This window comes from Microtus oregoni, unplaced genomic scaffold (genome assembly GCF_018167655.1).
Source record: "Microtus oregoni isolate MIOR12 unplaced genomic scaffold, Mior012 000018F_ref0000195, whole genome shotgun sequence".
Taxonomy (NCBI): Eukaryota; Metazoa; Chordata; class Mammalia; order Rodentia; family Cricetidae; genus Microtus; species Microtus oregoni.
The window spans coordinates 28,647,927-28,720,015 of record NW_024543077.1 but is presented as its reverse complement, the minus strand read 5'-3'; the positions used below and the strand labels follow the sequence as shown (position 1 = coordinate 28,720,015).

General features: G+C 39.0%; 1 protein-coding gene and 3 pseudogenes across 1 annotated transcript; 1 reads left to right on the top strand and 3 right to left on the bottom strand.

Moving 5' to 3' along the window:
* Positions 1-32,883: 32,883 nt before the first annotated feature.
* Positions 32,884-49,438, bottom strand: LOC121458785 (zinc finger protein 431-like). The gene is made up of 4 exons (XM_041668141.1): positions 49,430-49,438; positions 36,230-36,356; positions 35,966-36,026; positions 32,884-33,310 (listed from the first exon to the last, which is right to left on the bottom strand). The coding sequence occupies exons 1-4, from the start codon at positions 49,436-49,438 to the stop codon at positions 32,884-32,886; spliced, it is 624 nt and encodes a 207-aa protein (XP_041524075.1).
* A 348-nt stretch (positions 49,439-49,786) lies between these two features.
* Positions 49,787-51,729, bottom strand: LOC121458784 (annotated as a pseudogene).
* Positions 51,730-59,518: 7,789 nt separating this feature from the next.
* On the bottom strand, positions 59,519-60,742 carry LOC121459067 (annotated as a pseudogene).
* A 650-nt stretch (positions 60,743-61,392) lies between these two features.
* LOC121458783 lies at positions 61,393-69,551 on the top strand (annotated as a pseudogene).
* Positions 69,552-72,089: the final 2,538 nt, after the last annotated feature.

Genomic DNA, 72,089 nt, shown 5'->3' with positions numbered 1-72,089 from the left:
CGTTTTCCATATATTCTGTGTGTGCTAAAGCCGTGTCTTATAACACTCATCTTCTAAGGAATGAAAAAACACATATCGGAGAAAAATGCTCTAAAATTAAGCAATGTGATAAAACCTTTGTTCATCCCAATTATCTTCAAAGGCATAAAAGAACACATACTGGAGAGAAACCCTATGAATATAATAAGTGTGGTAAAGACTTTACTCAATACAGTGTTCTTCAAACTCATAAAGGAACACATACCGGAGAGAAACCTTATGAATGTAATCAGTGTGCTAAGGCCTTTGTTGACAACAGTGCTCTTCAAAAACATAAAAGAACACATACTGGAGAAAAACCCTATGAATGTAATCACTGTGCTAAGGCCTTTGCTGACAACAGTGCTCTTCAAAAGCATAAAAGAACACATATTGGAGAGAAACCCCATGAATGTAATCAGTGTGGTAAGGCCTTTGCACGTTATGATCATCCTAAATTGCATAAAAGAACACATACTAGAGAGAAACCCTATGAATGTAATCAGTGTGGTAAGGCCTTTGCATATCACTATTATATTCAATTGCATAAAAGAACACATACTGGAGAGAAACCCTATGAATGCCATCAGTGTGGTAAGGCATTTACCCAACTTAGTGGTCTTCAAATACATAAAACAATACACACTGGAGAGAAACCCTATGAATGCAATCAGTGTGGCAAGGATTTTGCACATCATAGTCAACTTCAAAGGCATAAAAGATCACATACTGGATAGAAACCCTGTGAATGCAATCCGTGTGTTAAGACCTTTGAATATGAAACTAGTCTTCACATTCATAAAAGAATGCACACTAGAAAGAAACCTTATGAGTGAAATCAGTGTGGTAAGGCCTTTACAGAACCCCTGTACTCTTGAAAGGCATAAAATAACACCTACTGTAGAGATATTGATGCATGGAATTTTTGGTAGGAGGAGGAAGGTCATTGTTTAATCAAAAAACTGCCTTGGCCCATTTGATAGGCCAGCCCTTATGTGGGTGAAGTAGACAGAATGCCGGGAGGAAGAGGGGAGTGAAGCAGACGTCATTTCCTCTTCCGTCCGGGGAAGATGTGATGCAGCCTGCCACCAGGGCAGACATGCAGAATCTTTCCCGATAAGCGCACCTCGTGGTGCTACACAGATTAGAAATGGGCTAAATTAATATGTGACAATTAGCCTAGAAAAGGCTAGATATAATGGGCCAAGCAGTGTTTTATTTTATACAATTTTTGTGTTGTTATTTTGGGGCATAAGCTAGCCAGGCAGCCGGGAGCTGGGTGGCAGGAAGCGGCCCGCAGCTCATTCAACAGAATGGTGCCCATGTGCACAACTGCTTCCACATAATGCCTGGGAAAGCTTGGGAAAGAATAGAGTAAAGCATGTTTTTTTGGTAGCAGCAATTTCTCATTCTGCTCTGCTTGCTAGAGGCAAGCAAGCACTCTCATCTAAGAAAGGCTTCCTGACTAAGCTTTAGCTGCAAAACCCTGCAGCTCTTAAGAGGTCCTGCCAAGAAACACTTAAATGGTGTTGATAAAAGCCAACTGAATGCTTGTTTGTTTTCAGCAGTAGCAGGAAAAAAGTGCCCACAGCTCCTTTAACTGAATGGTGCCCATGTGGACAACTGCCCGGCAAAAGTGCCATTTTAAAATACCCCCTTCTGGGCTGTCCTGCCAGGGCAGACTCTGAGTCTTTCAGGCAGGCAGTTGACTGAGTGTGGTCTGGGAGCAGAATGCTGCAGCTTGCTTGCTGGCAGGGACCTTGAAACGCCATAGACTTGTGGCAATAAACATGGCTACAGCTGGTACTTCCACCATGAAGCTGAAAGCTAAGACTGGATCTAGCCGCCAAAGCCACGGCTTTAATCCTGCCCATATTGCTTAGTAGTTTAAAAGCTCATGTGGTCAGAAAAAAAGAGGGAGATATATAGTAAAGAGAGATTCAAATTGCTTCTCAACTTCATATTGAGAAGCAAAAAAAAAAAATGCAGGATATCCAAAACAAGTGTATACAAAAAATAATTTCTGGAGTCATCACATTCCCTGACTTCAGTCTACTACAGAGCTACAGTACTGAAAAGAGCCTGGTATTGGCACAAAAACAGACAGGAGGACCAATGGAACTGATTCTAAGAATTGGATATCAATCCACTCACCTACTACACCTTAATTTTGTCAAAGAACCAAAAAATATATGATGGAAAAAGAAAGCATATTCAACTTGGTGCTGGCATAACTGATTACCAATGTGGGGAAGAATGAAAGATCCGCATCTATCATCATGAATAAAACTCAAGTCCAAATGGATCAAAGACCATAACAGAAAGCCAAACACACTAAACCACATAAAAGACATAGAAAGTATACTTGAACACACTGGCAAAAGAGACCACTTTCAAATTATAACACCAGTAGCACAGACATTGAGAGAAATAATTAATAAATGAGACCTTCTGAAACAAAAGTTTCTGTGAACCAAAGACATGATCAGAAATACATAAAAGGCAGCCTATAGTATGTGAAAAGATCTTCACCTACCCCACATTGGACAGAGGACTGATCTTTAAAACATACAAAGAAATAAAAGAAATAGTCATCAAAAGAACAAATAATCCAATATTAAATGGAGTACAGACATAAAGAACTTTCAACATAGGAATCTTAAATTACTGAGAGACACTTAGTGATATTTCCAAACTCCTTAGCCATTAGAGAAATGAAAATCAGAACAACTCTGAAGTTCCCTCATATCTGTAATAATAGCCAAAATCAAAAACATTGGTGACAACTTAAGCTGGAGAGGATGTGGGGTTAAGGGAACACTCCTCCATTGCTGATGGGGGTGCAAACTGAGTCAACCAGTTTGATATGGTGTTTTCTCAGAAAATTAGAAAGCCAACTGCCTGGTTGTGAGGCATGCCTTTAATCCCTGCACTTGGGAGGCAGAGCCAGGTCCCTCTGACTTCAAGGCCAGCCTGGTCTACAAGAGCTAGTTCCAGGACAGACTCCATGTCTACAGAGAAACCGTGTCTTGGAAAACCAAAAATTATAAAGAAAGAAAATTAGGAAACAACCTATCTTAAAACCCAGCAATACCACTTTGGATATGTACCTAATGGATGCTCAGGCATACTACAAGGACAAGTGGTCAACTATGTTCACAGCAACATTATTTGTTCACAGCCAGACCCTGAAAACATCCCTTCCACTGAAGAATGGACAAAGAAATTAACATGGATAAAGACAATTACATCTTCAAATTTATGGGCAAATTTTTGGATCTAGAAAACATAAGAGTGAGTTAACCCAGACCCAGAAAGAAAAATATAAATGTACTCACTCCTAAGTGGCGTTTAAATATAAAACCGAACAACCAGTCTACAATTCACAAAGAACATAGACAACAAAATGGAAACAAAGAGATATATATGACAAAGACAAGATCTTAGTAAATTGGGAACATGTGGATCATGGGAAAGGGGGAGGGGAGAGGAAGGGAGAGTAGTTGAATAAAAGACAGTTAAAAAATCTTTGGTAAACAGCAGTTCATGGGTGAATTATACAAAGTACAAAATGAATAGCTGAAATTTGCTTAATTTTGTAGCTGAATAAAATAATTCCTCTTTCCAAGGCAAACTCATTTATGACATTTAAGTAAAAGCATTCCACACATATTTTCCAAAAGAAAATTGAAGGTGTATACCATATCTCCCCATGTTTCCGAACCTATGATCACACACACATGAGAGAGAGAAGTGTTTGATTTTACTTAATATAGCTGCATTCATTCTAAATTCACCATTAAACACTAAGTTCATGTTTTTATTATGAATTTTGAAGGTTGTACAAGTCAGAGTGACAGACCCTGACCTATGTGAGTACTAATTGAATCTTTAACTTTTGAAAATACCAAGTTAGAGTGTAAGAATATTTTGGGCTTTTATAGGTCAGATGTGCACCTAAAGGGCAATGGATCTTTTTTTTTTTTAATATTTTTATGGTTTATTTAACCTTATTATTATGTGTGAAGGTGTCAGATAACCTGCAACTGGATCTTCATACAGTTGTGAGCTAACATGTGGGTGCTGGGAATTGAACCCAGGTCCTCTAGAAGAGCAGTCAGTGCTCTTAACCACTGAGCCATATCTCCAGCCCCAGCGCAATGGATCTTGTATCCAATAAATCTAGCAGCCAGAATCAAGAACTGAATTGAAGAAAGTGACCACACAGTTTACAGTTCGAATTATAATGTAGGAGACCATGCCCAAGTGGATTGGTATCTTACAGGCTATTGACTGAAGAAGATCTCCCAATACCTAACCCTTGTGCTTAAATAAGAAATTCCAAACATGGCTGGGTGGTGGTGGCACATGCCTTTAATCCCAGCACTCGGGAGGCAGAGGCAGGCGGATCTCTGTGAGTTCAAGACCAGCCTGGTTTACAAGAGCTAGTTCCAGGACAGGCTCCAAAACCACAGAGAAACCCTGTCTCGAAAAACCAAAAAAAAAAAAAAAGGAATTCCAAACTCAATACAAAACTATGTATACAAAAAACAGATGTCAAATATAAAGTTAGAATTACAAGCATAATCAATACTAAGGAAGGAAGATATACTAATGTTTTGAGAAGCATTCTATCCTAAGGAATCCATGTCTTGTAGTAGAAATGACTTGGCTAGATCATAAGAGGATGGTAAGTATGATTATCTCATCTTCAACCCCATCAAAGGCCTGAGAAGAGCATTAATATTACTTGAGTAGGCAGGTAGTGAAGTCCAGAAGCCCGCAAAAGTGTAGATGACAGAGACAACTGACTGCCTGAGCAACCAACTAAAGTCTCATTACAATGTTGAAGATTAAGACTTCCTATCAGAATATAAAAAATCTTTAATCTGCTATGCAGTAAAGCAGGAAAATGATCTCAAAATATAAACCATGTATAAGTATCTTGATCAGAGGTAGAATTATATAATGCAATATGATAAATATCTCATAAAATTGTGTCAATAAAAAATGTTTTAAACAGGTAGAATCATGCATAGATACAATCTGACAAAATAACTTTGCATAGGTGTTACAAACATTCTACACAAAATTAGAAATATTCTATATGATAAGTATAATTTGAATTTGTATCAATAAAAAACTCTATACCAATGTAAATTATCCATAAATAGTTCACAAGTATTCCTTCTATTACAAACTATTATTATTAGTGTGAGTAAGTTATCTACCTATTATCCCATTCAATTTTCCCTCTTTTTTTTGAGATCTCTGGGTATACATAATTTCACCCAACCCTATATGTGTAATAATCAACTCTTAAATGTTGTCCCTGACCATGAAGACAAACTTTGTTGGCAGAGGGAATGGCATCTTCTATAATTGCTTCCAGATGTCATGGGGGCAATGTTCTTTCTATGGGATATTATAAAAGTGAAACGGTATTTGATAGGGTTGTTCTGAAGTTCTTATTTGGAATTGTGGCCAGAACGTTGTAAGAAGGTGCACCATATCTGCAGCTTGTACCCATAAGTTGGTCCCATAGTGCTATTAGCATCATGCTTTCATATCAATCAGGTAGAGACATTGTGGGGCTCCAATGTCTTCTTCTTGGAAGCTGTTCATTGTTGAAAATGTAAACATTATTCATGTAGACATATTTTCAGTGAAATATAAGATATAGACAAAATGGGCATGAAGGAAAGTAAAATGTTCCTTTAAAATCTATCTTCTTTCTGTCCCATAGCAGAAGGCTATTGATATGAGACAGAAGTTTTGAGTTTTTCTTTTAACATTGTGCTTGGATTTAGAGAAGGATTGACACTGTCTAATTCTAAAACCATTTCTGATTCTGAAGTAACACACATCTGATCCCATACGGGTCTGCCAGGTCCTCTAGCACAAGTAATGCAGAAATTGATCAATTATTGATTGGTAGTGTGCTACAAGCCTCTGAATTTCATAAAAAACATCATGTTAATAGCAAAGGTTTGAAGAAAGAAATTTCAATTACATGGCAACAAGCTAAGGAGATTGTAAAGAAATGCCCTACTTGCTCTTTTTATAACCAAACGCCACTGCCTGCAGGGGCTAATCCAAAGGGCACCCAAAGGAATGAAATCTGGCTAATGGATGTGTTCCACTTTGCAGAATTTGGCAAATTAAGATATGTTCATCACACCATTGACACTTATTCAGGCTTTCAGTGGGCAACTGCTTTAAGTTCAGAAAAAGCTGATTCAGTAATCATTCATTTATTAGAAGTCATGGCTATCATGGGTATACCTACACAAAAAAAGACTGATAATGGTCCTGCTTATGTCTCTAGGAAAATGAAACGGTTTTTTGATTATTACAATATCAAGCATGTTACAGGTATACCATACAATCCTACAGGTCAAGCAGTCACAGAAAGATCAAATCGAACTATAAAGGATATGTTGAACAAACAGAAAGGAGTGGAAAACACCCCCAGAAATAGGTTACATAATACTTTGTTAACCTTGAATTTTCTCAATGCTAATGAGAAGGGAACAGCTGCAGAAAGACATTGGATAATGGAAAAGTCTACTGAACTAAATCAACCAGTTTATTTCAAGGATGTGCTGACCTCACAATGGAAGCCAGAAGATGTGCTGCATTGGGGAAGGGGTTTTGCTCTTATCTCCACAGGTGAGGAAAAATTGTGGATACCGTCAAAACTAATAAAGGTTCGGTTTGAAGAAAAGAAGCCACTTGGAAAAGATAAATAGCAATTCATTCACAAGGATGGCGAACATACTGATGGTAAGAAATACAGATAGGTTGGAGGCAGGGTTCTTTTCTTATCTCCGCAGGAAAATATTCATCTTCAAAGAAATTGAGGGACCCTGAATATTTAATTACTGATGGATGGACACATTTTGTAAGTATTAATTTATATATATATATATGTATATGTCTTATTAAACATTTCTTTATAAATATATAGAGCTGGTTTTGAAGTTGGACTCTGGCTCAGTCCCTCTTCAATTCCAAGCCTGTTAGTAAGAGAAAAACCCAGAGTTTTTGGAGTTTCTGTCTCATGTCAAGAGCCATGATATGGGACAGAAAGAAATATGGGTTTAGAAAACATCTTTGCTTTCCTCCATATCTATCATACTTTTCATTGAATATATCTATCATGCCTTTCATTGAATATATATATGTATGTCTATATGATTAATGTTTAAGTTTTTCATAATGAACAATGAGTTTTTCCTGAAGTGACATTTGAAGTTTCCAGGAAGAAGATGGGGCCCCACAACAACAACTCTACCTGGTTGATATGACGTCATGATACTGATAGTGCTACTACAAGACCTGTTTTGGATACCAGCTGCACAAGACGATCCCAACTTAGTTAGCTGAAATGGTGCACATCTTGTACAACATTCTGGCCAGACCTCCACAAAATACTCAGAGACTATTTGCAATTTTAAAAGACATTGATCTTGAAATTTAACCATCATTTTACTTTCACAGGATCCCCCAGAAAGAACGTCGCCCCCATGACAGCTGGAAGTAATTTTAGAGGACGATGTCCCCTCTCCCAGTAAAGTTTACCCCTGGGTTTAGGGACATCATTTAGGGGTTGGGAGGTTGGGGGAGGAATTTTATAAGCTCAGGGATCATTTTGAAAAAAAAAAGAGGGAATGATGTGATAATGGATTTATAATTGTGAGTTACTGCTTTTAGACAAATATATTGGTATCAATTTTTGTATATTGATACAAAGTTAAATTATACTAACTATTGTATGCATGCATGTTTCTATGTCTGTTTAAAACATTTTTATGTATTGACATATATTGTATTGATATATATATTGTATATATTTACCATATTGCAATGTACATTTCTACCTCTGATTAAGATACTTATATAATGTTTGTGTATTGATATATATTTGCCATATTGCAATGTATATTTGTACAGTGTTTATATTTGGAGGTCATTATCCTCATTTGTTACACAGTTGTTTATTGTCTTAGTCTTTAAGTTAGATAGATATTGAGAATTATATAGATAGTCATCTAAGTTTGTCATTTATAATCAGACTAATCAGGTTCTTTAGATATATAGAGATTATACTCAGTATAGATAGATAATCTTCAACCTCTTCAAAGAGCTGTAGAAAATGGCCTTAAATCTAACTCAGAATTTTGTGATAGTGAGACACAATTGCTCCTAGCAACACCGCTCTATTCCCGAGAGAATGTTGCGCACCAAAGACACTCCACCTGGAGCCTTTCTATTTGGCAGAACTGGCCTTTGGGCAAAGAAATGCCCATACCTCAACCACTGACAGAGATACAGAGCATGCATCAATGGATAAAACAGGACTGTCATATCCTGCCAAGACAGGGTAAGATAGTTTTGAAAAGTTCCTTGCCTTTAATAATGGTATGTCAGTTATGCTAGGCCTTAGCCAAAATTGGTTGACTCAACATTGCAAATGAGACTTTGGGTGATTGCCCAGGTAGTCAGTTGTCTCTGTCAATTGTTGCACATTTTGGATATATCTCGTTTGTTGAGTAGTGTTTATTCCCTTCTCAGATCTTTGACTGAGTTGAAGATTATATAATTGTAGTTACTCTTTACATTATTTGGACTCCTTGAGATAGAATGTTTAGCAAAGCTTTTGTTCTCAATATTGTTTGTTATATTTATTATTTGTTGTTATTGTATGTAGTTGTATTTGGTTTAGTTCTGTCTTATTTAGACAAAAAGGGGAGATGTAGGGATAAGTCCCGCCCTTCGGGGGCATGTTCGCCTCGGGCTAATGTGTGCCTATAAATTTGGCCAGCCTGCTCCCAGCGTAGCATCTGCTTTCCTGGTCTCCGCTGGAATGGTGGTTCTGTAAGTCTCTTTCGACATTAAAGCTATATATATATTGTTACAATCTGTCTGCATTCGTTTATGCTGCTACACCCATGGACATTTATCAAATAAACTATCACACACACTCAGAGGCCTTTTTATCTGGAAGTTTTTTACTGTATACCTATAATCCTTTCTTGATGATTAGTGTTTTTGTAATTGAAAGCTGCATTTGACTTCCATTTGTGTGCTTTTAAAACCCCTTATTTTAAACCTTCTTAGGGTTTATGTGGATTTAGTTGCCTAACTGTTGGTGTCATAATGTAAATGGGGACTACACTTTCATCTTCTGGCTGCCTAGACACAAATAATCACACACAAACTATATAATTACATCAGCATTTTAAAAATGCCTCAGGCATATTCCTAGTTAGATTTTACATGTTTAATTCATCCATCTCTATTCATCTATGTATCACCACGTAATGCTTTGGGATATTTCACCTTTAGTGAATACATGGCATCTCTTTGATCTTCCCAAATAGTGCACCTACCAGTCTGGTCTGTCTTCATTTAAAAAAAAAAAAAACAAGTAACAAATGCTGGAAAGTAATGAAATTGCTCTCCAACTACAATCAGATCCTTTTTCATAATTGGGACTCCACAGTCCTATTTTCCTGTGCAGTGCACACTCAAAACTGTTGCTTCTATTCTGGACTGAGGTAGAAAACACTCTCCACATGCAATTCCTTTTCCTTTACCTGCAATGGATATACAGTCTCTTAACTCAAATTTATGATTTTGAAACTGGTGATAGAATCATTTAATTTAAAATTTTAAAGGTGAAATGTAGGACAAGGTCATTGCTCAGGATAGGAGAAGACAGGAACCAAATCCTCTTATGTCAAGATAAGACAGAGTGTCAAAAAATTTTTCTGAAATACTAGAAATACAGCAGTTCTAGAATTAATATGACTTCCTAGGGAGAAATCCCACATGTTTGCGAGATTAATAAATAAAAATCCTTTAATAATGTTTACATACATTTCTGACTAATGGTCAAAGAGGACCCAGGCTAAAATAATTTTTTGCATTTCACTTATTTTCTCATCCTTATGTCTTTTAGGTTCAGGCTCCACACTCTGAACAATTTAAATAGGGGTGGAAGGCTACAAGTCTACCCACCTGGACAAATGGAAGACTTACACAGTAAAGTCTTCCCAGCATTATTTATTACATAAACCAGTGACCTTAAACAGTAAGACCATCTTCAGTGACAGGATCATGAAATGTCAGACTTTTCTTCCATTTTTACAAGCTTTTCATTAGCCTCTTAAATGAGTTGATGGCCCTGATTTTAGTACATTTCTATCCAGTTACAAGATGGAGATTCCAGGGATGTGAAGGAGGGGAAAAGTATAAGGCAGAAAAGATAAAAACAGGTTAGGGAAGTCTTGCACAAGCTATGTCTCATGTCAAGTAAATTCCTTTTTTTAAAATGATTTATTTAACTTTATGTTCATTGGTGTGAAGGTGTCAGATCTCATGGAACTGCATTTTCAGACAGTTGTGAGCTGCCATGTGGGTGCTGGGAATTGACCCGGGTCCTCTGGAAGAGCAGTCAGTGCTCTTAACTGCTGAGCCATCTCTCCAGCCCTCAAGTAAATTTCTTAAGAAGAATAGATTTGGGCTGGAGAGATGGCTCAGCAGTTAACAGTATTGACTGCTCTTTTAGAGGACCTGGGTTAAATTCCCAGTACCCACATGACAGCTTCTAAATATCTGTTAATCCAGTTTCCCAAGATCTGATACCTACATACCAACACATATAAAATAAAATAGAATAACTCATAAAATATCCACTATTTTTACTGGCTGAGAAATAACTTGGGGCTCTTTCATATTGACTTTCAGTCCTCTCAGTCTGTTTTATGGTTCTGTCTTCATTTCTCTTAATCTAACATTTCCTCAGCCTCAGCATCCCTTCCCAGGGAACCCCCAGCTTAATTCTGTTGCACAGACCATATGGGGTATCCAACTATGCTTGAACAAAATTTACTGCAGTTTCTGTATGATGCTGCTTTTGATACAATGAATTACTTTGCATATTCTGTCCATAAATTAGAAGCTTAGCTGAATAGAGCCTTACACTTTAGGGCACCTTGGTAAGATTTAAATGTAAAGCAAGGGCATTCTCTTTAGCTGTGTAAAATCCTTGAAAATCCCTCTTGCTTTCACTACTGGACAGCCATCTAAAACAAACTAGTGCTTTTTTCCAAACAAAAACATGGATTTTTTTTTCTTTCGTTTTATGTGTTTCTTTTGCACTGTAGATTTGAAGGAGTCAGCAGTAATAACCATCCCTCAGAAATAATATTTTGTCTTAGATATCAGTCCATTAATTTTTAATTCTTCCTTAGTCACTTTCTTGGGACATGGAGACATTAAGAAAGATGGGGGGCCAAAATGTCACACAATTGATCTCCAGCAAACTTTTTATGAAGTTTTCTAAGCTCCTGTACTTACATACCAAATAAATATATAGGGCCAAAATAAATCAATAGGGCCACAAGGAATAAAGCCAGGCTTGGGCTGGAGGGACCAGAACAAGATGAGGTTATGAGAGCAATCAGAATTATTATATCTTTATCAGAAACAGAAAATAAGGTAATTTCCAGGATCAATACCATGTACTTGCCAGGATATCATGAAGACTGCAAGCTATACAGGGAATACAGGATTGTGGTCTCAGACCAAGTGTACTGTTGAACTTCCCTACTTCCTCGACCACTAAGGGATAACTCAGAGAAACACAGATTAGCCTGAATGACTCATTGCTCGAGGGAGTGCATCACCATGTCAGCAACTTAAAAAAGCACACTGTGCCCAAGGAGCCATGGATTTTAATGTGAAATAACTAAGACACATGTCTCTCACAGTAGATGGTCCAATCCAACTCCTTTGTTCCCTGCAGAGTTCTTTGCCCACTAAAATCCTATAACCTCGACCTCCACTGCCTGCCACTACCCTCAACACTCCTGTCTTTCAGGTCCTACAATGACAGTCAGTTAAGCTGTGTAGAGTTTTCTATGACTTTTGCCATCTAAAGTCCTGTTAGCTTGAAAATTCTTCCACAGTCAATATTCCCAAGTCCATCGCAGCAACAAAACCACTTTTATGGTACCACTTTTATTCCAACTTGCTACATTGTTCCTGTGATTAAAGTACCTAACCTAAAGCAACTCTGGCAATGGACAGGTTGATTTGTTTTTTACCCCTAAGTCAGAATCCACCACTGTGGGAGCTTAGGATAGGAACTCAAGTTAATCACCCGAGGCAAAACATTTGGAACCATTGTTTCCTGGTTTTCTCTTGTGCTTTGTCACTGTTTTGTGCTCAGCTAGCCCTCTTAATCAGCCCAGATCAACTTGCTTAGAGACACTGCCAACGTAGTGGAAGAGTCTTCTTCCAACACCAATCAATCAACATAATCACTTTCAGACTGAAATCAGACATTCTGATATAAGCACACACTCAATTGATAATTCCTCAGATGACCCTAGGCTTTGTCTTGTTGACAGCTGAGGCTAATTATCACACAAAGACAGTATTGTATGAGAATTTTTTGTTTTGTTTTGTTTTGTTTTTCGAGACAGGGTTTCTCTGTGGCTGTATGAGAATTTTTTGTTGTTGTTTTTCAAGACAGGATTTCTCTGTGGTTTCGAGCCTGTCTTGGAACTAGCTCTTGTAGACCAGGTGGTCTAGAACTCACAGAGATCCTCCTGCCTCTGCCTCTAGAGAGCTGAGATTAAAGATTTGCACCACACCGCCTGGTGTGAATTTTTTTAAAGAACCCAAAATATAATGTATTATTTCTGTCAATCACTTAAGGAACACCTAACCATGAGGATAACAATAAATGGAAAACACAGATTGCCAGAAAACAGAAAGAGAAAAGGATCTAAGATCAAGAAGAGAAAACTAAAACTGTCACTCCACAGAAACTATTCAAAACAAAATCTTAAGGAACTGATAGCAGAGGAAATAATCTGAATACAAATTGATGAAGGTCCGTCATTTTTGAAATTTTAATGATATAATTCGATTATGGTTCAAAAAAATCAACATAGATGACACCAATGCCAAAACAAGACTCAAAGACAGATCTATGAATATATATTATGGTCCCTTAAACAAGAACTACAAGATTCTAGTCAAAATCAAATTCCAGAAAATCACTTGCCATCACTCATCCTATAAACTCCAGTTCTCCCCTTTACCGATAACTGAAAAAGGGTTGGGTAAAATGGGCTCTTCCTCCAAAATTCAAAAGATTCAATGGACAGCCAGGCGGTGGTGGCACACACCTTTAATCCCAGCACTCGGAGGGGGAGGCTAGCGGTTCCAGGCAGGCCTGATTTAGAAGAGCTAGTTCCACGACAGGAACTAAAAAAGCTACAGAGGCTGGGCGGTGGTGGTGCATGCCTTTAATCCCAGCACTCTGGAAGGCAGATGCAGGCGGATCTGTTTGAGTTCGAGGCCAGCCTGGTCTACAAGAGCTAGTTCCAGGACAGGAACCAAAAAGCTACCGAGAAACCCTGTCTCGAAAACACACACACACAAAAAAAAAAAGATAAAAAAAAAATAAAAAAGCTACAAGAAACCCTGTCTCGAAATAAAAAAAAAAAAAAAAGATTCACTTGACACCATCTGATATTTTTGCTTTTTGGAAATAGTTTTGATTACTAAAAGGATTTCATTCAATTATGATAAAGAAAATGATGTCTGTTAGGATCACTTAGACACCATTTCATTTCCTACAATTGGTGATTGCCTCTAAGTCTGTATCAGAGTGAGGAAGTATAAACTTTTTAAATGAAATTTCAAGAGAACAGATTTTTAAAGAATCACTGTACATGTGAAGTAACTTGCTTTACTCTGACTGTTTTATAAATCACAATTTTGAAAACAAGGTTATTCCTATTTTCGGAGTATGTTTGTGCATGAGACAAAATGCCTGTGATATATAAAACAATGATTGTCAGATCTCTTGGATTGGGAATAGTAGAGATTTGTTAACCTGCAAACTTGAATGTAGGTTTAAACTTGGGTCATCCGCAAGGAAAAAAAAATATGTGCTGAGTCACCTGCCAAGATGAATAATAAATTTTATTAAATAATCCAAGTCTTTCTCAGATTAATAAAAAAACAAGAAAAACAAAACATAAATAAAGAAGTAAAGCCAGGAGGTGGTGGCACACGCCTTTAATCCCAGCACTCGGAAGTCATAGGCAGGCAGATCTCAGTAAGTTTGAGACCAGCATGGTCTACAAGAGCTAGTTCCAGGACAGGCTCCAAAACCACAGAGAAACCCTGTCTGAAATACCAAACCAAGAAAAAAAGTAAAGAAATGATTTTTGGGAATATGTGGCATCAGAATTAAGATGATATGTAAGGTAAATATGCAGCATTAAATGAATACAACTCAATAACTTCATCTAACAATCTATAAGAGGAAAGCTAATCACAAAGTAACAATCATAGTGGAAACACTCAGAATGCTCATTGGGTTTGTGTGTTAATCACATCAACATTTAAGTATCAAAGACTCAAATGTGAAGATAGCAACAGCTGGAACACACAGATATGCTAGGAAATTGAAAGAGGTAGGCATCTAAGATGAAAAAACAATCTGCACAGAAACATCCCCCAAACCTCAAACTTAAGGAACTGATGATGTAAGAAATTTTCTGAATAAAATTGGTGAAGGTCCATCATTTTCAAGAAAATGAATAATAAATTATATATCAGTTGTAGATTACAAAAAAAAATCATATACAGATTCATATAATATGCTTTCTGCATTTTTCACAAAGATCCATCAATCAAGAATGTGTACAATGTTTGTGAAAGAATAAAGGTGTTAAAGAGGAAAAGCTGTGAACAAAAGCAGGAATAGTAGTCAATTTTTAATCCAAAGACCAAAGTAAACTTAGGCAAGGAAAAGTGTGATCTTGATTATTGCTACCCAGCTATCTTTGATTATATGTGTACAGAAATTAAATAAACATAAACTGTACAACTTTCACAAAGATATCTCAAAGTGACCCTTAAACTGTTGTTTCTGACCTCCAGTTACTGATCTGTCTTCTGAGATGCAGCCACATGATATAGATGTTCTCTTGGAAAATAGAGAAGATCTCTTGTTACAGCTCTCCAGATCCTTGTGCTATCTTCTGGGTGAAGGTAAACACAGTCCTACCGATGTCCAATCCCAAAACAACCTAAAAGATGATTTAAAATCTGCTTCCTGCTACATGCATTATGGCAGAATTGGTGGATTGTGCCCTATCTACCTGGTTATCACAATGCACACCTGAGAAATCTCTGCACATCCGAAACTCCTTTTGGTCCCCCTTTTAAGCTTCACTGGATCACACCATTGTGGCAAGTGGCAGAATCACATTAACAGAATTCTACTCAAGTATTGCTCAACCAGTTCCTAAACAGTTTGTAATCTTTAGAACAGAAACCTGAAATTGGAAAGCAGTATTCAGGTAGTCAATATTCTAGAAATTAGAACTTCAGTTTTCTAATCTCTCTTCCCACTACACAACAAAAGCAGTTCCCATGTATATACTCTGGACATAGATACAACCAGCACGATTTCCTTCCATTCCAGGGCTGCCGAGTCTCCTCTTCCCCACTAAATTTACACACAAGGAAGCTCAGAGAACAAGGGCCACTGCCAGCATGAACCACATGAACCAACATAACTACAGTCTGGCTCATGGTCCTTCCAAGTCACAGAAGAAATAACAGTTCAACAGACCTGCTCTATACACCACCCTCACTCAGTATGGGATAGCTTGTGGTCTTCCTTAAAGCTACCTACTACAGAGGCAGAGGAGAGTCATGGAAAGAACTCACAAATTATCTGGCCCTGGTACTCTTGATTGCCAATGCTTCCCAGAATTCCCTCATTGGCGAGGACCTCCCAGTGGGACTCACAATATTAGCAGCTCCTCTACTGGAGGATCAGAGATCAAATGACTCAGACAGCACAGACCTTCCAGTTCTGCCCTCCCAGCCCAGCAGACAGGGCCCCAGTTTAAAAACTTTGTATTTAGCACACATTATTCCACACTCCTAGAGCACACACATCCTGTTCCTCATCAAAAGTGCAGGGTCGCCGGGCGAATGTGGCGCATGCCTTTATTTCCAGCAATCGGGAAGCAGAGGCAGGCAGATATCTGTGAGTTCAAGACCACCCTGGTCTAGAGAGCTAGTTGCAGGACAGGCTCCAAAGCCACAGAGAAACCCTGTGTCGAAAAAACAAAAAAACAAAAAACAAAGTGCAGGGTCTTTTAGGTGCTCATTCCATTACATACTCACTTTCCAGTGCAGCCATCACCTTGTCTGAGAGATGTGAAATTCTGGAGAAATTCAGGTCACATTCATAAAGTAATTACTCTTACTGTGTAACTGTGGTTACTTTGTAACTGTTGTCAAAATGACAGACCATGAATTAGAAAACAATCCAGGCATATTAGGACTTGAAGGCAGCAAAGAGAATATATATGACATAGATTTCATCTCAAAAATTATTTTGAAAACTTGAAACACACTTTATGGCCATGTGCTTTAGAGACTAGGGATTTGAATTCATGCACATTAAAGATTTCTCATATATTTTATCTAAAGATGAATGTCTTAATGCAGAGATGTAGCAGTGCTTTTAAGCAGGACCACAACATTTTACCTAGATCTTCTATTTTAGATGAACTTCTGTAAATAGAGCAATTAGGTTGAAAGATATGGTCATTCCCTTTCCAAGATTCTTCACTGCTTTGGTCTGTGGACTGCAAACAGTGGTCAATCAGGACAATCATAGAGCATCTACAATTGACTCCCTCATTCCACATTGCTAATCTCAACTTCTATTGAAGGACGAAAGCTCTCACCCTCAGTCCAACCTTTTTGTTTCTGCCCTGTGTCTCCACCAGCTTCAAGTTGGTCAGTGAGCTCAAATTTGCACAGGTTCCTCTGCGTCTAAGTCCCCCAATAAAAGCCAGAATGATTAGCAGACACTCATTAACTACTCTATTTTTCTTTCTCATTGACAAATCAAGGTCCAACCTGTAATGAGTTACAGGACTGTTTTCTCAGCACTAGGCAGCAGAGGAAAGATTGATTAGGAGTTCAACATGATTCTCAATTACACAGCATGAGGCAAGCCTAAACTATAGGGTACATTGTTCTACACAGAAATCAATAGTCAACATCAATTGAAAGAAATAAAATCCCACTATTATTGACTTTGAAATGTTGGAGAACAGAAACAGAAACAAGAGCAGCAATACACTCAAAGAAAACATCTGAAAATGACACCAATAAGTGATTTTTTAAATGACAAAAATAGTACTAGCACTTTTAAGATTAAATAAAACTTTCTATATTGACTTTGAAAGAGTCTTCTCTTTCTATAAGAAAGGAGATGTCATTAATAAGAGATAGATTGATGGTGCCCATATACATATGCTGGCTGCTGAGATCTGTAACCTGACGCATAAGAGTTAGTCAATGGCCTGTTTCTCAAATCTCTGAGTTGACATAACTGTGTCAAACAAGATCAACCACATCTGCAGAGGATAGTGGCCTAATTGCAAATTCAATGTTCATTGGGCCAAGATGACCTTCCCAATCTGTACACCCACACAAATGATCTGCATTCATTCACATGGCATTAATTTAATAACACATGCTGGGAAATTACAAATTCACTGAACCTACAACAATCACACCCTTTTTTATAATGGTGGCTTCAATAGTTGATTGCCTAAACTGTTTCTCCTGCAGTGTACACAATAAACTATTCCTCCTATTCTGGTCTGAAGACAGAAGGAATGCTCCATATGCACATCCTTTACTGTGACTGCATTGCATAGTCAACTACATGACTCAAAAGCTTAAGTCCAAAACTGTAAGGTTTTACAGTCATATTTTAGGGGAATTTTGAAAGTATAGTATACCAAGGACACCTGAGTCAAAGTAAGAATTTGTCTCAGAAACTATTTTTCTAACAGGATGGAAATGCAGCTGTTCTAGAATTAATATGCCTTTCCATTGAGAAATTACTTCATACACTTAGGAGATTAATAAAGAAAGACCTCTTTTATGATGGTATACATCAATCTCTGGCTAATGCTTAAAGAGGAGCTAGCTAGACAGATTCCACATTTGCTGTTGTCCTTAAGCCTCCTTTGGGGATAGGCTCTAGGTTACACTTTGAACAATTGAAATAGAAACAGACAACTTGCCAGGCTAGACATTTAGGCAGATAGGAGAGTTACAGAGCAAGTATATTTCCAAGATAATTTCTTATGTACACTGGTGACCTGAATCAGCAGATCATGCTTCAGTGACAGGGTCCTGAGTTGAAGGTCACAGGGGATGACAAAGTTAGGAAAAGTAAAATGGGAAAATTTAAAAATTTAGGGTGGGAAGGTCTTGCAGATGCCTAGTAAGCTTCCTGAGGAAAACAGCAACTTGCTGGGCACTGATGGCACATACCCTTGCTGAGCCAAAAGACCTCTATCAGTTCAAGGACAACCTGGTCTACCCAGTGAGTTCCAGGATAGTCAGGACAGTCCTACAGAGAAACACGGTTTCAAAAAATTTCATAAAAAGGAGTAAAAGCAGAATAGCATCTTGGATACTTCCAGAGGGGAAATGGAAGGAAATGGGAGAAGTATAAGAAGTCAGTAAAGGGGGCTGGAGAGATGGCTCAACGGTTAAGAGCACTGCCTGCTCTTCCAAAGGTCCTGAGTTCGATTCCCAGCAACCACATGGTGGCTCACAACCATCTGTAATGATATCTGGAGCCCTCTTCTGGCCGCAGGCATACATGCAGACAGAATACTGAGAATACTGTACACATAATAATAATAAATAAATAAATAAATCAAAAAAAAAAGAAGTCAGTAAAGAATATCATGTGAATTTGGAAGGAGATTAGTCAGATAATTCTACTCAATTGGAACACAGGTTATCTCGAAAACTTTACTAAGAGCACAGTGGCCTGGGAACTGATAACCATAGCTCCATATGGTGAAAGGGCTGGGCTCTTGGGCCTGAAGGAACCCTTCCACAAAGGCCTTGGCAATAGACCATTACCAGCTCTCCAAACCATATTCCTGGTGTGAGAGAAGAAGCTCTCTCTTATTATCAATACATCAGGTCCTTAGGGAAACTCACAAGGCTTAACCCCAAGGCTGTTACCAGATCTCCTAGGAATGTCCCTGCTCCCTGCTTGAGGGAATAAAAAAAACCCTTGATTGATCAGGTAACTCCTTCTCACAACACTGTTTTTCATTTCAAATATATGTCACCTGGTGTCCTATAGCCCATCTGGAAAAACTGTGCTTTTCTTTTGTGTGTGGTTTTTTTTTGTTTGTTTATTTGTTTCTTTGTTTTTTGAGGATTTCTCTGTAGCCCTTGTGGTTTGCTTGGTTTTTCAAGACAGGGTTTCTCTGTGGCTTTGAAGGCTGTCCTGGAACGAGCTCTGTAGACCAGGCTCAGAGTTCCACCTGCCTCTGCCTCCCAAGTGCTGGGATTAAAGGCGTGCGCCACCATCGACCGGGGAACTGTGCTTTTATTAAGAAGAAAACTGGAACTTTGAGCCACATCAGGCCGTGAGGTTGTTTGGGAACCTGTAAAGCCTCCTTGAAAGCTTGCAAGAGGGTTTTTTTTTTAATATACTTATTTATTTATTATGTATATAATATTCTGTCTGTGTGTATGCCTGCAGGCCAGAAGAGGGCACCAGACCCAATTACAGATGGTTGTGACCCACCATGTGGTTGCTGGGAATTGAACTCAGGACCTTTGGAAGAGCAGGCAATGCTCTTAACCTCTGAGCCATCTCTCCTGCCCAAGAGGGTTTTTTTTTAATATGGGGATGTGCCTGGTGTCTGGATCTAAATCAGTGGTGGCTTCTCTGTAGTAGTTTGGAGCTAAATATCTGGACAATCCAGTTGAACAAAGTGTGCCCTAACATCCTAAACTCTAACAGCCCTGATAAAAACCCATTTATCATCTGGGTGATTTAGAGGCAGTCTTCCATCAGCTAATTCTACTTTGTGAGACTGAACTATTTCCAAGGCATTGGAAAATCCTTTATATCAGCAATTCAACTCTTCTACGTGGCAGCTTAGAAGTACAGCGCTACCCAACAGGTGAGATGCCTTGATACCGTCCACGTGGTTAAATATATATGGAGATTGTATGTAAGGTTAAATGCAAAGTGCTCATTTTGAGAAGATACTGGAGAAACTAGGCCTCTCTGAGTATGGCATATTTAAGTTGAGAAGAAAGGTGTTTGTACACACAGCACCCTGCTCCCAATTCTCTAAGCACATTAAGCCCACAGAATTAGGTCTAAGAATTAACAGGATCACATGGGACTTCACTAGGCAGGGAATATGGCGGCAGATTCCACACAGATCCCGCAAGGATGCACCATGCTGTCTGCCGCACCTCACCCTCTGCTCCTCCCCATCTGGAGACAGCATTCCCTCGCTCACCATGTTGTGGTTCCTCAGATCGCCAAAACTCTCAGTTCATCATCTTCCTGCAGCAGCAACTTCAGCACAGCACAGGAGACAACTGGCACAAGCTCCTCCACAAAGCCGAGTCTGAAGGCGGGTGCCCGGAAGAGCCCTGCACTGTTGTTGACTTGCAGGTCAACTGGAGGGTCTGATTGGCTGGTGCGGTCTGAGTGGCAAGAACACTGTCCACAGGGCTACAGTGTGCTTAAAGACACAGTACAGTGGTTCCTGGCCATTCCTTCCACCCCAGTCAAAGATCTTTTCTAGATTGGCCAAGCTTTGCATTTCAACAGCACTTGCCACTTGCTCCAAAAGGAGGCACTGTCACAATCTTGCACTCCATAGGAACTTTCCCTTTTTCCTCCCGGACACAATGTGACTAGGTAGTTTGTACTGTGCACTGTGCTGTGCTAGGTGGAGCAGTGATTTCTTGTCCTACAGGGGGACCAGTGCACAGAATATTAACAGGTAAAGATAACTTTAAGGTCACAAAAGATGATTGTTCTGTGGCTTCATGTTGAGGTCACATGAACTGAAGATACTTTTTACATGGTTTTCTTTTTCTTTTTTTTTTTAAGATTTATTTATTATATACCCAGTGTTCTGCTAGCATGTATGCCTGCATGCCAGAAGAAGGCACCAGATCTCATGGTTGTCAGCCACCATGTGGTTGCTGGGAATTGAACTCAGGACCTCTGGAAGAGCAGGCAGTGCTTAACCTCTGAGCCATCTCTCCAGCCCTTTCCATGGTTTTCACAGGGATTTCACACAACAGGAAAGAGAAAAGAAGGAACCAGATCTTAAACAAGTTGATTGGTCTTTCCCCAACTGATGGCTGGATGTTGGCTCCATTGCTTTACAGATTTTATTCCAGAAATTCAAAGCAAATTCCAGGCAAATGAATAATAATAAAAAAGTGAAGTGTTCATGAAAATTTGAATACATAGATAATAATGGAGCTAGGAAGAATGTCTTCATGAGTATTATTGTTAGCCAGCACATCTCTTTCCATGGTCAGGTAAATAAAATATACAACAGCAGTATCCAAGATTCTCTACATGAACAAGACAGGTAGAATGAATCTCACCATGATTGTCAAAAGTAGGCTTATTAGAATGTCTCACAAGCTGTGGTCCAAGTAACTTAAAAATAGCTGCCTGCCAATGGTAATTGGAAAAATCCAGGCCATCTCTTCTCAATGTTTTGTCTAAGATCAAGTGAAGAATTCAGTAGTTGTTCAGTCCATGAGACTAGCTATTGTGTGTGTTTTGTTTTCTGCTATGAATTTGAGTAGTGTGCTTTCAAGGTCTGGGAAGAAGTGTTTTGGGATGTTGATGGAGATTGCATTAAATGTATTAATTGCTTTTGGTATGGTTGCCATTTTTATTATGTTGATTCTACCTATCCAAGAGCATCTTTCCATTTTCTAGTATTTTCTTCAGTTTCATTCTTTAAAGACTTAAATTTTGAAATAACAGGTCTTTCACTTCTTTGGTTACTGTTACCTGAAGATATTTTAAATTACTTGTGGCTATTGTAAATGGTGATGCTCCCATGATTTCCTTCTTAGCTTCTTTTTTATTTATGTATAGGAGGGCTGCTGATTTTTTTCAGCTGATCTTGTATCCTGAAAAATTACTGAAGGTATTTATGGGCTGTAGGAGCTCCCTGATAGAGTTTGTGGGGTCACTTATGTATACTCTCATATCATCTGTGAATAGCAAAAGCTTAACTTCTTCCTTTCCAGGTTGGATCCCCATGATATTTTTTTGTGTTCATCTTCTCTAGCTAGAATTTCAAGAACTATGTTTACTTGGTATGATGAGAGAGGACAGCCTTGAATTGTTCCTAATTTTAGTGGGATCATTTTGAGTTTCTCTCCATTTAATTTGATGTTTGCTCTATGCATTCTGTATATTTCTTTCATTATGTTAAGATATCTTGCATATCATCATAGAACCTTCATCTGGTGATGGATGGAGATAGAGACAGAGACCCACACTGGAGCACTGGACTGAGCTCCCAAGGTCCCAAAGAGGAGCAGAAGGAGGGAGAACATAAGCAAAGAAGTCGGGACCACGAGGGGTGCACCCACCCACTGAGACAGTGGAGCTGATCTGTTGGGAGCTCACCAAGGCCCGCTGGACTGAGACTGAAAAAGCATGGGATAAAACTGGACTCTCTGAGCATGGCGAACAATGAGGGCTGATGAGAAGCCAAAGACAATAGCACGGGGCTTTGATCCTACGTAAAGTGCTGGCTTTGTGGGAGCCTAGCCAGTTTGGATGTTCACCTTCCTAGATATGGACGGAGGGGGGAGCACCTAGGACTTACCACAGGGCAGGGAATCCTGACTGCTCTTTGGACTGGAGAGGGAGGAGTAGAGGAGTGGGGGAAGGGGGAGAAGGGCGGGAGGAAAGGGAGAACGGTGGGAGGAGGGGGAGGGAAATGGGAGGCTGGGAGGAGGTGGAAACTTGTTTTTTTTTCCTTTTCTCAATAAAAAAAAAATAATAATAAATGAAAACAAAAAGATCTGGTTCCTCCTTTTCTCTTTTCCGTTGTGTGAGATCCCTGTGAAAACCATGTAAAAAGTACCTTCAGTTCATGTGACCTCAGCATGAAGCCACAGAATAATCATCTTTTGTGACCTTAAAGTTATCTTTACCTGTTAATATTCTGTGCACCATATCCCGTGTAGTACATGAAATCACTGCATCCACCTAGCACAGCACAGTGCACAGTACAAGCTAGCCACATTGTGTCATGGAGGAAAAGGGAAAGTTCTTATGCAGTGTAAGATTGTGACAGTGTCTCCTTTTGGAGCAAGTGGCAAGTGCTATTGAAATGCAAAGCTTGGCCAATCTAGAAAAGATCTTTGACTGGGGTGGAAGGAATGGCCAGGAACCACTGTACTGTGTCTTTAAGCACACTGTAGCCCTGTGGACAGTGTTCTTGCCACTCAGACCGCACCAGCCAATCAGACCCTCCAGTTGACCTGCAAGTCAACAACAGTGCAGGGCTCTTCCGGGCACCCGCCTTCAGACTCGGCTTTGTGGAGGAGCTTGTGCCAGTTGTCTCCTGTGCTGTGGTGAAGTTGCTGCTGCAGGAAGATGATGAACTGAGAGCTTTGGCGATCTGAGGAACCACAACATGGTGAGCAAGGGAATGCTGTCTCCAGATGGGGAGGAGCAGAGGGTGAGGTGCAGCAGACAGCATGGTGTGTTTTCCCGGGATCCCTGTGGTAACTTGCTGCCATATTCCCTGCCTTGCGAAGTCTTAAGTCCTAGACCTTGTCCTGTGGGCTTAATCTGCATAGAGAATTGGGAGCAGAGTGCTGTGTGTGCAAACATCTTTCTTCTCAACTTCAATATGTCATACTTAGAGAGACCTAGTTTCTCTAGTATCTTCTCAAAATGAGCACTTTGCATTTAACCTTACATACAATCTCCATATATATTTAACCACGTGGACGGTATCAAGGCATCTCACCTGTTGGGTAGCGCTGCACTTCTAAGCTGCCACGTAGAAGAGTTGAATTGCTGATATAAAGGATTTTCCAATGCCTTGGAAATAGTTCAGTCTCACAAAGTAGAATTAGCTGATGGAAGACTGCCTCTAAATCACCCAGATGATAAATGGGTTTTCATCAGGGCTGTTAGAGTGTAGGATGCTAGGGCACACTTTGTTCAACTGGATTGTCCAGATATTTAGCTCCAAACTACTACAGAGAAGCCACCACTGATTTAGAACCATACACCAGGCACATCCCCATATAAAAAAACCCTCTGGCAAGCTTTTCAAGGAGGCTTTACAGGTTCCTAACCAACCATAAGGTCTAATGTGCCTTAAAGTTCCAGTTTTCTTCTTAAGAAAAGCACAGTTCTTCCAGATGGGCTATAGGACACCAGGTGACATATATTTGAAATGAAAAACAGTGTTGTGAGAAGGAGTTACCTGATCAATCAAGGGTTTTATTTATTCCCTAAGGCGGGGATCAGGGACATGCCTAGGAGATCTAGTAACAGCCTGGGGGCTAAGCCCTGTGAGTTTCCCTAAGAATTAAAGTATTGATAATAAAACAAGCCCCTTCTCTCAAACCAGGAATATGCTTTGGAGAGCTGGTAATGGTCTGTTGCCAAGGCCTTTGTGGAGGGGTTGCATTAGGTCCTAAGAACCCAACCCTTTCACCATATGGAGCTATGGTTATCAGTTCCCAGGCCACTGTGCTCTTAGTAAAGTTCTTGAGATATCCTGTGTTCCAATTGAGTAGAATTGTCTGAGTAACTTCCTTCCATTTCACATGGTATTGTTTACTGACTTCTTATAAGTCTTCCATTTCCTTCCATTTCTTCTCTGGAAGTATTCAAGATGCTATTCTTCTTTTACTCCTTTTATTAAAATTTTTTGAAAGTGTTTTTCTGTAGGACTTGTCATACATTACACCGTTACTATCTTAAATTAAATGATTCTACCACCAGTTGCAATGTTATAAATTTGAGTTATGAAACTGAATATCCATTGCAGGTAAAGGAAAAGGATTTGCCTGTGGAGAGTGCTTTCTACCTCAGTCCAGATTAGAAGCAACAGATAGTATAGACTTCACCTTAATTTGCCAGTTTTTCCTTTTCATTTATCTAGTTTTTTATCTCCAGAATCCTTCAGCTTGCATTCTTTTACATGCTTCATGCTTCCATCAAGGAGTTGCAGATAGGAAGTGGCATGCCTGGGCAGAGAGAGGAATATAAGTTGGTACGAGAGAGGAGCTGAGGATTGAGTGTTTTGTAGAAACAGCATTCAGTCTGAGGACTTACAGAGACAGGATACCCCATTTGGTGAGTCTAACAACATGTATCTAGGGCTTCCCTTGGAGGGGATGCTGAGGCTGAGGATAAGTTAGATTAAGAGAAATGAAGACAGAATCATAGGTTAGACTGAGAGGATGAAAGGTCCATAGAAAGCAGCCTGAGTTTATTTCTCAGCCAGCATATATACTAAACACAGTCAAAAGGCAGATCAAAAGCAGTACAGTCAGCTCCCCACCTCCCTGCACTGTGCTTGGAGGTAGTTCAAACCTGAGCATTATCTGATCCAGCTAAGCAGCTTCTAATCACTAACAAGGAGTGCCCCCAGGTGGCCTACACTAGCCCAGAGCTTAATAGAAAAAAAGGACTCTTTGAGCTGGGCAAAATGCTTTTTCTGTTGGGAAACAGAGATGTTACTAATAGCCTGTAAGGTTACTGGAAGAACAGCAGGCATGCTTGAACACAAATGGAATCTTTGAGTCTGAAATGACTCTAGATGGAAACTGAGTCACACGTGGGCTCCCACATTGGACTGCGAATTTCATAAAGTTAAGAACTAGTGGCTGGATGTTATGCTTCTCTAATCTTTCAGCTTTCAGACCTACTATCTAACTACAGGGTTTATGAATAAGATCAATTTGCACTACATCTAAAATCTAATTTTACAAAAGGATTATTCTTAATTCCTGTTCATGATTTTGGGTCTAAATCTCTATCAAGTAACTTAAAATTAATTTTGTGAATCATGTATATAAATAAAAAAAAACTATGCTCCTTTAACCTCTTTGAACTTTACTACATACAGCACTTAAAAGGTTTTCTAGTAAACCATGATCATTCTTAGCAGTGACCATTAAAATCTTTCTCTTTTTTGTCTTTTTTTTTTTTAAATTAAAAGGGTGAGAGACAGACGTATGGTGCAGAGAGAATTTACCGTGCAGACAGAGTTTACATGGAGCGTTATATTAAAGGAGGGGAAGGGAGTAGGGGAAAGGAAGGGAGAGAGGGGAGAGAGGAAGGGAGCTCAGAGCGGCCTCATGGGGGGGGCGGGGAAAGGAACATTAAAATCTTAAACAGGGGCTTAGGGCCCCACACCATTGATTCCTCCTAGAGTGTGGTATGCCACTAAACTGACTACCTCCCACCAAAGATCAGCTTTGGGTTCTGTATTATTCACGACAAATCCAAGATTACTATCTACGATGGTCCTCATGTACTACACTAGCCAGAACTTGAGATAATTTCTCCACTTTCCCATTACACAAAGACTGGACAAGAGATAATACAGGCAATGCTCCCATGAATTGAAATTATCCTAAGTTTATTTCAGGGACCCTTATAGATGCCATTGCCCAAAGACATCAAAAAATAATTTTTAAAACATGGTTCCCATATTTCCAAGAGTTGGGGGGAAGCAGTTTGGTCATGCATTAGGTCATGATTTATGTCATCATTGAGGTGGAGGTGGTAACAAGTTACTCTGGGTAATGGTAAAACATATAAACAAAGGAGCTTATATTCAGTTATCTTGTTCTGAAAAGAAAAAGGGAAGATGTATAAATTATAGGATAAATGATAGATTACTCAATTTTCTTTAAATAAAAACAATTATTTTTATTAAATATTTTACATTAGTATGGCTTTTGTATATTAATACATATTTGAGGTTATTTTTGTTATATTATAGATGTTTCTAATCTTATTTAACATATTTGTGTATATTCATGCAAATTCAAAATTATTTTTGATAAAACATTCTGTAAATATATTTCTACTCTTATGTATTGTTGTGTGCCCAACAAGTCACTTTACGATGTAAAAACAAATCTCTCATCCTTAAAATTACTATTAAAAGCTATTTAAATTAATAAAATTACAGGTTAATAGTTACATATTATAATCATACTTATGGTCATGTTAGGGAGTCTTTCAAGGTGAAACCAAAAGACATTTCATTTCCATTTTTTTCATGATAGGGTTCCTTTGTATTACTCTGGTTTTCCTGGAAATCACTTTGTAGACCAGCCTGGCCTGGAGCACACTGAGATCAACGTTCTTCTGCCACACAAGTACTAGGATTAAAGACATGACCATTACTCTCTGGCCAAAAATACATTTTAAATAAGTCATCAAACATTTCCTATTCAAAATATGGCATTTAAGATGTTATGATTATATAAGGCTTTTATGGCAAGACATGTCTGTTCCTGACAACACCAATCTACTTCAGAGAAATGATGGCTATCATAGAAATGACTAAATGTAGTTAACTTTCGCACTGGCAAGAAACTGCCCTTTGAGTTAACTACTGACAGTATACTGTCCAAGTTAGATAGGCAGGACACGGAAGAAAGTGACAGCTGAGCATTGCCATGGCAAAGCAGGACAATCCTTCAAAATTCCTGCTTCACAGAAACTTGGTCATATCTTCTAGGTTTACAGGCTAAAGTTAAAAGTCCAACAGTACAGTGGAATCTTGGGTGACTGTCCAGGCAGTCAGTTGTTTTTGTCATTTCTTGGCTTTTTTAAATTGTTTTTATTGAGGTATTTATTTTTCTCTGCTCTCTTCTCTTCCTCCCTACTTCTACCTTCTCCCATGATCTCCATGCCTGCAATTAGTTCATAAGATTCTGTCTTTTTCTACTTTCCATGTAGATTAGATCCATGTATGTCTGTCTTAGATTCCTCTTTGTTATCTAGGTTCTCTGGGGTTGAGAATTGTAGGCTGGTTTTCTTTGCTTTAGGTCTAAAAGCCACTTATGAGTGAGAACATTGTATATTTGTATTTCTGGGTCTGGGTTACCTCACTCAATATGATGTGTTGATGCATAAATTTGCTTGCAATTTCCAAATGTCATATTTTTTTCTGTTGTGTGGTACTCCATTGTGTAAATGCAGCACATTTTCCTCATCCATTCTTTGGTCAGGGAGTGTTTAGGTTGTTACCAGGCTAATACAAATAGTGCTGATATGGATATAGCTGCACACATGCCCTTGTGATATGATTGAGAATCATTTGTTATACCCATAAGTGCTATTGCTAGGTCTTGAGGTAGGTTGTGTCCTAATTTTCAGAGAAATCACCATTCTGATTTCTAAAGTGATTGTACCAGTTTGCATTCCCACCAGCAATGTAGAAGTTTTACCTTCACCCCACATCCTCTCTAGTATAAACTGTCCTCAGTGTTTTTGATCATGGCTATTCTTACAGGTGTAATGTGGGATCTCAGAGTTGTTTTTACATTTCTTTAATGGCTAAGGATGCTGAGCATTTCCTTAAGTGTCTTTCAGTCATTTTATAGTCATCTGTTTAGAATTTTCTGTTTAAGTCTGTACAATTTTTTCCCCTTGGCTTATTTGTTCTTCTGATGACAAGTTCCTTGAGCTTTTTATATATTTTGGAATCAGCCGTCTGTTTGAAGTGGGGTTGAAGAAGACCTTTTTCTGTCTTGTAGGCTGCCATTTTATTAAACATTTCTTTTGCTTTTCAGAATGTTCTCAGTTTTAGGTGGTCCCATCTATTAAATATTGCTATTATTATTATTGTTGTTATTATTATTATTATTATTATTATTATTATTATTTCATGCTGCTGGGGTTATATTTAGAAAGTGGTCTCCTGTACCAATGTGTTCAAGTGTACTTCCCACTTTCACTTCTCTGAAGTTCAGTGTGATTGTTTTTATGTTTTGATCTATTTGGACTTGAGATTTCTGCATGGAGATAGATGAACACTATACTTTCTGTTTACTCAGGTAGTATTATATCCTTCTCAGGTCTCTAATGTAGTTAAATACTAGATAATTGTGGTTCTCTCTGTTGTTACCAAATTGAAGCAAATCAGAAACTAGCATGAAATAAGTGTATTAATAAGGGTAGCGGCGGGGCTGTGTCCCCAACACCCCGGCCGCCTGCCCAGCTAGCTTATGCCCCGAAATAATTACACGGACACTGTATTCTTTTAAACACTGCTTGGCCCTTTAGCCCTAGCCCTTACTGGCTAATTCTGTTATCCCGATCAACCCATCTCTAATAATCGGTGAGCACCGGTCTTACCGGGAAAGGTTCAGCATGTCTAACCTGGCGGCTTGCTTCATGGCGTGTCTGCCCAGGAGCCGGGAGCATGGCGTCTCATCAAGTGGTTGACAGGAATTGAACTCAGGACCTCTGGAAGAGCAGGCAATGCTCTTAACCACTGACCCATCTCTCCAGCCCACAATTCTTATATTTTAAGAAAGTGTTAGAAATAAATATTTAGCCCGCAGAATGAACTAATTAGATATGTATGATGGTGTAAATATGTTTCTATGTAAAGAAGAATTATTATTCAAGATGTCCTGGGTCCTTATACTTTGAAAAAATTTACATTTACAATCTGAAAAAAGACAATAATTTACTGATGTACTATTTCTTCAAATCAAATTTGATCATCACCGATAGAGTTCTGTGGGAAGAAACTGTTGTATACTAGGCAAGAATCCTAACCTTAATCCCAGTAGAACATATCATGTTATGGTATGAAATATACAACTGATTGCTGATTATCTTTATTATATTAATATCACATAAATGAAAATATTTTTTGAATACACACATGAGGTATTTAATGTTTCTTATAATTACATTTTCAGTCATTTTAACATTAACATTGTTAAATTGTGTTGAGAAAACAGAACACATTGGGAGTTCATCATCTACCCTTGAACTTGAGCTCAGGTGGCAGACATATGAGCACAATGAGTTCAAATGTATCTCTGAATCATTACTGACATCCAAGCCAGGATGAATAACAAACAACAAAACAACAAGGGATTTTGTGAAACGATGAAAATCAAAACCACGAACAACAACTGACCACCCTTTCACTGACACCCTTACTTGAAAAGTATGATCAGACATGTTCTAATATTTTAATAACCAATGGGACACTTCAATGATGGGAAGGCCATTCTATATATTACATCAGAAAAATACCTATTACTAGGTAAAGGCACAATAGAAGCTGAGCAAAAGCCATAGAAGGAATAAAATGACTACAAAATAAATTTTAGTAAATGGAGTTGCCACAATATAAAACTTTAGTACCTACCTCAAATGTTTCAAAATAGAAACCAAAATGCAATGATTTCCAGCATCAATCTTGAGTGAACAAGTTACATAATTTACTTCCTCCAAGGCTATGATGAAAAATAATTTTTCTTCAAGCTGAAGACAACTTTGATGGCTAAAGTCACTGAAAATTGTTTTCATGAATAGGGCTTTCTGCTTTATGAGTTTGTTCCTATTTCCAAAATTCAATGAGATATAAATGGACATTAAAATATTTATAGCACTAGAGTTATGGCTAGGTGACTAAGAAATCTTCATTCCATGGACTGAGGTCAGATTTTTTAACAGATATTTGTAATTTCTGCTACAAGAAGATCTAAGGTGTTTAACTTTTCTAGGATGCAGAATGAACATTTACATTTCCCAACACACACACATCACATCATTACAATAAAAGCATTTTTTAAACAATTTTTCACTCATGAAAATTTTTCTTCCGTAAGCATTTATTAATGTAAAATAGGAGACCAGGCATCTTACAGCTCACTTACAGATTTTTTCTTCATGAAGTATTGGTTCATGTAAAGAGAAATCAAATTAAAACTAGAAGTAAGAGAAACTAATCCTTGTAAAATGATGGTATCATTTGGGAAGATTTAGGTTATGAGAATTTACATCCATACACAGTTCCAGTTCCAATACTCTGCTTTATGTGGAAGATTACAGCTGTGAATTCTTAAGTTCCAGCTTTAGTGCCATGTCTGACACATTTTGTCATGGCTCTTTCATGGTGATCGGTTACCCTCTAGAACCATGGCCTCAATAAGATGCTTTTATATTGTGAAATAGACATCATATCACAACCGAAAAGGAGGCAGTACACATCCATAAATATTTGCACCTGAATTACATATTCCATGCTGTTGAAGAGAAGTATAAAATCTAAGGGTTACATTATTGTTCAAATTCATCCTGCAAGTCTTAAAGCTATGAAAGGAAGGATATACTGACTACCGAAAATTAGGCAATACCAACAGCCGTGAAAAGAAGTTGGTCCCACTAGATGTAGCAATTCTGTTCCTCTCTGAGAGACAGTCATTACAGCTGGGCTCTGCTCCATTCTTCTATGAAAGCTTCCCAGCAGAAATGTCTGTTGCTGACCTGCTCCACTCTCCTAAGGGAGTCTCCCATAAGAGGTGTCCATTGCTTCTGTGCTCTTCTGGGCAAAGTGAGTTTCCAAACAGTGATGTCAACTCCACTAGGGATTTCCTGATCCATTCCAGTGAAAGAAGGTGTTCATATAAATCTCAGGCAAGAGATGTATTTGGGAGCGAAGAATACAGAGTGTGACTTCTTCTGCAAGGCTGGAAATGGGCCGCTACCAACTGAAGGAGCATATGACTCATATAGGGCTTCTTGGAGCCAGAGCACTTCTAAGGAGATTTAGGATGCAGGAATTGGTGAGATTTAAATGCCTGGGTTTGAACAAGCTCAGAGATGGGCTGGATTTTGTGCTCTGGGATTGGTTTTGAGCTCAGAGAGAAAAGGGAAGATTGTATTTCTTTGGAACTGGTTTGAAAGCCAAAGCAGGTTTCTTTCACTGTCCATTTTTGATGTTTGACTGTGTTTTCAGGGTGATGTTGTATCTTTCACTAGTTCTGGATTTAGGGGCAAAGTGTTTTCCTTTGTATCTCATTTCAATACCAGGTTGTGATTCTTCTCCTGGCTCTATGTCCTTCCCATAAAACTTCATAAATTCACAAAGTAGGTTTTGTCCATTAGTTTCCTGGTGCAAATAAAATAAAAGCTGGTACCATAATGCTTGAACAGATTTTTGACACTATCGTTTTATTACAGAATGAATACTGTTGGTTAATAGACTGTAAGTGTGATGGCTTCAGGTACATAAAACTATCAGATTGATTACATGCAAAAAGATTTACTGCTGTAAAAACTGCAAAACATATACCACACTAAGTTTATTTTTTCACTACAGTATGATTATTCTCATGTTTTTGAAGAGTACACTCCTTAAGTTTACAGTTTCTCTCCAGGATGGTTTGTTTTATGTATTTGGAGATTATTGTGCCAAAGGATTTGGAAAAACAAATTCCATTCACAAGTTTCTCTCCAATCTGTGTTCTTTTCTGCTTTTGAAGATGAATAAGACATGATAAGACCTTTCCAAACTCATTTCATGCATACTGTTTCACACCCGTGTGTGTTCTTTTATGCAATTGAAGAGCACTGTGTTGAGCAAAGGCCTTTCCACACTGGTTACATTCATAGGGTTTCTATCCAGTATGTGATCTTTTATGCCTTTGAATATTACGGTGTTGAGCAAAGGCCTTACCACACTGACTACAGGCATAGGGTTTCTCTCCAGTATGTGTTCTTTTATGCCTTTGAAGATATCTATGTTGAACAAAGGCCTTTCCACACTGATGACATTCATAGGGTTTCTCTCCAGTATGTGATCTTTTATGCAATTGAAGAGTACCATGATGAGCAAAGGCCTTACCACACTGATTACATTCATAGGGTTTCTCTCCAGTATGTGATCTTTAATGCAATTGAAAAGCACTGTGGTAAGCAAAAGCCTTAACACACTTATTACATTCATAGGGTTTCTCTCCAGTATGTGTTCTTTTATGCTGTCGTAGAATACTGTTTTCAGCAAAGGCATTACCACACTGATTACATGCATAGGGTTTCTCTCCAGTATGTGTTCTTTTATGCTGTCGAAGAGTACCCTGTTGAGCAAAGGCCTTACCGCACTGACTACAGGCATAGGGTTTCTCTCCAGTATGTGTTCTTTTATGCAATTGAAGGTGATCGTGATGTGCAAAGGCCTTACCACACTGATTACATACAAAGTGTTTCTCTCCAGTATGTGTTATTTTATGAAATTGAATATTACAGGGCTGTGCAAAGGGTTTACCACACTGATTACATTCACGGGGTTTCTCTTCAGTGTGTGTTCTTTTGCGCAACTGAAGAGCATTGTGGTGAACAAAGGCTTTATGATATGGATTAGATACATTCTCAATATCATGTGTTCTTTTATTCCTCTGAAGCTGACTGTCAGATACCAAGGCTTTAACACATTGAGGATACACTGAAAGTTTTTTTCCAGAATTATTTCTTTTAATCCTGCAAGCATAATTGGAACATATAAAAGTGTTACCAACCACATTCAATACACTCTTGAACCTACATATCTCTATGTATTACTTTTATAATTTAGTCCAGTTGTAAATAGAAATCAGATATTAAGGTTTTATAACTGTTTAAACTCATGCTTTCTTCTCTAATTAAGGGTTGTTTTGCATTTTTAAGAGACCTGTCATGGTAATTTCCTTTATTATGTGGTTTAACTTTTCACATTTACAGAAACATTTATCTATTTGACATATTTGTCATATTTGAAGAGGACTGGATAACCTCAGAACAACTTTATTACATTCATAAACTGTCCTATACTATGAATCATACTACATTTGCTAACTGAACTAGGACAATCAGAAGTATTTGCACAATTCTAGAACTCATGTGGCTTCTCTGCACTGTGAGTTTGTTTATGTATTAACAGTGATCAAAACAACTTTGAGATATCATCTTATACCTGTCAGAATGGCTAAAACCAAAAACACCAATGATAGCCTTTGCTGGAGAGGCTGTGGAGGAAGGGGAACCCTCATCCATTGCTGCTGGGAATGCAATCTTGTGCAACCACTTTGGAAATCAGGATTTTGGTTTCTCAGGAAATTAGGGATCAACCTACCCCTAGACCCAGCAATACCACTGTTGGGAACATACCCAAGAGATGCCCTATCATATGTCAAAAGCATTTGTTCAACTATGTTCATAGCAGTATTATTTGTAATAGCCAGACCCTGGAAACAACCTATATGTCCTTCAATGGAAGAATGGATGAAGAAAGTTTGGAATATCTACTATCTACACATTAGAGTACTACGCTGCGGTAAAAAACAATGACTTCTCGAATTTTGCATGCAAATGGATGGAAATAGAAAACACTATCCTGAGTGAGGTAACCCAGACTCAAAAAGATGAACAGGGGATGTACTCACTCATAATTGGTTTCTAACAATAAATAAGGGTCATGGAGTCTACAATTGGTGAATCTAAAGAAGCTAAATAAGAAGGCGAACCCAAGGAAAAACATATAGTTATCCTCTTGGCTATGGGAAGTAGACAAAATTGCCGGGGAGAAAATTGGGATATTGGGGGTGGGATGGGATGGGGGTAAGGGGAGATGGGGAGAGAAAAGGGAGAAGGGGAGTATGGGGGAAACTTGGGGAAAAAGGATGATTCGTATAAAGGAAGGTTGGATAGGGGAGCACCGAAGCACAATTCTTAGTTAAAGGAGCCACCTTAGGGTTGGCAAGAGACTTGAACCTAGAGTCGCTCCCAGGAGCCCAAGGCGATGTTGCCAGTTAGTTCCTTGGGCAGCTGAGCATAGGGAACCTGAAATGACCCTATCCTATAGCAATATTGAAGAATATCTTGCATATCACCATAGAACCTTCATCTGGTGATGGATGAAGATAGAGACAGAGGCCCACACTGGAGCACTGGACTGAGCTCCCAAGGTCCCAATGAGGAGTGGAAGGAGGGAGAAGATGAGCAACGAAGTCAGGACCACTAGGGGTGCACTCACCCACTGAGACAGTGGGGCTGATCTATTGGGAGCTCACCAAGGCCAGCTGGACTATGACTGAAAAAGTATGGGATAAAACCGGACTCTCTGAACATGGCGAGCGATGAGGGCTGATGAGGACAATGGCATGGGGTTTTGATTCTACCTCATGTTCTGGCTTTGTGGGAGCCTAGCCAGTTTGGACGTTCACCTTCCTAGACATGGACGGAGGGGGGAGGACCTTGGACTTTCCACAGGGCAGGGAACCCTGACTGTTCTTTGGTCTGGAGAGGGAGGGGGAGATGAGTGGGGGGAGGGCAAAAAGGGTGGGAGGAGGGGGAAAGAAATGGGAGGCTGGGAGAAAGCTGAAACTTTTTTTTCCTTTTCTCAATAAAATAAAAAAAATTAAAAAAGTGTATTAGTAATACAAGATTTACTATGTGCTCTCAGTTTAGTAGAAAGTCTTACAGATATACTTATCATCACTTCAATGTGTACACATTTTGTATTATGAGTAGCAAGAAATAAATGGATTGGCAGATCTACAGCATAGCTCTCATGGTGCTATGATTCAAATGGTGATATCTGTTTAGCCATTTCTCACTTGTCTTTTTAATTAAAAGAATGCCTAAAAATGCAATTCACCTACATGAAATTGTATATGAATTGTTCAGAAGTTAATAATTATAAATGTACTTAAACCTGTGCTTGCCGGGCGGTGGTGGCGCACGCCTTTAATCCCAGCACTCGGGAGGCAGAGGCAGGCGGATCTCTGTGAGTTCGAGACCAGCCTGGTCTACAAGAGCTAGTTCCAGGACAGGCTCCAAAACCACAGAAAAACCCTGTCTCGAAAAACCAAAATAAATAAATAAATAAATAAATAAAGCTGTGCTTATTCACACTGTTGTCTTTATTTAAATCTTCTAGGACACATTATCATTTCATCAGAGGCTCATTGTTTTCAGCATGCACAAGAAAATTACCTTCCGTGACTTCTAGAACGTTGACAATGTTCTTTACTATTACGTTCTTCCCAAATGTATCCTAAAATGCAGTACCAGAAAATGTATGTTATAATATTGAATACTGTGCAACATTTAAGTAGCTATTTTAAGTAAACCTTAGAACCATGCCTGCGTTATTCACCTCATTCTTTTTCTCCTTTCTAAATCAAATTATTGAAGAACATCACTATCTAAGGAAAAGTTGTTCCTTTATTTTGAAACATGAAGGAAATTCATTTTTACCTATAGTAGTGAGGTTCCTGTAGGTCTCCAGCATCACATCTTTGTAGAGATTCTTCTGGGAAGGATCCAGCAAATCCCACTCTTCCTTAGTGAAATTGATAAGCACATCATCATAGGTCACTGCCTTCTAAAATATGCCATATATGATAGTGACATGATAGTGACAACATTGTAAATGTATACTTTTTTGATAGTATAGTCATAAAATTCTGGTGTTCCCTAATAATATTCCAAGACATAGACAGTCATTTTAGAAGGAAATTGAAAAGGAGAGTCTTCTCTGTCATTTCTGTACTCTTTGAATGAGGTATCACCTTACAAGAGAAATATCTATTAGCAGAGAGAAACGAGGAAACAGATCAACAGTTCATAGTACAAATGAGAAATTTTTATGGAGATTAACTAACTACAAATAGAAAAATAAGTTGGACACACTGGGTGTATTGACTCATGCCTGTAAGCTCAGACCTTCAAAAACAGAGGCAGGTATATTTTTCTCTGAGTTAAATGCCAGACATGTCTATGCAATGAGGTCCAGGACAAGTGGAAGTACATAGTAAGAGCCTATCATCCAGGAAGTGGTGATGCATGCCTTTAATCCCAGCAATCAGGAGGCAGAGGCAGGTGGATCTCTTTGAGTTTGAGGCCAGCCTGTTCTATGAGAGCTAGTTCCAGGACAGGCTCCAAAGCTACAGAGAAGCCCTGTCTCAAAAATCAAATAAACAAACAACAAACAAACAAAACTGCACTGTCTCCATTGCAAAAATCACTGAATCAAGCAAGAAGAATAGAAGAACTTACATGTTTTTAATGTAGTTCCTACAAAGAAGCATGCATTCACTCCACTTCTCTATTTATCTTCCAAACATCCGAAGTGCCCTATTTAAAGTGTAATACCAAGAACATTTTACAAACAGAGCTTTATGTTTAAACAGTTACAAATGGACAGATGAAAACATTAGCAATATAAATCTTGGGCATAAATAATAAACACAAGCTGGGAGAGGGATGACCAAGTAGTACCTAGCTTTTGATGGTCTTGAGTAGATGTGGCAGAATTTCCAGTACTTATTTGCGGATCATAACTATCCATTATTCCAAGTTCACACACTCTGAGATCCTTTGATCATGTTGAGAACCAGGTACCCATGTGGTCCATAGCCATGCTGATGCATCAAATAGTGTTATTAATTTAAAAAATGTAAAGTAAGCATAACAAGCAGGAAGAAGTTCATGAACCTACAATTCAATGACTCTGAATGCTTAGTCAGTACTAATGTCCTGCCTACTGAACGACTTCCAGACCCTAAAATGAGGGAAAAAATCTACTTCTATCATAGGCAACACAGACCAGAATACCAAAGAGCAGATAGAAACCAAGGAACCAAACGTGCATCCAACAACGACAAACAGAGATACTGGCACCTAGACCTGCAGTCACCTCAGACCCAGACACCTGACAACAGCACAATAACATGATCAACAACAGACAGAGCAATATGTCACTACCATATTCCAACTCTCCTACTACAGCACACCCTGAATATTCAAACACAGTCAAAGTACAATTAAGTTAGATCAACTATGAAGATGTTTTATGTCCTTAAGAAGGAAGTGAATGAATTCTTTAAAAAAACAGGGAAAAGATAAATGAAATCTTGGAGAATAATAATAAACCCCTTAAAGAAAGTCAAACAAGCAAACAGTTGACAGAAATGAATATATCAGTTCAAGAAGTGAAAATTGAAATAGAAGCATGAAAAAAAATGCAAGCTGAAGGATTCTGGAGATAAAAAACTAGATAAATGAAAAGGAAAAACTGGCAAATTAACATGAAGTCTATCCTATCTTTGTGAGTCTAAACTTTTATATAAAATTTACACACACCATAACTAAGGGAAATGTTAACGATATAATCGTTTTCTTTTTTTTTTAATATTTATCTATTTATTATGTATACAATATTCTGTCCGTGTGTATGTCTGCAGGCCAGAAGAGGGCACCAGACCTCATTACAGATGGTTGTGAGCCACCATGTGGTTGCTGGGAATTGAACTCAGGACCTTTGGAAGAGCAGGCAATGCTCTTAACCACTGAGCCATCTCTCCAGCCCCCAATTTTTTTTTTAAAGACAGGGTTTCTTTTTTTTTTAATATTTATTTATTTATTTATTATGTATACAATATTCTGTCTGCATGTATTCCTGATATAATCGTTTTCAACTCAATCAAAAAACCCAAGGCATAACATTAGCCTGGAAAGTCTATGGCAGCAAAAGCAGAGCCTCTTTTCCAAAGTAACAAATTTTGAAGTCAAGATACCTTTAAAGTTTTTGTGGGGTTATCATCGCAGCCCCCAATCAATGTCTCTCTCTGCAGCCCAAAAATTCAAAGAAAGCACAATGTGCAACTCAGACTCTGTGTGTAGTTTCTATCTTTTTAAGGTCCATTAATTGTTTTACTTATTTTTTTCTTTAAGAACATTAGTGTAAATTCCTTTAAAAACCATTTTTAATCCATGGCTCTGTCTATATTTATCCTCTCTATCTTAAGCCCATGGACATTTATTAAATAAACCATCACCCACTCAAAGGCCTTTTTATCTGAATGTTTTTACTGTGTATCTGTAATCCTTTTCTGATGAGGAGTGTTTTGTAATTGAAACCTGCAATTGACTTTCATTTTTGTGCTTTTACAACCCCTCATTTTTAACTTTCTTAGGGTTTATGTGGACTTAGTTGCCAAACATTTGGTGTCCTAATGTAAATGGGGACTACACTTTCATCTTCTGGCTGCCTAGACCCAAATAATCACACACAAACTATATAATTATATCAGCATTTTTAAAATGCTTAAGGCATATTCCTAGTTAGACTTTACATGTTCAATTCATCCATTTCTATTCATCTATGTATCACCATGAGGTTGTGGCTTACATGTAATGTTTTGGGATATTTCTATCACCTTCAGTGAATATGTGGCATCTCTTTGATCTTCCCAAATAGTACACCGAACAGTCGGGTCTTTCTTCATTAAAAAAAAGTAACGAATGCTGGAAAGTAATGAAATTGCTCTCCAACTACAATCAGGTCCTTTTTCATAATTGGGACTCCAGCAGTCCTATTTTCCTGTGCAGTGCACACTCAAAACTGTTGCTTCTATTCTGGACTGAGGTAGAAAACACTCTCCACATGCAAATCTTTCTCCTTTACCTGCAATGGATATTCAGTTTTATAACTCAAATTTATAACTTTGAAACTGGTGGTAGAATCATTTAATTTAAGATTTTAAAGGTGTAACATAGGACAAGGTCATTGCTCAGGCGAGGAGGGACCAATACTCTTATGCCAAGATAAGATAGATAGTGTCAAAAAAATTTCCGAAATACTAGAAGCACAGCGTTTCTAGAATTAATATGACTTCCTAGGGAGAAATCACTCCACATGTTTGAGAGATTAATAAAGAAAAAAATCATTTAAAAATATTCACATACATCTCTGACTCATGCTCAAAAGGACCCAGGCTAGAATATTTTTTTTTTTGCATTTCACTTATTTTCTTATCCTTATGTCTTTCAGGTTAAGGCTCCATACTCTGAACAATTTAAATAGGGGTGGAAGGCTAAAAGTCTACCCACCTGGACAGATGGAAGACTTACACAGTAAAGTCTTCCCAGAATTATTTCTTTTTTTATTTTTATTTTATTTTTTTGGTTTGTTTGAGCAGGGTTTCTCTGTGGCTTTTTGGAGCCTGTCCTGGAACTAGCTCTGTAGACCAGGCTGGTCTCGAACTCACAGAGATCCACCTGCCTCCCGAGTGCTGGGATTATAGGTGTGCGCCACCATCGCCCGGTTCGAGCATTATTTCTTAAATAAACCAGTAACCTTAAACAGTAAGACCATCTTCAGTGACAGGATCATGAGATGTCAGACTTTTCTTCCTTTTTTTACAAGCTTTTCATTAGCCTCTTAAAAGAGTTGATGGCCCTGATTTTGGTACATTTCTATCCAGAGTTACAAGATGGAGATTGCAGGGGATGTGAAGGACAGGAAAAGTGTAAGGCAGAAAAGACAAAAACAGGTTAGGGAAGTCTTGCACAAGCTATGTCTCATGTCAAGTAAATTTCCTAAGAAGAATAGATTTGGGCTGGAGAGATGGCTCAGCGGTTAACAGTATTGACTGCTCTTTGAGAGGACCTGGGTTCAATTCCCAGTATACACGTGACAGTTCCTAAATATCTGTAAATCCAGTTTCCCAAGATCTGATACCAACATACCAACACATATAAAATAAAATAGAATAACTCATAAAATATCCACTATTTAGCTGGGCGATGCTGGCGCACGCCTTTAATCCCAGCACTCGGGAGGCAGAGGCAGGCGGATTTCTCTGAGTTCAAGAGCAGCCTTGTCGCCGGGCGGTGGTGGCGCACGCCTTTAATCCCAGCACTCGGGAGGCAGAGGCAGGCGGATCTCTGTGAGTTCGAGGCCAGCCTGGTCTACAAGAGCTAGTTCCAGGACAGGAACCAAAAGCTACGGAGAAACCCTGTCTCGAAAAATTAAAAAAAAAAAAAAAAAAAAAGAGCAGCCTTGTCTACAGAGCTAGTTCCAGGACAGGCTCCAAAAAGCCACAGAGAAACCCTGTCTCAAAAAAACAAACAAAAAAAAACCCCACTATCTATACTGCCTGAGAAATAACTTGGGGCTCTTTCATATTGACTTTTAGTCCTCTAAGTCTGTTTTATGTTTCTATCTTCATTTCTTTTAATCTAACATTTCCTCAGCCTCAGCATCCCTTCCCAGAGAACCCACAGCTTAATTCTGTTGGACAGACCATATGGGGTATCCAACTATGCTTGAACAAAATTTACTGCAGTTTCTGTATGATGCTGCTTTTGATACAAGGAATTACTTTGCATATTCTGTCCATAAATTAAGAGCTTATCTGGATAGAGCCTTACACTTTAGGGCACCTTGGTAAGATTTAAATATAAAGCAAGGGCCTTCTCTTTAGCTGTGTAAAATCCTTGAAAATCCCTCTTGCTTTCACTACTGGACAGCCATCTGAAACAACCTAGTGCTTTTTTCTTCAACAAAAACATAGATTTTTTTTCATTCTTTTTATGTGTTTCTTTTGCACTGTAGATTTGAAGGAGTCAGAGGTAATAACCATCCAGCAGAAATAATATTTTGTCTAAGATATCAGTCCATTAATTTTTAATTCTGCCTTAGTCACTTTCTTGGGACATGGAAACATTAAGAGAGATTGGGGGCCAAAGTGTCACACAACTGATCTCCAGCAAACTTTTTATGAAGTTTTCTAAGCTCCTGTACTTACTTACCAGGCCAAAATAAATCAATAGGGCCACAAGGAATAAAGCCAGGCTTGGGCTGGAGGGACCAGAACAAGATGAAGTTATGAGAGCAATCAGAATTATATCTTTATCAGAAACAGAAAATAAGACAATTTCCAGGATCAATACCGTGCACTTGCCAGGATATCATGAAGACTGCAAGCTATACAGGGAATACAGGATTGTGGTCTCAGACCAAGTGTACTGTTAAACTTCCCTACTTCCTCGACCACTAAGGGATAACTCAGAGAAACACAGATTAGCCTGAATGACTCATTGCTCGAGGGAGTGCATCACCATGTCAGCAACTTAAAAAAGCACACTGTGCCCAAGGAGCCATGGATTTTAATGTGAAATAACTAAGACACACGTCTCTCAGGGTAGATGGGCCAATCCAACCCCCTTTTCCCTGCAGAGTCTTTTGTCCACTAAAATCCTATAACCTCGACCTCCACTGCCTGCCACTACCCTCAACGCTCCTGTCTTTCAGGTCCTACAATGACAGTCAGTTAAGCTGTGTAGAGTTTTCTATGACTTTTGCCATCTAAAGTCATGTTAGCTTGAAAAGTCTTCCACAGTCAATATTCCCAAGTCCATTGCAGCACCAAAACCACTTTTATGGTACCACTTTTATTCGAACTTGCTGCTTTGTTCCTGTGATTAAAGTATCTAACCTAAAGCAACTCTGGTAATGGACAGGTTGATTTATTTGTTACCCCTAAGTCAGAATCCACTACTGTGGGAGCTTAGGGTAGGAACTCAAGTTAATCACTGAAGGCAAAACATTTGGAACCATTGTTTCCTGGTTTTCTCTTGTGCTTTCTCACTGACTTGTGCTCAGCTAGCCCCCTTAATCAGCCCAGGCCCACTTGCTTAGAGACATTGCCAACTCAGTGAAAGAATCCTCTTCCAACACCAATCATCAATCAACATAATCACTTTCAGACTGAAATCAGACATTCTGATCTAAGCACACACTCAATTGAAAATTCCTCAGGTGACCCTAGCATTTGTCTTATTGACAGCTGAGGCTAATTAGCACACAGAGAAAGTCTTGTATGAGAATGTTTGTAAAGAACCAAAAATATGTATTATTCCTGTCAACCACTTAAGCAGCACCTAACCATGAGGATAACAACAAATGGAAAGCAGATTGCCAAAAAAATGGAAAGAGAAAAGGATCTAAGATCAAGAAGAGAAAACTAAAACTGTTACTCCACAGAAACTATTCAAAACAAAAACTTAAGGAACTGATAGCAGAGGAAATATTCTGAATACAAATTGATGAAGGTCCATTATTTTTGAAATTTTAATGATATATTTAGATAATGGTCCATAAAATCAACATAGATGGCACCAATGTCAAAACAAGACTCAAAGACAGACCTACAAATATATATTATAGTCCCTTAAACAAGAACTACAAGATTCTAGTCAAAATCAAATTCCAAAAAATCACTGGCCATCACTCATCCTGTACACTCCAGTTCTCTTTTTTACTAATAACAGAAGAAAAGGTTGGGTAAGGAGGGCTGTTCCACCAAAATTCACAAAATTCACTTGACACCTTCTGATATTTTTGCTTTGTGGAAATAGTTTTGATTACTAAAAGGATCTCATTTTCTTATGATAAAGAAAATGATGTATGTTAGGATCACTTAGACACCATTTCATTTCCTACAATTGGTGATTGCCTCTAAGTCTGTATCAGAGTGAGGAAGTATAAACTTTTTAAATGAAATTTCAAGAGAACAGATTTTTAAAGAATCACTGTACATGAGAAGTAACTTGCTTTACTCTGACTGCTTTATAAATCACAATTTTGAAAACAAGGTTATTCCTATTTTTGAGTATGTTTGTGCATGAGACAAAATACCTGTGATATACAAAACAATGATTGTCAGATTTCTTGGATTGGGAATAGTAGACATTTGTTAACATGCAAACTTGAATGTAGGTTTAAATTTGGGTTATCCACAAGGAAAAAAATATGTGCTGAGCCACCTGCCAAGATGCATAATAAATTTTATCAAATAATCCAAGTCTGTCTCAGATTAATCAAAAACAAGATAAACAAAACATAAATAAAGAAGTAAAGCCGGGCAGTGGTGGCCCACGCCTTTAATCCCAGCATTCGGGAGTCAGAGGCAGGCAGATCTCAGTAAGTTTGAGACCAGCTTGGTCTACAAGAGCTGTATTTAATATATACAGCATATATTAAATGCAAAATCTGTCTAACCTAGCTCCCCTTGAGCGTTGGACACAGATCAATGCATAACATCATTAAAGAGACTTTTCTTTATTGATCTTCTACGTGTGTGATGTGATTTCTCAGTGGGAAGGCGTATTAATTCTAGAAGAGCTACATTTCCATCCTGATAGAAATATTGTTTCTGATGAAACTTGTGTTAGGTTGACTCAGGTGGCCTTGGTCCTTGTCTGTCGCTTTCCTGGACAGTGACCTTGAGTGTCCTCTATATTACACCCTCAAAGTTCTTTTTTTTTTTTTTTGAGACAGGGTTTCTTGTGGCTTTGGAGCCTGTCCTGTAACTCACTCTGGTAGACCATGCTGTCCTCGAACTCACAGAGATCCACCTGCCTCTTCCTCCCAAGTGCTGGGATTAAAGGCGTGCACCACCACCACCTGGCTCACCATCGAAGTTCTTAAATGTCTGTACCAGTTCACAGTTTTAAAATTATGTATTTGCCGGGCAGTGGTGGTGCATGCCTTTAATCCAAGCACTCGGGAGGCAGAGGCAGGTAGATCTTGGTGAGATTGAAGCTAATGTAGTCTACAAGAGCTAGTTCCCGGACAGGCACCAAAGTTACAAAGATACCCTGACTCAAACAAAACCAAAATAATAATATAACGCATTTGAACCATCTAGTTGACTGCCAATGCAGTCACAGGAAAAGGATTTGCATATGGAGCATTTCTTCTGTCCTCAGACCACAATAGGAAGAATAGATTATTGTGTGCACTGCGGGGGCACAGCATAGGCTATCAGCTGTTGCAGCCACCAGTATGAAAAAGGGCCTGACTGTGGTAGCAGGAGTGGTTTGTAATTGCCCATCATGTGTAAATTAATGTCATGTGAATGAACAGAGACCAGATTGTGTGGGTGTCCAGATTAGGAAGGTTATCTTGAGTCAAGGAACATTGAATTTGCAATTAGGCAACTATCCTCTGCACATATGATCGATCTTTTTTTATTGATATATATTGAGCTCTACAATTTTCTTTGCTTCACTCCCTGCCTCTCCACTCCCACATTCAACCCTCTTCCAAGGTCGCCATGTACCAAATTTACTCAGGAGATCTTGTCTTTTTCTACTTCATACTTCCCATATAGATTAGATGTATGTAAGTCTCTCTTAGCATCTTCATTTTTGTCTAAGATCTGGGATTGTTGTTTGCAGGTTGGCTTTCTTTGCTTTATGCTTAAAAACCACCTATGAGTGAGTACATGTGATAATTATCTTTCTGTGTCTGGGTTACCACACTCAAAATAATGTTTTCTAGATCCGTCTATTTTCCTGCAAAATTTAAGATGTCGTTATGTTTTTTCTGCTGTGTAGCACTCCTTTGTGTAAATGTTCCACATATTTCTTTTTTTTCTTTTTTTTGGTTTTTCGAGACAGGGTTTCTCTGTATCTTTGTAGCCTGTCCTGGAGCTAGCTCTTGTAGACCTGGATGTAATATATTTTTCTTATCCATTCTTCTATGGAGGGGCATTTAGGTTGTTTCCACATTCTGGCTATGACAAACCAAGATTCTATGAAGATAGTTCAGCACATGTCCTTGTGTTATGATTGAGCATCCCATGGTTACATACCCAAAAGTGGTATTACTGGGTCTTGAGAAAGGTTGTTTCCTAATTTTCTGAGGAATTGCCACACTGACATCCAAAGGGACTATACCAGCTTGCATTCCCACCAGCAATGCAGAAGTGTTTCCATTTCCTCACCATCTCTCCAGCATAAGTTGTCATCGGTGTTTTTAATCCTGGCCATTCTTTCAGGTGTTAGATGGAATCTCAAAGTTTTGATTTGCATTTCTCTGATTAATGATATTGAACATTTCCTTAAGTGTCTTTCAGCTACTTTAGATTCCTCTGTTGAGAGTTCTCTGTTTAGGTCTGTACTCCATTTTGTTTTGTTGGATTATGAGTTCTTCTGATGTCCAATATCTTGAGTTCTTTGTATATTTTGAAGATCAGACCTCTGTCTGATGTGGGGTTAGTGATGATATTTTCCCATCCTGTAGGCTGTCGTTTTGCCTTGTTGACCATGTCCTTTGCTTTACAGAAGCTTTTCAGTTTCAGGACGTCCCATTTAATTGTTTCTCTCAGTGTCTGTGCTACTGCGGTTATATTTAGGAAGTGGTTCCCTGTGCCAATGCCTTCAAGTGTACTTCTCAATTTTTCTTGTATAATTTTCAGTGTGGCTGGCTTTATGTTGAGGTCTTTGATCCATTTCTACTTGAGGTTTGTGCATGGTGATAGATGTGGGTCTATTTTCATTTTTCTACATGTTGATAACCAGTTATGCCAGCACCACTAGTTAAATATGCTTTCTTTTTTCCACTTGATATTTTTTGCTTTTTGGTCAAATATCAGGTGTTCAGAAATAGGTGGATTGATATCCGTGTCTTCTATTCAGCTCCATTGGTCTTCCTGTCTGTTCTTATGACAATACCAGGCTGTTTTCAGTACTGATTGAAGTCAGGGATTGTGAGGCTTTCAGAACTTCTTTTATTGTATAGAATTTTTTTGGCTATCCTGGGTTTTTTGTTTTTCATATGAATTTGAGTGCTGTTCTTTCAAAGTCTTTGAAGAATTTTGCTGGGATTTTGATGGGCATTGTATTCAATCTGTAGATTGATTTTGGTAAGAAATATGATGGATCTTGCTTGACAGAGTTATGTCGGCACAAAGATTTGAAAAACAGGCCATTGACTAACTCTATTTGTCAGGTTACAGAGCTCAGCAGTCAACATATGTAAGGGAACCATCAATTTGTCTCTTGTTAATGACATCCCCTCTCCTAAGAAAGGGCCTACTCTTTTTTAAAGTCCAAATAGAAAATTTTATTTAATCCTAAAAGTGCATTTTTTGGTGTATTGAGACAGGGTTTCTCTGTATCTTTGGAGCCTGTCCTGGAGCTAGCCCTTGTAGACAAGGCTGGCCTCAAATTCACAAAGATCTGCCTTGTTCTGCCTCCTGAGTGCTGGGATTAAAGGTATGCACCACCTCCGCCCGGCTAAAAGTGCATTATTATCATCACTTTAAAGATCACTTTTTGGTATCAGTTTTAAATACTTTATTTAAGTGTATTGCTGCTGTTATCTCTGTTTCTGTTCTCCAGTGTTTCTAAGTCATTGATAGTTTCATTTCATTTCTTTCAAGTTATGTTGATTTCTATGTAGAGAGAGCAATGTCTCCTATACATTAGGCTTGCTTCATGCTATGTATGTAATTGTTTTGAACACCTACCTAATCCCAACTCTGCTGCCCAGTTCTGGGGAGACAGTACTGCAACTCCTTCCAGGTTTGTCCCTCACTAGTCAGTGAGAAAGAAAAATAGAGCAGTTAATGAGTGTCTGCTAGTCATTCTGGCTTTTATTGGGGACTTAGAAATGAAGAGGGATTGGTATAAGAATTGAACTCAATGACCAACTTTGAAACTGGTGGAGACACAGTGCAGGAAGTGAGAGGTTGCACTGTGGTTAAGGGCTTTCCTCCTTCAACTGAGATTACTTATGTGGAATCAGTCAATTGTGATGATGTATGATTGTCCTGATTGACCATTGTTTGCAGTCCCCATACAATGGCAATCTGGGTATGGGACTGACCTTATCTTGAAATCTAATTGTGATATATACAATATTTCATCAAAAATAGATGATCTGGGTAAAATGTTGTGTCCCTGCTTAACAGGACTGTTACTTTTCTGGAATAAGATCTTCATCTTTAAGGAAAATACATGAGAAATATTTATTGTGATCTAATACAAATCCTTAGTCTCTGGAGCACAAGACCATATAGTGTGTTTCAAGTTTTCAAAATAATTTTTGAGATTAAAACTTCATCATGTCCACATTGTCTTTGCTCCCTCCAAGCTGTAACATATCCTGATTGTTTTCTAATTCATGGTCTGTTTTTGTTTAACAACGGTTACAAAGTAACCACAGTTACACAGGAACAGTGATTCCTTTATGACTGTGACCTGTGTTTGTCTTTAGGATTTCCCATCTCTGAGGGAATGGAATGGCTGCACTGGAAAGTGAGTGTGCAAGCAATGTGCACACAAAAGACCCTGTGCTTTGGATGAAGAATAGGATGTGCTGTAGGGGAGTGGAATAATGTGTACTAAATACAAACGTTCTAATCTAGGCCCCTGTCTTCTGGGCTGGGAGGGCAGAACTGGAAGGACTGTGCTGTCTGAGTCTTTTGATATCTGATCCTTCTATAGATAAGCGGCTAATATTTTGAGGCCCAGCGATGTGGCCCTAACCATTAAGGAATTCTGGGAAGGGTTAGAAATGGGGGGTACTAGTAGCAGACAGTTTGTGGGTTCTTTCCATGATTCTATTCTGTGTCTGCAGTAGCAGTTGAAAGGAAGATCACAAGCTATACCATGGTGGTGTTGGGTGTTCAGGTCTGTTGAACTGTCATTTCTGCTGTGACTTGGACTGATCATGAGCCAGCATGTAGTTATGTTGGTCTATGTGGTTCATGTTGGCAGTGGGCCTTGTTCTCTGAGCCTCCCTTTATATGAATTTATTGGGGCAGGGGTGTCTCTGGAAATTCAGGATGTGATCGTGATTGTCTAGAGTACACACATGGGCACTGCTCTTGGTGTGCAGTGGGAAGAGAGATTAGAAAACTGAAGGTCTAGATTCCAGAATTTCTCAATATTGCATTCCAATTTCAGGTTTGTGTTATAAGGATTACAAATAGTTTAAGAACTGGTAGGAAATGATGATATTGACCTTCTTGCAATGCATCATCAGAATGCTTTTAATGTGATCCTGCCACTTGCTGCAATGGTGTGATCCAGTGAAGCTGACTTCCAGTGGAAAAATGAGTTTCTGATCTGCAGAGATTTCTCAGGTGTGCATTGTATTGGACAGGTAGATAGAGCATAATCCACATCTTGGACCATAACCCATGTAGCAGAAAATAAATTAATTCATTTTTCTTTGTTTTCCATAAACAACATTCTCCATGACACATTATTTTAAAAAGCCCCATCCCTTTTAAATGAGTTTAAGAAAATAAACAAAATCCAGCTCCCACCTCCTTGTTCCCACTTCTTCCCATTCCTTCCAAATATAAGGGAAAAATGTAAAGATAAAATAAAACCAAACAAGAACACCTGATAAATAAATAAAAAAAAAACACTGCAAAACTTCCCAAAAGAAAGTACTGTATTTCTCTAAGGTAAGTAGAATTTACACTGAATCCACTGGGAGTGAGTTCTTTCTGGTACAAGACCCTGCAAAGTAAGACACTCAAGATAGAAAAATAAACAAAAAAGCAAACAAAATAGTTCACCAAAAAAGCCTGGAGAGGCTGGAGCCCTGAGGAAAGAAGGGTAGCGTGTGCCTAGACCTGGTAAATCAGAAGCAGGCAGGGACTGCAAAAGACAGAGAGAAGATGAGGGAAGAAAATAAGCTGAACAGATTGGTGCCCTTCCAGAACTCTGTGTAAAAATAGTTCTTCTACCACCCGTACCCAACTACCCTTGAGCAGTCCTAAAGAGAGTGAAGTGGAGCAGAGAAACAGGAAACAGTTTGCACATTTGAGAAGTGTCCGTTGAATCTCCATTGGAAATATGTCACACCTGCCCCATTCCCTGGGCCTCCCCTACTGCCCAGAGGAGGTCCCTACAGTTAATTTTGGGATTCTCCCCCTTCCACAATATAACTTTTTTTAAAGATTTACTTATTTATTTATTTATTTATCCCTGCAGGCCAGCAGAGGGCACCAGATCTCATTATAATTGGTTGTGAGCCACCATGTGGTTGCTGGGAATTGAACTCAGGATCGCTGGAAGAACAGTCATTACTCTTAACCTCTGAGCCATCTCTCAGTCCTCCAGTATATCTTTTTTAAAAAACATTTTTTTCCCATCGAGGTCATCGTTTGTTTTCTATCTTTTTAAATTCTTTTTTCCCCCTCTCTCCTTCTAATGCTTTTTTTAGTAAGGGGAATACCATGATATCACTCTAGCCTGGCCCCTGTAGACTTGATCCCAGGGCCTGCTGTTTAAACCACTGTAGAATTGAGACAGGGAGATGTTGTAATTGGTAGTCTGGGCATGGTATTGGATTTGTGGGAAACGCCTGTCTGTTGTAGTGATGAGAATCATCTTGATTTGTCTCACTCTAAACAGGGACTCACCTAAAGCCAGGGAAGTTCTCACTGCCTCTTTGTCTAAGAATTCTACATCTTCAAACCCTTTGCCAAGGCCACTGAATTTGTTACAGACTGACAAATTAGTAACACGGTTGACTGAACCACAGCCATGAAAGTGAGCTTCCAGCTCTTCTGCTGTTGCACCATAGTCCACATTGCCAACATAGATGGAACTGGCATCAGCCTCCATCTTCTCCTCAAGAGATGATCACTGAGCCAGCATTGTCTGGGGTTGTGCTCTTATTTTGGGGTTGTATTCTTATTCATCTGCTTCTCTACCTCATTTTGTAGCTCCTTTAATTTCTCATCCTCTTCCTCTATCTCCCTGACTCCCTAAAGCTTTGATCACCTTCTAGCTCTGGGTCCTCAATGATGCTGTCATTGAAGTGCTCCTTCTGGCTTCTGGGTACTCCCCAGCTCGTCCCAGAACCTGTAGCTGAAGGATCCTCATTCCCAGCCTCCCCAAAGGCCCCAGGCCCGCTTCTCAGGCAGGGATCCCCAACCACCTACTTCCCCCACTGTTCTTCAAATCATTTCTCTAGGTTGTTTTGGATTGGGTATCAGTGGAGCAGCATTTATCTAAACCAGAAGAAAGCACAAGGGCCGGAGAGCCATCACAAGAGATCTCTTCTGTTTGCTAAGAGAACATCCATATCATGAGACTTCTATCATCGGAAGATAGATCAGAAATTAGAGGTCACAAACAACAGTTTAAGGGTCACTTTGAGATAACTGCTTTTTCTGTTGGCTAACACAGATGTTATTCACCAACATCAAGGTTCCTGGAAAAAGAACAACAGGCATAATAAAATTCTGTATGATGTTAAAACATACCTAACATGATTATACTTTCAACTTTAATAAGTAAGAAACTACTAATATGCAGTACTTTAATAATAATAACTTTCAAGGACTAAACATTTTCTTTTTTTTTTTTTTTTTTTTTTGCTTTTTCGAGACAGGGTTTCTCTCTGATTTTGGAGCCTGTCCTGAAACTAGGTCTTGTAGACCAGGCTGGTCTCGAACTCACAGAGATCCACCTGACTCTGCCTCCCAAGTGCTGGGATTAAAGGCGTGCACCACCACTGCCTGGCAACCATTTTCACTACATGTTTAAGTTAGCTGTTTTAGGTAAAATATCTTGAGTAAAAATATAACATCATAGACAGTATGTTTTAACAAAAATAATATCAAATTACTATCAAAAGGAAGCATACATATCTATATCAATGTAAAATATTTAAATAAGTAGTTACTTTTTAAATTAATTTTAATGATCTACCCTTTTATCTCATCATACATATATATGCCTCTTGATTTTTTTAAGAGTAGATTCAATAATCTACACTTTTATCCTATCATTACCTTGGGTGCCTTTTGTAGGTGGATAAATGTTTATGAATATATAGAGTTGGCTTTGGAGTTGGACACTGGCTCTGTCCCTCTATAAATCCAAACATGTTAAAAGAAAAATTCAGAGTTTCTGTCTCATGTCAGGAGCATGGGACAGAAAGAAAAAAGAATTTAGAAAAAATTTACTTTTCTTTATATCTATTTTTGTCTCTATTGTACATGTCACTGAATATATTTGTCTGTATATGTCTATATAATTAATGTTGAAGGTTTGCACAATGAACAATAAATTTTCCTGCAGTAAATTTTGTAATTTCCAGGAAGAAGATGGGGCCCCAGAACATCAACTCAACCTGGTTGATATTACGTCATGATGATGATAGCGCTACTACAAGATCTCTTTTGAGTACCAGTTACTCAAGATGGTTCCAACTTGGTTAGCTGAAATGGTGCACTTTTTACAATGTTCTGGACAGACCTCCTAATAGGAAGCTCAGAAAATCCTTACCAAATACGGAGAGACTATTTGCAATTATTCTAGGCAGTAAGCTTGGAAATTAACCATCATTTTACTTTCACAGGATCCCATAGAAAGAAAATTCCGCCCCCCATGATATCTGGAAGTAATTCTAAAAGACAACGTCTCCTCTCCCAACAAAGTTTGTTCTCAGAATTAGGGATATCATTTAGGGGTTGATTATAATTGGCATAGGGTTGCAAGATGGAGGGAAAATTTTAGAGGCTGAAGGATCACTTTGAAAAAATGTGGGAAAATTGAATGGGATAATAGATTAGTGTGAGCTTACTCACACTAATAATAATAGTGAGTAAATAGAGTGAATATTGTGAGTTGTTATTTACAGGGAATTGCATTAGTATAGATTATTGTATATTGATATAATGTGAAATTATATTGAATATTGTATGCATTCATGCTTCTACCTCTGCTTAAAAACATTTTTATGGATTGATATATATATTTATCATATTGCAGCATACATTTCTACCTCTGATCAAGATACTTATACATTGTTTACATTTTGAAGTCATTGTACTCATTTGTTTCAGTTGTTTATTGTATAATATTCCAATATTTATTTATTTATTATGTATGCAATATTCTGTCTGTGTGCATGTCTGCAGGCCAGATGAGGGCACCAGACCTCTTTACAGATGGTTGTGAACCACCATGTGATTGCCTGGAATTGAACTCAGGACCTTTGGAAGAACAGGCAATGCTCTTAACCACCGAACCGACTCTACAGCCCCCTTGTATAATATTCTAATATGAGCCTTAGTTTTTAAGTTTATAGGTATTAAGAATTATAGATCAATAGTCATTTATTGTTTTTATAGTTGGAATAATCAGGTTCTTTAGATACGTAGAGATTATATTCTTCATATATAGGTAATCTTCAACCACTTCAAAGAGCTGTAGATTATGGCATTTAAATAACTTTGAGTTATGTTTAAGTGAGACACAATTGCTCCTAGTAGCATCATTCTATTTCCGATAAAATGTTGAACACCGGTCACTTCACTTGGAGCTTGTTTTCTTCTTGGCAAAACTGGCCTTTAGGCAAAGACATGTTCGTGTCTCAACTACTGACAAGATAAATGATATCCAAAAATGGATAAGCAGTATTGTTAAATCTTGCCAAGATAGGATAAGAGAGTTTTTAAAAATTTTCCTACCTCTTTAAGTGGTCGGTCCGTTATTCTAGGTCTTTGCCAAAGTGGGTTGTTTCAACATTGCAAATGAGACTTTGGATGATTGCCCAGGGAGCCAGTTGTCTCTGTAATTTGTTACACATTTTGAAAGTTGCTTGATTGCACTTCCTGCTTACTCAAGTAATATTATTTCCCTTCTTGGATCTTCGATGGGGTTGAAGACTAGATAGTTGAAGTTCCTTTCCTCTCATGATTTGGCCAAGTTCTTATACAAGACATAAACTATTTAGGATAGGATAATTAATGAATATATTATTCTTATTTATAGTATAGAATTGTGTATTGGGCTAAGAACTCTCTTATTTAAACAAAAGGAGAAGGTGCTGTAGGAAATCTTACAGCCAGTGGTTACTAACTACAAGATTTAACAGACCTGTTTATCCATATTCAGATACCATCTATATTGTCAGTAGTGGAGGCATGAGCATGTTTTTGTCCAAAAGACAGTTTTGCCAAGAAAAAAACAAGCTCAAAGTGGAGTGTTTTCAGTGCCCAACATTCTCTCGGGGAATAGATCAATGCTACCAGGAGCAATAGTGCCTCACTTCAACAGAACTCTAAGTTAGTTAAATGCTATATTCTACAGTTCTTTTAAGTGGTTAAGATTACCTATCTATGCAGAATATAATCTCTACTTATCTGAAGAACCTGATTGTTCTAACTATAAGCATGACAAACATAGATGACTATTGATCTATAATTTTTAATACCTATATAACTTAAAGACTAAGATTTCATATTAAAATATTATATAATAACCAACTTGCAACAAATGAGGACAATGACATCAAAATGTAAACAATAGATCTTGAAATGTGCATTGCAATATGATAAATATATATCAATTTATAAAATATTTTAAGCAGAGTTAGAAGCATGAATGTATATAATATTCAATATTATTTAACATTATATTAATTTATAAGAATCTATACAAATGCAATTGCCTATAGATTATAACTCACATGCATTCACTCTATTACTCACTATTATTAGTGTGTGTAAGCTCACACTAATCTATTATTTCATCCAATTTTCCCATTTTTTTTCAAAGAGATCCCTGAGCCTATAAAATTTCCCCTCCAACCCACAATCCTATACCAATTATCATCAACCATTAAATGATGTCCCTCACCCAAAGGACAAACTTTGTTGGCAGAGGGGATGTAGTCTTTTAGAATTACTTCCAGCTGTCATGGGGGCGATGTTCTTTCTTTGGGATTCTGTGAAAGTAAAATGATGGTTAAGTTCCAAGATTACTGTCTGGTATAATTGCAAATAGTCTCTGCATATTTGGTAAGGTTTTTCTGAGCTTCCTATAAGGAGATCAATCTAGAACATTGTAAAAAGTGTACTATTTCAGCTAACTAAGATGGAACCATCTTGAGCCGCTGGTACTCAAAACAGATCTTGTAATAGCGCTATCATCATGACATTATATCAACCAGGTTAAGTTGTTGTTGTGGGGCCCCATCTTCTTCCTGGAAATTTAAAAATTACTGCAGGAAAATTCATTGTTCATTGTGGAAAACTTAAACACTATTTATATAGACATATACAGACATATGTATTCAATGGCATGTACAATAGAGACAAAAATAGATATGAAGAAAAGTGAAAATTTTTCTCAATTCTTTTTTCTTTCGACCCCATGCTCCTGACATGAGACAGAAAGTCTAAAATATTATTTTAACATGCTTTGATATATAGAGGGACATAGCCAGTTTCCACCACTGTATACCCATAAATATACATCCACCTAAAAAAGGCACCCAATGAAATAATAGGATAAAAGTGTAGATTACTGAATCTGCTCTAAAAAGAATAAAGTGGCATATGTATGGATGATGAGATAAAAGGGTAGACCATTAAAATTAATTTTGAAAGTAACTACGTATTTATACATTTTACATTGATATAGATATGGACACTTCCTTTTGATACAAACTTGACATTACTTTTGTTAAAACATACTGTCTATGATGTTATATTCTTACTCAAGATATTTTACCTAATACAACTCACTTAAACACGCAATGAAAATTTCTAGTCCTAGAAAGTTTTATCATAAACAAATGAGGGTATAAAATACTGCAGGTTAGTAGTTTGTTACTTATTATAATTGAAATTATACTCAAGTTAGGTATGCTTTCAACATTATACAGAATTTTATTAGATGATTCAAATGAACATACTTTAGAAAAAATGTTTTCTGAAGTAAAGCAAACTTTGTCACCTTGGGGATTAAAAATATACAAAATATTCTGAAAATATACAAAAAGGAGATTCTATTAATTATTCAGCATGTAAAATACTTTTATAAAAATTTGAGTCCTAAATTTAAAAATTAGGAGAGATTATTTGTGGAATCTTAATAATTTTCTGAAGTTGCTGCAAGGCAGTGACCATCTATATCCCACTATTGGAGTAAAAAATTCAAAACAGTAATTAGAACCAAACTATAAAAGGTGAGAACGATTTAAATAGTCAAAGAGAATTATCATTTAAAGCAGAAAAAAATTGGTTTAGTGGAAATAAAATTATAGGACACATATATGGATGGTTTGGATCTGAAGTTTGGTTACATTCAAGACATTTTTCTTTTTTAAAAAAATATTTATTTATTTATTATGTATACAATATTCTGTCTGTATGCCTGAAGGCCAGAAGAGGGTCCAAGACCTATTTACAGATGGTTGTGAGCCACCATGTGGTTGCGGGGAATTGAACTCAGGATCATTGGAAGAGCAGGCAATGCTCTTAACCCTTGAGCCATCTCTCCAGCCCCCAAAAGACATTTTTCTTGATACAGGGTTTCTCTGTAGCTTTGGAACATGTACTGGAAGTAGCTTTTGTATAGCAGGCTGGCCTCAAACTCCACCTGCCTCTGCCTTGCAAGTGCTGGGATTAAAGGCATGAGCCAACACCTCATGGTCTTCATTCTAGGCATTTTAAACTCTATGCATTCCCCTATAGGAATTTTACTGCAGAGGAAAGATATTATTTTAAAATCAATATTTTTACCATATAAACAGACAAAAAGCTATAAAGTTATATGGAAAAAATATGAGTGGATATTAAAAAGAAAATGGAAGCTTCATCTATTAGCAAGAATTGACCACAGTTAAATTATGGACTGTTTTACTAATGTTAAAATTGAATCATAATGGACAGCAAGTAAACACTGGCAAAGTGCTTGCAGTAATTTCTTGGGAGAGATTAACAACAAATATCTCTTTTGCCATAATATTAATAATCATGATCATCCTGACACATTTCAGACTTAAGGAAGCCCTTTGAGTTCAAGCATGCCTGCTGTACTTCTTCCAGTAAACTTGAGGGCTGTGAATAACATCTGCGTTAGCCAACAGAAAAAGCATTTTGCCCAGCTGAAAGAGTCCATTTTTCCTATTAAGATTTGGGCTAGTGTTGGCCAGCCAGGGGCACTCCTTGTTAGTGATTAGAAGCTGCTTCGCTGAATCAGATAAGGCACAGGTTTGAACTGCCTCCAAGCACAGTGCAGGGAGGAGGGGAGCTGGCTGTTCTGCTTTTTGATCTGCCTTTTGGCTATATTTAGTATATATGCTGGCTGAGAAATAAACTCAGGCTGTTTTCTATTGACCTTTCATGCTGTAGGTCTAACCTATGATTCTGCCTTCATTTCTCTTAATCTAACTTTTCCTTAGCCTCAGCATCCCCTCCGAGGGAACCCCTAGGTGAATTTTGCTAGACTGTTTAAATGGGGTATCCTGTCTCTATAAGTCTTCAGACTGAATGTTGTATCTAAAAACCACTCAACCCTCAGCTCCTCGCTCGTGACCACCTTATATTCCTCTCTCTTTCCAGACATGTCACTTCCTATCTGCAACTCCTTAGTGATAGGATTAAAGATATGAGACACCAGCATTTGACTCTACAACAAACTAGTGTGACTACTGGGATTAAAGCTATGTGTCAGCCTTGCCTGTGGTATAAGGCTGGCCATGGCATGTGTTTTACTTTATGATCATCAGGCAAGCTTTATTATTAAAATATAAATTAAAAAATAAAATTAAATAATTAGAAGCAAGCATCTGAGATCAAGAAGAGAAATGTAGAACTGTTTATCACCAAAGAGTATAAGAAATATTCTGAGTACAAATTGGTGAAGGTCCATCATTTTCAAAACAATGAATGATATGATTAAATTATAGTTCACAAAATTAGCAACATAGATGACACTATTTACAAAACAAGAGACAAACACAAATATATATATACATATACATATATATGTTTCTTAAAGAAGAATTGTATATGTGTGTGTGTGTGTGTGTGTGTTTCTTAAAGAAGAACTGTAAGATTCTAATCAAAATCAATTCCCAAGAAATCACTGGCCATCACACATCCTGTACACTCCTGTTCTCTCCTTTACCAATAATAGAAAATGGGTTTTGGTGAAAAGGACTGTTTCACAAAATTTACAATATTCTCTTGAGGTCTTCTGATGTTTTCATTTTACAGAAAATAGTTTTGATTACTGAAAGCATCTCATTCTCTTTTGATAAGGAAAATGATATCTGTTAGGATCACTGCCATGTTGTTTCCTACAATTGGTGATTGAATCCAAGTCTGCACCACAGTGAGGAAATGAAATCTTTTTAAATGGTTTTTCAAGAGAACAGATTTTTAAACAATCAGTGTACATGTAAAGCAACTTGCTTTACTCCAACTGCTCTATAAGTTCCAAGAATCTTTGAAAATAAGGTTACTGCTATTTTTGTGTGTTTGTGCATGACAGAGAATATCATACACACACACAGACACATACACACTCATACACACACAAAGAGGTGACATACAGAAAGGAAGGTTGCTGAATTGGGAATATTAGAGATTTGTTAACTGTAGGCCCATATTTCTGTATGGTGCAGCAGCCAGGCATAAAAACCATAGGCCTGGTCTGAGCTGATCATGTAGCTCAGCAGACAAGCTGTCTCTGCATAAAAATAGCAAGGATGTATAGTTCCTTTCTTCTTTTGTTAGAAATGTAGATCTCCTGAGGAGAGGTATTGGCTGAAACTGGTCAGGATGTTTGGTGCCTATTTCTTGGAAATTTGGAGGAAGTCTTATAGAAATGCTAATTCATGGCCTGCGAGACAGCTAGTACACTTAGGTGCAGACCTGACTAAAAGCCCATTCACCTGGTTGCCTAGGAGACAGCCTAATGTGTTTTTCCACTCAATTTATGTGATGATATATAAGGTGTTTGGATAATAAACAAGAAGAGATCTTCGAGAGACCTTGCCCTACAGGATGACCCTGTAAGTTGCGTCTGATCATTCCTCCCTTCCAGTCCAGTTAGGGAAAATAATTATCTGTGTTGGACCCACACGGGCTTCAACAATTAACCTATCAACTAGCATGTAGGTATCTGAATTCAGGTCATCCACAAAAAGAATATGTGCTGAGCCACCTGCCCAGACACATAAATGCGTTTATCCAGTAAGTCAAGTCTTTCTCAGATTAATAAAAACAAAAAAAAAAAAAAACATAAAAAAGAAAAAGATGATCCTTATGAAGATCATCTATAAAAATTATGATTTTGTGTATGATAAGTTTCCACCACTAAATGAATACAAATAGATTTGTTCAACAATTTATAACTGGACAACTGATAACAAACCAATATTCACAGTGGAAACACTCAGAAAGCTCAAGGGATTATGTATTGATTATACCAACACTTAAGTAGCAAAGATTCAAATATGAAGATAGCAACAACTGGAAAACATAGAAATGCCAGGAAATGGAAAGAAGCAGGCATCTAAGATGAATAATAGCAGTCTTTTAACATAACCTTTCCAAAAAACAATAATTACTGATAAAATTAGAAATTTTCTGAAGAAAATTGATGAAGTCCATTATTTTTTTTGGCAGTTTCCAAGTATTTTTATTCAGAATTCTTGTGTTTGTTTCCTGAATCAATAAATACTATACAAAACAATGTAAAAATGGCTACCATATTCTCTCCCCTGCTCCCTTCACCTGGGGAACAATTCCCCGGACAACTTCATGCAGGGATTCTCCCTGTAGATTTGGTCCAGCAAATAAGGCCAGACATCTTTTAGACCCTTGACTCACTTTTGGAGACTTGGCAGGGTAAGAAACCCTTTAGAGTCAGGTGACTGACTGACTAGGTTAGGGAAATGATTAGTGTTTTGGTGGGAGGGAGACGGCGCCTGGGGCAGAGCCTACCCCAAAGAAAAGGGTGTCTAAAATGTTCAAGGTTCCTTCTTTTTTGCCTCAAAAAGTGACATTTATTAAAGAGAGAAAAACAAAAACAAAAAAACAAGATGTCCATCCCTTGGCTCCCTTCCCTCCCCCCTCCAGCTGTTCCTCAGCCCCCCAGGACTGAACCCTGGCTATGGCCAGGTAGCAGGACAGCCCCTCAAATGAGGTCACCAACATTGAGGGGCATCCCTTCAATGGAAGTGTTGTAGAATGTCTCAATGTCTTGAAGAGTCCTCTTGTCCTCTTCCGTCACCATGTTAATGGCCACACCTTTACGGCCAAAGCGACCACCACGGCCAATTCTGTGAATGTAGTTTTCCCTGTTTGTGGGAAGGTCATAATTGATGACTAGGGAGACCTGCTGCACATCAATGCCTCTGGACAACAGGTCAGTGGTAATTAATACTCTGCTAGAACCAGAACGGAACTCCCTCATGATCACATCTCGTTGCTTTTGTTCCATATCACCATGCATGGCAGAAACAGTGAAATCCTGGGCATGCATCTTCTCAGTGAGCCAATCCACCTTCCTTCTGGTATTGATAAAGATTACTGCCTGGGTGATAGTCAGGGTTTCATACAAGTCACACAATGTGTCAATCTTCCACTCCTCTTGTTCCATATTGATGTAGAATTGGCGGATACCCTCCAGGGTCAACTCTTCCTTCTTTACAAGAATCTGAATGGGGTCTCTCATGAACTTCTTGGTCACCTCAAGGACATCAGAGGGCATTGTAGCAGACAACAAAACTACCTGTGTGTTACTGTTGAGCTTCTGGAATATATCATAGATCTGGTCCTTGAACCCACGGCTTAGCATTTCATCTGCTTCATACAGTACAAACATCTTGATATATTTTGGCGACAAGTATCTCCAGTTAAGCATATCAAACACCTGGCCAGGTGTACCCACGATGATATGGGGGGCCTCCATCTGCAGCTTCTGCACCTCAGCATGCACATTGGTGCCCCCAATACAGGCATGACAAGAGGCACCCATGTAGTCTCCTAATGCCATGACCACTTTTTCTATCTACTGAGCCAACTCGTGAGTGGGTGCCAGAACCAAAGCCTGAGTGGCCTTTAGATCTAACTCAATCTGTTGCAAAATTGATATGGCAAATGTAGCTGTTTTCCCAGTCCCAGAATAGCTTGAGCAATCACATCATAACCCTTGATACAAGGAAGAATGACTCGCTGCTGGATGGCAGAGGGCTTCTCAAAACCATAGGCATAAATAACACGGAGGAGAGATTCTGAGAGATTCATGTCATCAAAACTATCCACAATCTCATTCCAGTTACTCTCGATGACACCTTCGGGCTCCATCCCGTCAGGGCCATTGTCTCTGGATCGAGAATCCTGACTCGCAGACATGATCCTTACAATCTAGATGATGAAGGTCCATTATTTTAAAGATAACCAATAATATATTTAGATTACAGTTAGATTACAGATAAAGTAGTATAAAAATTCATGTATAATGACTTCTATACATTCCACAATTATACATAAATAAAAAATGTGCACAATTTTTGTGAAAGAATTAAGGGGAATGATATAAAAAGGCAAAAGCAGATGCAGAAATATATAGTCAACTTTTAATCAAAAGACCAAAGCAAACTCAGGCAAGGAAAAGTGTGATCTTGACCAATGTTACCCAGCTACTTCTGATTATATGTGTACAGAAATAAAAGAAACACAAACTGCACAACTTTCACAAAGTTATCTCAAAGTAACACTTAAACTGTTGTTTCTGACCTCCAGTTACTAATGTCTTTCAAAGACAGAAGCCTCATGACATAGATGTTTTCTTTGCAAACAGAGGAGATCTATTGTGATGGCTCCCCATCCCCTTGTGCTTTCTTCTGATTTCAGATATATGCTGCTCCACTGATACCCAATCCCAAACAACCTAGAAAAATGATTTAAGGAGTAGTGGGGAAAGCAGGTGGTTGGAGATTCGTGCCTGAGCAGTGGGCCGGGGGCCTTTGGGGAGCCTGAGAGGGAGAGCCAGGGGTGCAGGGGACCATGGGAACAGCCTTCGCAAAGAGCACTGGTCCTGTGCCCCCCTCTACAGGTTCTGGGCACACCTGGGGAGTCCCTGGCAGGCAGGAGAAGGAGGAAGAGCCAGTACTACTTAAGGTGAACCCCAGGGATAGCATCATTGAGGGCCCAGAGCTAGAAGTGATCAAAGCTTCAGGGAGTCAGGGAGATAGAGGAAGAGGATGAGAAGTTAAAGGAGCTACAAAATGAGGTAGAGAAGCAGATTAATAAAAGTACAACCCCAGGTAATGCTGGCTCAGTGATCACATCTCTTGAGGAAAAGATGGAGGCTGATGCCAATTCCATCTATGTTAGCAATGTGGACTATGGTGCAACAGCAGAAGAGCTGGAAGCTCACTTTCATGTATGTGGTTCAGTCAACCCTGTTACTACAGTCTGTGCCAAATTCAGTGGTCTTGCCAAACAGTTTGCCTATGTAGAATTATTAGACAAAGAGTCAGTGAGGATTTCCCTGGCTTTAGATGATTCCCTGTTTAGAGGGAGACAGATTAAGGTGATTCCCATCAGCACAACAGATGGGTTTCCAATGTGCCCAATACCGTGCATGAACTGCCAATTACAGCAACTCCCAGTCTTGATTCTGGGATCAAAAAAAAAAAAAAAAGAATTAAAAGAAAAGAAAGAAAAACAGAAGATGAAAAATATTTTTTAAGAAAGACCAGCCTGGTCTACAAGAGCTAGTTCCAGGACAGGAACCAAAAGCTACGGAGAAACCCTGTCTCGAAAAATCAAAAAAAAAAAAAAAAAAAAGAAAGAAAGATATACTATGGAAGGGGGAGAATCCCATAACTAACTGAGGAGGGACCTGCTCTGTGTAGTAGGGCAGGCCCAGGGACTGGGGCAGTGGTGACATGTTCCCTCTGGAGATTCGATAGAGACACTTCTCAAATGTGCAACCTGCTCACTGTTTGCCTGCTCTACTTCACTCTTTGGGGCCTGCTCAAGGGAAGGTGGGCATGGGTGATAGGAGGGCTTTTTTTCAACCAGAGCTCTGGAAGGGCACCAATCTGTTCAGCTTGTTTTCTTTCCTCATCTTCTCCCTGCCTATTGCAGACCCTGCCTGCCTTCTCCTGTCCTTTCAGGTCTAGGCAAAGTCTGCCTTTCTTTCCTAGGGACTCCTGCTCCTCAGGATTGTCTGGTGAACTATTGTTTGCTTTTTTGTTTCTTTTTCTGTCTTGAGTGTCTTTCTTTGAAGGTTTTTGTAGTGCAAAGAACTCACTCCCAGTGGATTCAGTGTGAATTATACTTTCCCTTGGGGAAATACACTACTATGTTTGGGGAAGTTTTACAGTGTATTTTTGTTGTTGTTGTTGTTGTTGTTCAAGGAGGTGGGAGCTGGATTTTGTTTATTTTTTTAAACTCATTTAAAAGGGATGGGGTTTAGGCTGGGCGGTGGTGGCGCACGCCTTTAATCCCAGCACTCGGGAGTCAGAGGCAGGTGGATCTCTGTGAGTTCGAGGTCTTCATTTCTCTTCATCCAACTTTTCCTCAGTCTCAGCACCCCTTCCCAGGGAACCCATAGATGAATTCCACTAGACAAACCAAATGGGGTATCCTCTCTCTATATGTCCTCAGACTGAATGCTGTTTCTAACAAAACACTCAGTCCTCAGATCCTCTCTCCTCCCACCCTATATTCTCCTCTCTGCCCAGCCATGTCTCTTCCCATCTGTATCTCCTTAGTGCTGGGATTAAAGATGTGAGACACCACCACTTGATTCTAGGTCAAACTAGTGTGACTACTGGAAGTAAAGGTGTGTGTCAGCACTGCCTCATCTGGCTATGGCATCTGTTTTACTTTATGATCTTCAGGCAAGCTTTATAATTAAAATAATAATGAAAAATAAAATAAAGCTTCTAAGATCAAGAAGAGAAAACTAAAACTGTTTATCACCAAAGAGTATAAAAAATATTCTGAGTACAAATTGGTGAAGCTCCATCATTTTTAAAAAACAAATGATACAATTAGATTATAATTCATGAAATCAACAAAAGAGATGGCACCATAAACAAAACAAGACACACAAACTCAAATCTACAAATACAAATTATGGTTCCTTAAGTAAGAACTACAAGATTTTTTTTTTTTGATTTTTTCAAGACATGGTTTCTCCGTAGCTTTTGGTTCCTGTCCTGGAACTAGCTCTTGTAGAACAGGCTGTCCTCGAACTCACAGAGATCGGCCTGTCTCTGCCTCCCGAGTGCTGGGATTAAAGGAGCGCGCCACCACCGCCTGGCTTGGAACTACAAGATTTTTTTTTTAATATTTATCTATTTATTTATTATGTATACAATATTCTTCATGCATGTATGACTGAAGGCCAGAAGAGGGCACCAGACCTCATTACAGATGGTTGTGAGCCACCATGTGGTTGCTGGGAATTGAACTCAGGACCTTTGGAAGAGCAGGCAATGCTCTTAACCGCTGTGCCATCTCTCCAGCCTGAACTACAAGATTCTAATAAAAATCAAATTACAGGAAATCACTGGCCATCACACATCCTGTACACTCCAGTTCTCTCCTTTACCAATAACAGAAAATGGGTTGGGTGGGAGGGCTGTTTCACTAAAATTTGCAATATTCACTTGAAGCCCTCTGATGTTTTTACTATACAGAAAATAGTTTTGATTGCTGAAAGCATCTCATTCTCTTATGATAAAGAAAATTATATCTGTTAGGATCACTTAGACACCATTTTGTTTCCTAAAATTGGTGATTGCCTCTAAGTCTGCTTCAGAGGAAGTGAAAACTTTTTAAAAGAAATTTCAAGAAAAGCGAATTTTAAAGAATCAGTGTACATGTAAAGTAACTTGCTTTACTCCAACTGCTTTATAAGTCATACTTTTGAAAACAAAATATTGCCATATTTTGAGAATGGTTGTGCATGAGAGCAAAAGCCTTAAATATGTGTACATTTGATAAACAAAAACAGAGGTTGTCAGGTCCCCTGGATTGGTATTAGTAGAGATTTAGTTACTTCCCAACTTGAGTGTAGGTTTGAACTCAGGTGATCCACACACAAAAAAATATGTGCTGAGCCACCTGCATTGGACAGTCAGCTACATGGCTCAAATGCATTCATTTCATTTTTTTTTCTTTTTAGAGAAAGGGTTTCTCAGTAGCTTTGGTGCCTGTCCTGGAACTAACTTTTGTAGACCAGGCTAGCCTCAAACTCACAGATATCCACCTGCCACAATGACCCAGCATATGCATAATTTTAAAAGTGTGAATTGATACAGTCAAGTAAGAGCTTTGAAGGTATAAAATAGAGGACACTCAAGGTCACTGCCCTGGAAAGCAACCTGATTCAACATAACAGAAATTGTCTCAGAAACAATATTTCTATCAGGATGGAAACGCAGCTCTTCTAGAATTAATATGCCTTTTCCACTGAGAAATCACCTTGCACATTTAGGAATTTAATTTAAAAAAAAGTCGCTTTAATGAAGGTATGCATCAATCTCTGTCCAATGCTCAAAGGGGAGCTAGGATAGGAAGATTTTGCATTCCATATATGCTGTTATCCTTAAGTATCTTTTAGGATCATGGTTCAGATAATACTTTGAACAAATGAAATAGAAACAAGCAACTTGTAAGTCTAGATATTTAGGCAAAAATATTCCCAGAGGGCTGGAGAGATGGCTCAGCGGTTAAGAGCATTGCCTGCTCTTCCAAAGGTCCTGAGTTCAATTCCCAGCAACCACATGGTGGCTCACAACCATCTGTAATTAGGTCTGGTGCCCCCTTCTGGCCTGCAGGCATACACATAGATAGAATATTGTATACATAATAAATAAATATTAAAAGAAAAAAAAAAAGGTGTAAAAAAAAAAAAAAAAAAAAATATTCCCAGAATAAGTACACCAGTGACTTGTTACAGCAGGCCATTCTTCACTGATGGGGTTCTAAGGTGAAGGTAACAAGGGATGAGACAGACTGGACAAGTAAAAGGTAAAAAAAAGATAGGGTGGGGAGGTGTTGCAGAAGATACATCCCAGGCACAGTAAGCTTCTGAAGAAAAATAGCATCCTGTCAGGTAGTGGTGTAACACACCTTTAATCCCAAGACACAGGGTAAAGAGCCACGTGGTTCTCTGTGAGTACAAGGCCAGCCTGGTCTACAGAGTGAGTTCCAGGACACTCAGTGCTATCCCAGAGAAACACTTGTATCAACAACAAAAAATAAACAAACAGACAAAAACAAAACAAGACAAGATGACAGCTAGCATTTTGTATACTAATTCCTGGGGGGGGTGATGGAAGAATTATATGAAGTCAGCAGAAACTATCATACAATGAGACAAATTTAGGAGGAGCCTAGTCTAACAATTCTATACAAGGGGTACACGGCATAGCGCATCTTGATATCCTTCCTAAGCCCAGAGCAACCTTGGTATTGGTAACCATAGCTCCACAGAGTGGGAAAGGTTGGGTTGTCAAGATCTGAAGCAACCCCTCCACAAAGGCCTTGGCACCAGACCTTTTTGGGCTTTCCTGTTTTTAGAGAAGGGGCTCTGTTTTTATTATCAAAACATCAGGTCCTTAGAGAAACTCACAAGGCTTAGGCCCCAGGCTGTTACTAGGTCTCCCAAGAATATCCCACCTCTCTGCCTGAGGTCCTAAATGAAAGACTTGATTGATCAGCCCAGTCCTTCACACAACAGTGTTTTACATTTCAAATATGTGTCACCTGGTATCATATTGCCCATCTGGTAGAACTATGCTTTTCTCAAAAGGAAAACAGGAACTTTAAGGCAAACCAGGCCTTTGGTTGTGACCTTGTAATGCCTCCTAGAGCAGCCGGGTAAGAGGCCTGTTCTTTGATATTTTGATGGGCCTACTGTTTTGTTTTGTTTTTTTCAAATCAGTAATGGCTTCTTTGAAATGCTTTGGAGTCAAATATTTGCACAATCCAGGTGAACAATGCATACCCAAGCATTCTAACCTCTACCAGCTCTGATTAGCATATACTTAGCTTTTGGGTATTTTAGGCACAGTACTCCCTCTGCTAAATTCTACTTTATGAGACTTAATTATTTTCTAAGCATTGGTAAATTCTTTGTATCAATGTAGTGGCGTAAACGAATGCAGACAGATTGTAAAAATATATATAGTTTTAATGTAGAAATAGACTTACAGAACCACCGTTCCCACGGAGACCAGGAAAGCAGAAGAGACAGCTCAGAGCACGCTTGCCAAATTTATAGGCAGACATTAGCCCGAGGCGAACACACCTCCTAAGGGGCGGGACTTATCCCTACATCTCCCCTTTTTGTCTAAATAAGACAGAACTAAACCAAATACAACTACATACAATAACAACAAATAATAAATATAACAAACAATATTGAGAACAAAAGCTTTGCTAAACATTCTATCTCAAGGAGTCCAAATAATGTAAAGAGTAACTACAATTATATAATCTTCAACTCGGTCAAAGATCTGAGAAGGGAATAAACACTACTCAACAAATGAGATATATCCAAAATGTGCAACAATTGACAGAGACAACTGACTACCTGGGCAATCACCCAAAGTCTCGTTTGCAATGTTGAGTCAACCAATTTTGGCTAAGGCCTAACATAACTGACATACCATTATTAAAGGTAAGGAACTTTTCAAAACTATCTTACCCTGACTTGGCAGGATATGACAGTCCTGTTTTATCCATTGATGCACGCTCTGTATCTCTGTCAGTGGTTGAGGTATGGGCATTTCTTTGCCCAAAGGCCAGTTCTGCCAAATAGAAAGGCTCCAGATGGAGTGTCTTTGGTGCTCAACATTCTCTCGGGAATAGAGCGGTGTTGCCAGGAGCAATTGTGTCTCACTATCACGAAACTCTGAGTTAGATTAAAGGCCATTTTCTACAGCTCTTTGAAGAAGTTGAAGATTATCTATCTATACTGAGTATAATTTCTATATATCTAAAGAACCTGATTAGTCTGATTATAAATGACAAACTTAGATGACTATTTATCTATATAATTCTCAATATCTATCTAACTTAAAGACTAAGACAATAAACAACTGTGTAACAAATGAGGATAATGACCTCCAAATATAAACACTGTACAAATATACATTGCAATATGGTAAATATATATCAATACACAAACATATAAGTATCTTAATCAGAGGTAGAAATGTACACTGCAATATGGTAAATATATACAATATATATATATATCAATAAATATATGTCAATACATAAAAAATGTTTTAAAGAGAGATAGAAACATGCATGCATACAATAGTCAATATAATTTAACTTTGTATCAATATACAAGAATCGATACCAATATATTTGTCTAAAAGCAGTAACTCACAATTTTAAATCTATTATCCCATCATATCAACAATTCTACTCTTCTACATTATGGTATAGTGGTGGAGTGCTAGCCAGAATGTGAGATGCCTTTGATAAACTCCACAAATTTAAATATAAATGGAGATTATATTTAAAGCTTAAATGCAAAGTGCTCAATATTGAGAAGATATTGGAAAATGTAGGCCTCTCTGAGTTTGGCAACTTGATTCTATGAATGCATCGACCCTGTTGAAGTTGACTAGAAAAGTGTTTGTACACCCAGCTTCCTGTGAAAGACTTAGAGGCACCTTAGCACTACTGCACCCCCCTTCCTGGGAACCAAGCCTTTAGCATTAGAAGACACCTTAGCATGACTGCACCCTCCTTCCGGGGAACCAGGGCCCTGGTAAACAACAACACCTGTACAGAGAGCTTTGAGGACTTTCCATCTCCATTGTATAGACCCGGACCCTGGAACTGGGGTGAGACGACCTTGTAACCATCATAACATTGACCAAGGCTCCTCCTTGTAACCATAACATTGATCAAGGCTCCTCCTTGTAACCATAATATTGATCAAGGTTCCTCCTTGTAACCATGACATTGATCAAGGCTCCTCCTTGTAACTGTTACAGCATTGATTAAGTAGAGCTAGCTGACCGTTAAATGAACTAGTCAAAATAGTAGACAAATGATTTTTGGGCTTTCCCTTTGATTTTGTACTCCCCCCTCCCAGATTTTGTGGTTTTTTTTCCTTTAAAAGAGCTTGTAATAGACAAAGTAGTCATCCTTCTCCTCTCGAGGCTGGGGGACCTCTGCCGTGGCAGAATAAAAATTCCTCTTGCTATTGCATCAACAGTGTTGTGAGTGTCTTTTGGAGCGACCTCCTCCTTGGTGGGGATTTAGAGCCCAACATTTGTTGCATGGGCCGGGAAGTGATGGTAGCCCTCAGACCCATTCCTGACCCGGTTGGAGGTAAGAGCGCTCGTCTGAATGTTTTATGTTTGTCTATTTCTGTTATTGTGCTTTATGTTTATGAAATTTGAAGGAATATTGCACCTGCGCAGGGCTAGTATTTGAAGGGGACCAGGCAGTGGGACAGACGTGTCAGGGAACACTCCCTGGCCCAGCCATGGAGGACGCTTCACTGGCAATTTGTGAAACTAGGAGTGACCAGGTCATCTTAGTTTCTAGGGAGTGTGGCCCTTATCGCCCACTCCCTTCCAGGTTCATATCAGTTTGTTGCAGCGCAGCTCTCGGTTTTGAGTCTGTGTCTGTCATTTTGTATTGTTGTTTTTGTCTTTGTGTTCGTTTTTGAGTTGGAATCTAGTGCAATGGGACAACAAATAACTACCCCCTTAACTTTGACTTTAGACCACTGGAAAGAGGTTGAGGACAGAGCTTGCAACCAGTCTATGGTAATCCGAAAGAAATGCTGGCAAGCGTTCTGTTCTGTGAAGTGGCCCACTTTCGGAGTGGGCTGGCCACAGGACGGAACATTTAATCTGAATGCTATTTTGCAGGTTAAGACAAGAGTCTTTCGGCCTGGCCCGCAGGGCCATCCTGATCAACTTCCTTACGTCGTAACTTGGGAGAGCTTGTCCAGAGACCCTCCGCCCTGGGTCAAACCATTTGTCCTGCCTGCAGGAGCCGGAAACCCAGGACCAGTTCCCTGGCCCTCCACCACCCCTTTGACTCCCGAGGACGGCATCAACCCCAACTGCTCCTCCCCTGGACCCGTTGTCCTCTCTCTTCCCCGTGCAGGAGCGACCAAAACGGAAGTCCCAGACCCAGACACCACCAATACTGCACTCTAGACATTCATCCTATGGTGCCTAATCCTTATAATCTCTTAAGTACCCTGCCTCCGACCCATGTATGGTACTTAGTACTTGATTTAAAAGATGCTTTTTTCTGTCTAAGACAGAGCCAGCCATTGTTTGCCTTTGAATGGAAAGATCCCGATTCAGGAGTTTCTGGGCAGCTCACCTGGAAGAGACTACCCCAGGGATTCAAAAATTCTCCAACTCTATTCGATGAGGCCCTACACCAGGATCTGGCCAGTTTTCGCGCCACCAATCCAGAGGTAATCTTACTCCAATATGTAGATGACCTCCTGCTGGCTGCAGAGACTGAGCAGGGATGCCTCAGAGGGACTCGAGCCCTACTCACCAGATTAGGTGAACTGGGCTACAGGGCATCTGCTAAAAAGGCACAGATCTGCAAGAAGCAAGTAGCCTACCTGGGGTACCTCTTGGAGGGTGGACAGAGATGGCTAACAGACAGTCGGAAGCAGGCCGTGGCACAAATTCCCCCTCCCAAAGGGGCACGAGAGGTCCGAGAGTTTCTGGGAACTGCTGGTTTCTGTAGGTTATGGATACCGGGTTTCGCTGAAATGGCCGCCCCACTGTATTCGCTTACCATAGCCAAGGTCCCTTTCTCCTGGGGAGAGGACCAACAACGGGCTTTTGATAAAATAAAAAGGGCCCTCCTTTCGGCCCCTCCTTTGAGTCTCCCTGATGTCACCAAACCATTCACCTTATACGTAGATGAGAACAAGGGGGTAGCAAAAGGGGTGCTGACTCAGAAACTGGGACCCTGGAAAAAGCCAGTGGCCTACATCTCCAAAAAGATGGACAATGTGGTGACAGGATGGCCCCCTTGCCTCTGCATGGTATCAGCTCTAGCTACCCTGGTCAAAGATGCAGATAAATTGACTCTGGGCCAACCACTGACTATAATAGCACCTCATGCTTTAGAGACTGTAATTCGTCAACCCCCTGATAGATGGCTCTCGAATGCCCGCATAACCCACTACCAGTCGCTGTTGCTCAACCCTGAACACATCACATTTGGAAATGCGACGTTGCTGAACCCCGCCACCTTGCTTCCCAATTCGGAACCCACTGTTTGGGTACCTCATGACTGTCACCATATATTGGCAGAATACCACGGAACCAGGGAGGATTTGACTGATTGCCGGCTTCCTGATGCAGATTATACCTGGTTCACAGATGGCAGCAGCTTCTTCACAGAAGGTGAGCGAAAGGCGGGGGCGGCGGTGGTGGATGGACAAAATACCATATGGGCACGGGCATTGCCCCCAGGAACCTCTGCCCAAAAGGCAGAATTAATAGCCCTAACTAAGGCTTTAGAGCTAGCAAAAGGACAAAAAGTAAACATATATACAGACAGCCGTTATGCATTTGCAACGGCCCCTGTCCATTGGGAAATTTATCGATTTATCGATTTTATCCTAACCTCTGCTGGAAAAGAAATTAAAAATAAGACTAAAATCCTGGGACTATTAAAGGCTCTCTTCCCACCCAAGAAGGTGAGCATTATTCATTGCCCAGGACATCAGAAGGGCGATGATCCAATTGCCAAAGGAAATCAGATGGCAGTTGAGATGGCTAAAAAGGCCGCGCTTAACTCAGAAATATTATCATTGGCAGAGGCACCCTCCTCCATAGAAGATCATTTCCAATATTCAACCCAGGATCTAGAGACTATTCAGAAACTTAATGCAGACTTTGATGAACAACAAGAAGATTGGAAATATCAGGGCAAAACTGTGTTGCCCAAGAAAGATGCTTTTGAGCTGGTCACTCAAATGCATCGATGGACTCATTTAGGACATAAAAAGATTAAATATCTTATGGAAAACACAGATTTTTATATTCCAGGTCTTAACTCACTCATACAGCAAGTGACATCAACTTGTGTCCCCTGCGCCAAGGTAATTGCAAAACGGCAAAGTGCCCCGGAGAGCATAAGAATAAGGGGAGACCGACCTGGTACTCATTGGGAAGTGGACTTTACTGAAATAAGGCCAGGAAAATATGGTAATAAGTATCTCCTAGTTTTTATAGACACCTTCTCCGGTTGGACTGAAGCTTTTCCCACCAAACGAGAAACGGCTCAAATGGTGGTGAAGAAGATACTAGAAGATATTTTTCCTCGGTTTGGCCTGGCCAAGGTAATCGGGTCTGACAATGGCCCAGCCTTTGTGTCCCAGGTAAGTCAGGGTGTGGCCAAGACACTGGGTATTAATTAGAAATTACATTGTGCATACAGACCCCAGAGTTCAGGACAGGTAGAAAGGATGAATAGAACCATAAAGGAGACTTTATCCAAATTAGCTTTGGAATCTGGCATTAGAGACTGGGTACAGCTCCTTCCCCTAGCCCTGTTCCATGTGCAGAACACCCCTTCTCGGCTTGGACTTACTCCCTATGAGATCCTATATGGGGGGCTTCCCCCATTGGCCTCCTTTAGGGCCCCTCCTGACCCTGCTACTCACAAACCTGATTTGCAGGCATGGCTAAAAGCACTTCAGATCATCCAGGCCCAAG

What these genes read in the sequence shown, in the direction of transcription:
- LOC121458785 (XM_041668141.1), bottom strand. An exon ending in CAGGAACCTCACTACTATAG is followed by an intron (nt 36,027 to 36,229) that starts GTAAAAATGAAT and finishes ACTGCATTTTAG; the next exon opens with GATACATTTGGGAAGAACGT. An exon ending in CGTTCTAGAAGTCACGGAAG is followed by an intron (nt 33,311 to 35,965) that starts GTAATTTTCTTG and finishes TGCTCTTCAGTT; the next exon opens with GCGCAAAAGAACACACACTG.